At 39.1% G+C, this 68699-nt stretch overlaps 10 protein-coding genes across 15 annotated transcripts in view; 3 read left to right on the forward strand and 7 right to left on the reverse strand.

Annotated features, from left to right (window-relative positions):
- The first annotated feature begins 18333 nt into the window (after window positions 1-18333).
- LOC126612045 (protein FAR1-RELATED SEQUENCE 5-like) lies at window positions 18334-21410 on the forward strand. Of its 2 annotated transcripts, XM_050280342.1 has the most exons (3): window positions 18337-18457; window positions 18667-21053; window positions 21135-21410. In XM_050280342.1, the coding sequence occupies exon 2, from the start codon at window positions 18749-18751 to the stop codon at window positions 20885-20887; it is 2139 nt and encodes a 712-aa protein (XP_050136299.1). In that variant the 5' UTR covers window positions 18337-18457; window positions 18667-18748; the 3' UTR covers window positions 20888-21053; window positions 21135-21410. The 2 variants fall into 2 exon arrangements, with proteins under 2 accessions (XP_050136300.1, XP_050136299.1); XM_050280343.1 differs by having other exon boundaries at window positions 18334-20941.
- Window positions 21411-21585: 175 nt separating this feature from the next.
- LOC126612046 (BAG family molecular chaperone regulator 8, chloroplastic-like) lies at window positions 21586-23467 on the reverse strand. The gene is made up of 2 exons (XM_050280344.1): window positions 22764-23467; window positions 21586-22657 (listed from the first exon to the last, which is right to left on the reverse strand). The coding sequence occupies exons 1-2, from the start codon at window positions 23367-23369 to the stop codon at window positions 21869-21871; spliced, it is 1395 nt and encodes a 464-aa protein (XP_050136301.1). The 5' UTR covers window positions 23370-23467; the 3' UTR covers window positions 21586-21868.
- A 3756-nt stretch (window positions 23468-27223) lies between these two features.
- Window positions 27224-33263, forward strand: LOC126611273 (alpha-1,4 glucan phosphorylase L isozyme, chloroplastic/amyloplastic-like). Its single transcript, XM_050279482.1, has 15 exons — window positions 27224-27708; window positions 28205-28443; window positions 28548-28649; window positions 28799-28975; window positions 29077-29352; window positions 29564-29835; window positions 29926-30043; window positions 30132-30518; window positions 30607-30759; window positions 30870-30998; window positions 31164-31400; window positions 31612-31688; window positions 32164-32350; window positions 32444-32644; window positions 32797-33263. Exons 1-15 carry the CDS (start codon window positions 27498-27500, stop codon window positions 32911-32913), a joined length of 2883 nt encoding a protein of 960 aa, XP_050135439.1. The 5' UTR covers window positions 27224-27497; the 3' UTR covers window positions 32914-33263.
- A 1832-nt stretch (window positions 33264-35095) lies between these two features.
- On the reverse strand, window positions 35096-37496 carry LOC126610018 (uncharacterized). Its single transcript, XM_050277986.1, has one exon. The coding sequence runs from the start codon at window positions 36978-36980 to the stop codon at window positions 35361-35363; it is 1620 nt and encodes a 539-aa protein (XP_050133943.1). The 5' UTR covers window positions 36981-37496; the 3' UTR covers window positions 35096-35360.
- A 1995-nt stretch (window positions 37497-39491) lies between these two features.
- Window positions 39492-43181, reverse strand: LOC126611642 (uncharacterized). 3 transcript variants are annotated; one of them, XM_050280008.1, is made up of 3 exons: window positions 42515-43181; window positions 41776-41926; window positions 39492-41448 (listed from the first exon to the last, which is right to left on the reverse strand). In XM_050280008.1, exons 2-3 carry the CDS (start codon window positions 41918-41920, stop codon window positions 40214-40216), a joined length of 1380 nt encoding a protein of 459 aa, XP_050135965.1. In that variant the 5' UTR covers window positions 41921-41926; window positions 42515-43181; the 3' UTR covers window positions 39492-40213. The 3 variants fall into 3 exon arrangements, with proteins under 3 accessions (XP_050135965.1, XP_050135963.1, XP_050135962.1); XM_050280006.1 differs by lacking the exon at window positions 42515-43181 and having other exon boundaries at window positions 39492-41412; window positions 41776-42487; XM_050280005.1 differs by lacking the exon at window positions 42515-43181 and having other exon boundaries at window positions 41776-42486.
- Window positions 43182-45637: 2456 nt separating this feature from the next.
- Window positions 45638-51013, reverse strand: LOC126612620 (putative disease resistance RPP13-like protein 1). 2 transcript variants are annotated; one of them, XM_050281085.1, is made up of 2 exons: window positions 50678-51013; window positions 45638-49626 (listed from the first exon to the last, which is right to left on the reverse strand). In XM_050281085.1, exon 2 carries the CDS (start codon window positions 49565-49567, stop codon window positions 47714-47716), a length of 1854 nt encoding a protein of 617 aa, XP_050137042.1. In that variant the 5' UTR covers window positions 49568-49626; window positions 50678-51013; the 3' UTR covers window positions 45638-47713. The 2 variants fall into 2 exon arrangements, with proteins under 2 accessions (XP_050137042.1, XP_050137041.1); XM_050281084.1 differs by having other exon boundaries at window positions 45638-49620; window positions 50678-51012.
- LOC126610699 (putative disease resistance protein At3g14460) lies at window positions 45801-47576 on the reverse strand. Its single transcript, XM_050278811.1, has one exon. It carries the CDS (start codon window positions 47574-47576, stop codon window positions 45801-45803), a length of 1776 nt encoding a protein of 591 aa, XP_050134768.1.
- Window positions 51014-51366: 353 nt separating the features above from the next.
- Window positions 51367-58252, reverse strand: LOC126610701 (phytosulfokine receptor 1-like). The gene is made up of 8 exons (XM_050278812.1): window positions 57471-58252; window positions 57320-57374; window positions 54886-55002; window positions 54036-54152; window positions 53186-53302; window positions 52336-52452; window positions 51486-51602; window positions 51367-51399 (listed from the first exon to the last, which is right to left on the reverse strand). Exons 1-8 carry the CDS (start codon window positions 58250-58252, stop codon window positions 51367-51369), a joined length of 1455 nt encoding a protein of 484 aa, XP_050134769.1.
- A 2128-nt stretch (window positions 58253-60380) lies between these two features.
- LOC126609757 (microtubule-destabilizing protein 60-like) lies at window positions 60381-63195 on the forward strand. Its single transcript, XM_050277673.1, has 8 exons — window positions 60381-61423; window positions 61535-61580; window positions 61672-61767; window positions 61861-61980; window positions 62109-62207; window positions 62418-62477; window positions 62564-62658; window positions 62818-63195. The coding sequence occupies exons 1-8, from the start codon at window positions 60558-60560 to the stop codon at window positions 62930-62932; spliced, it is 1497 nt and encodes a 498-aa protein (XP_050133630.1). The 5' UTR covers window positions 60381-60557; the 3' UTR covers window positions 62933-63195.
- Window positions 63196-64571: 1376 nt separating this feature from the next.
- Window positions 64572-68699, reverse strand: part of LOC126609614 (rab escort protein 1-like) — a 4242-nt gene continuing 114 nt past the window's right edge. The window contains exons 1-10 of one of the 2 annotated variants that reach the window (XM_050277466.1): window positions 67917-68699; window positions 67554-67670; window positions 67052-67151; window positions 66651-66686; window positions 66313-66556; window positions 66147-66225; window positions 65658-65847; window positions 65345-65425; window positions 65030-65167; window positions 64572-64906 (exon numbers count right to left, since the gene is read on the reverse strand). The exon at window positions 67917-68699 is cut by the window's right edge and continues 114 nt beyond it. In XM_050277466.1, coding sequence (XP_050133423.1) covers window positions 65060-65167; window positions 65345-65425; window positions 65658-65847; window positions 66147-66225; window positions 66313-66556; window positions 66651-66686; window positions 67052-67151; window positions 67554-67670; window positions 67917-68653 — 1692 coding nt within the window. In that variant the 5' untranslated portion in view covers window positions 68654-68699 and the 3' untranslated portion in view covers window positions 64572-64906; window positions 65030-65059. Of the gene's footprint in view, window positions 64907-65018; window positions 65168-65344; window positions 65426-65657; window positions 65848-66146; window positions 66226-66312; window positions 66557-66650; window positions 66687-67051; window positions 67152-67553; window positions 67671-67916 lie in introns of both variants that reach the window. The other variant, XM_050277465.1, reaches the window with a different exon arrangement.

Below are 68699 nucleotides of genomic sequence, written 5' to 3' on the forward strand. Positions count from 1 at the left end.
CCGACCCGACCCGTACCACCAACCATAAACCTGCATCTCACCTGCCCACCAGTCGCATCACTAGCTTGATCTACTCCTACGGGCCGAATCTATCGTAACCCGTATAAAGTCCTCAGCATTTTTTTCTTTTATGAGCTTTTAGAGAGAGAAAAAAAAATATAGGTCATGGAGCTCTGAAGTGCAGCCATGGCTGCCATTTTCTCGTTGCTTGGCTCTGACTGTGACAGAAATGGATAATACAGAGAAGCAGTATCGTGTCAGAGGGAGATGTGATGCGAGGGTTTAGAGTGTATTTGAGTCTTCCTTTGTCATTCTCGTTGTGTGTTTAGAGAGAGAAAAAAAGGGAGAGAGAGAGTATTTGGTTTCCTAGGTTTTTTGCAGATTTTTCAGATTATGTGAAAAAAAATGAAAGAGAATCGACACAACTTTTCGTATCGGTTCCCACAGACGGCGCCAAATGTTGATGCACATAACCGGAGGGGTCTTGGAACAACGTAAATCCGACCGTGAATCTGCAAGAAAGTTGTTTGTACCATACTTGACCAATCCCGAAACTACTGAGCACCGGTCAACGTTATACCGTCAAGGACCCAGAAGAGCTTCCCTTCAACCAGGAGGCCAATCACAATGTGACACGTGTCAACATCAGAAGCCAATCACAGCGCGACACATGTCAACATCAGAAGCTAATCACAACACGACACGTATAAATAGGAATCATTCTCCCACAATAATATCTAATGTCATTTTGTACTAAACTATTCACTAGAACTCACAAAAGGAGAGTTTGAGCCTATGTATTTGTGTAAACCCTTCACTATCAATGAGAACTCCTCTACTCCGTGGACGTGGCCAATTTGGGTAAACCACGTACATCTTGTGTTTGCTTCCTTGTCCCTATTCATTTACGTACTTATCTTCACTAGTGATCGAAGCAACCAAGCAAAGGTCACAAACCTAACACTTTATGTTGTACCAAAGTCCTCGCTGATTTTGTGCATCAACATTTGGCGCCGTCTGTGGAAAACGACCCTTATTCCCACTCTCTTCAGCTTTGTCAAGCTGGTTTCCACCGCTCGTACACTCTCTTTTGGCCAGGGAGCGAAAGAAGCCATAGCATACAGAATGACACCCCCCTTGGACCTAGTATGAAGCAACGAAAGCAGGAAGGAAATAGGGTTACTCTTCAAGCTAAAGTTGATAAGCTAGAGGTTCAGAACAACAAGATAGCGATGAAGAATGAGGTCCTCCAGGAACAATATGAAAAACTTTTCGAGATGCTTCCACCTGAGACAGTAGACTCATTTGAAGAGTTGGGGAAGCTGTTTGTCTCTCAACACATCTTCTAGACCGATCGCTTGCATTCTGCATATGACTTGTACACTATTCGCCAGAAGCCGGACGAGTCATTACGAAAGTATGCTGGCCGCTTCAGCCATGAGTATTCTCGCTGCGTTGAGGCAGATGACAAGACCTCCCTCAAGGCCTTCACGGCAGGCTTACGTGACTGTTTCTTCAAGTACATGATCAATGCCAACACTTGGAAGACTTACTTTGAGGTAATGGCACAAGCTTACAACCATGCATCCGCCGAGGCAAGGACATATCAAGGGAAACCCCCTACAGTCACCCCTTATCAGCAAGTAGGGAGTGGAGGCCAGATCCAACCGAATGAGAAGACTTCAACCTTCCAAACTGTAGCAGCACATCCACCTGCCTCATTTAATGCTTCGCCAAGTCAGCAGACATATCAATCCCAGGGCAAAAGGAAAGATTTCCATCCTCACCAATCTCATTTTAATAAAAAGAATAAGGGGCACTATCGCGATAACTCAGGATATCGTCACAATAACGCCCGTCCCCAGGCAGTTAACGCAGTGGGCCAATCACGTGTCAAGACATGCCCTACCCCGAGGTATGAGACATACACACCTTTGAACGCTACATGCGTGGCCATCTACCCCAGTATAGTTCACCTGATACCAAAGCCAAAGCCAAGACAGCCAGATTACAAGTCCACGAAGAACACGGGCATGTTTTGCTGCTACCACAAGTATAATGGCCATGATGGCGAGAAGTGCATCATCCTCCGTGATCATATTGAAGCTTTGGCACGTGAAGGAAAAATTGATCAATTCCTCCTTCACCCTCCAAGGGATAACCGTAACCAACGCCAGGTGAATGTGATATATTCCATAAGCGGCGATACACCCATGTCTGAATCTTTCAATAGGGCCATGAAAAATAGTGAACGAACTTTAAGACCTGGCCATCAAGTGTTTCACGTGGAAGACATCAGGGGAGGCAAGTATCAAAAGCCTAACTGGGATCCAATATGTTTCTACCCTGAGGAAAAAAGAGGTATAATCTACCATCACAACGACTCGCTGATCGTGGAGGCTCACACAGCAAATTTTGATGTGAAACGAATCCTGATAGACACAGGTGCTTCAGTCAATATCATGTTTGCTGAAGCTTTCAAGGCACTTAATGTAGCTGAACACTTGCTCAATCGCTCGATTTCTCATCTGATAAGCTTTTACGGCGATATCGTACAACCTTTAGGGAGTATACACTTACCCCTCACCATTGGTACAGGCCCCTACATAGCTACTATTACCACTAACTTCCTAGTGGTCAATTGCCCGACGGCATACAATGTCATCTTTGGGCGCACAGGCATCAATGATCTCAAGGCCATGGTATCCACACATATGTTATTGATGAAGTTTCCAACCCCTTTCGGCAATGGATACATCAGGGGAGATCAACTTAGTGCTCGATCATGTTACAACACTTCAGTTAAGTAACAACACCTGCCTGTCCCCAAGGAGACCCTATCTATACATAACCAGGTAGTAAAGACCAGTCCAGATGAAGCCAACTCGGATCTTCATGATGGCAACAGGCAACCCGACGACCCTCGAGATGACTCATTCACCCAGCAAGCACAACCCCTTGAAGAGTTAGAGAATGTCTCTATTTCCAAAGACCATCCAAATCGTATAGTGAAGATTGGCACCACTTTGTCACCACCCTTTCGGTTGTCGCTGATCTCCTTTTTACAAGAGAACGCCAAGGTCTTCGCTTGGTCATATAAAGATATGCCGGGCATCTCTCCCGATATCATCTGTCACCACTTCAGTATTGATCCCAAAACCAAACCAGTAAAACAGAAGCGAAGATCATATGATGTTGAACGATACGAGGCGATGAAAGCAGAAGTTGAAAAACTCAAGGACATAGGCTTCGTCCGTGAAGTCAATTACCCAACATAGGTAGCAAATGTTGTTCTTGTTAAGAAAAATCCGACCAAGGAAAGTCTTATGCTTCAAAAGGTCTTGTGGAGAATGTGTGTCGACTACACCGACCTAAACAAAGGATGCCCGAAGGATAGTTTCCCTCTTCCTCTCATTGATAGACTTATAGACTCTACGGCAGGTTGTGAGCTCTTGAGCTTCATGGACGCTTATTCAGGATACAACCAAATCCTCATGAACCCCTCAGACCAAGAACACACGGCCTTCACTACTGACAGGGGACTATATTGCTATAAAGTCATGCCTTTCGGCCTAAAGAATGCAGAAGCAACTTATCAGAGACTGGTTAATTCAATGTTCGCCGAACAGATTGGGAAGAGCATGAAAGTTTACGTTGATGATATGCTAGTCAAGAGCAAACATGCTGACCAACACATCACCAACCTATCTGAAACTTTCACCATTCTAAAGAGGTATCGAATGAGGTTGAACCCCAACAAATGTGTCTTCGGCGTGGGCTCTGGCAAATTCTTAAGCTTCATGATTAGCCAACGAGGCATTGAAGCTAACCTCGAAAAGATCAAAGCAATCCTCGACATGAAAGAGCCAGTAACTTCAAAAGACATTCAAAGCCTTACTGGCAAGGTGGCAGCCTTAACCAGATTCATCTCTAAGGCCACAGACAGATGTGCTCTTTTTTTCAAAGCACTCAAGGGAAATAAGAAGTACATTACATGGATGGAGGAATGTGCCAAGGCATTCATGAACCTCAAAGAGTACATGAGTAAAGCCCATCTGCTCTCCAAACCAGAAGTTGGTGACACTCTCATTATCTATCTATCGATTTCGGCTTCAACAATCAGTTCTGTTCTTATTCGAAAGGACAGTGGTGTCGAACGGTCCGTCTACTACGCTAGCAAGGCCCTACAAGATGCGGAGACACGATACTCCAACATTGAGAAATTAGCTCTAGCATTGGTTATGTCTGCTTGAAAACTTCACCCTTATTTCCAAGCACAAGCCATCATCGTGCTTACCAATCACCCTCTTCGACAGATACTCCAGAGTCCTGACACGTCTGGGCGAATGATTAAATGGGCGATAGCATTGGGTGAGTTTGACATCTCCTACTAACCAAAACCAACCGAAAAGGGTCAAGCAGTAGCAGATTTCATCGCCGACTTCACATATCCTGTTGACATTGCTTTTACACCTGAAACAGTAGCTTCATTACCATTGGAAGCTCAGAAGATAGAATCAACAACCCCAGCATGGAGTCTGTATGTTGATGGCTCATCTAACCAACAGGGCTGCGGAGCAGGATTAGTTCTCACTACCCTCGACAAAGTGGCGATAGAATACGCTATTCGTTTCAAATTCAAGGCATCGAACAACGAGGCCGAATACGAAGCCCTTCTAGCAGGCTTACGTTTGCCCAAGCACCTTGGGGTTAAACATATCTTCAGTGACTCCTAATTAGTGGTCAACCAAGTCACGAACAACTTTGATGCTAAGGATAGCTCCATGGCAGCATATCTTGCGCAAACACGACTTTTGCTCAAGCACTTCCACTACCAGATCACCCAAGTTCCTCGAGCGGCAACCAGTCATGCAGACGCTTTGGCTCGCCTCGCCTCGGCAGTGGAAGACAAGATTGGGAGAAAAAATCATGTCGAATTGTTGGCAGCACCAAGCACCATGGTTGCGGAAGCGTGCAATTTACAACAAAGAGATAGTTGGATCACCCCAATTTATAAATTCCTTGCTCATGGCACCCTCCCAAATGACAAAGTCCAAGCTAAGCAGATTCGATACAAGTCTGCCCACTACCTGATCATTAATGACCAACTCTACAAGCGCGGTTTTACCCTGCCATACTTAAGATGCCTTACACCTGCGGAGGCGGAAATTATCCTTCAGGAAATACATGAAGGAGTCTGCGGAGATCATGCTGGGTCTCGATCCCTAGCACACAAGACTTTTCGCCAAGGATACTATTGGCCAACATTCCACCAAGATGCCATCAGAATATCTCGCTCATGTGATAAGTGTCAACGTTACGCAACTATCCTTCACTCCCCTCCTGAGCCGCTCACTCATATGATTAGCCCTTGGCCCTTCGCCCAATGGGGACTTGATTTGATCGCCCCAATGCCTGCAGGGAAGGGCAAGGTCTGCTATGCAATCGTTGCAGTTGACTACTTCACAAAGTGGGCTGAAGTAGAACCCTTGGCAACCATTACTGAGGTAAAAATAGAAGATTTCATATGGAAGAACATCCTCTGCAGATTCGGCATTCCCAATGCGATAGTCACGGACAATGGGCGGCAGTTCGACAACAAGAAGTTCAGGATGTTCTGCTCTAAGTTCAACATCAACTTATGTTTTGCCTCTCCAGCCCATCCCCAGTCTAATGGACAAGTCGAGGTCGTTAACAAAATAATCAAGTGCACTCTGAAAACTAGCTTGGACAAAGCTAAAGGTTGTTGGCCAGAATTCGTACCCCAAGTTCTTTGGTCATACCGCACTTCATATCGAACTTCCACAAGAGAAACTCCATTCTCACTTGCTTTTGGTACAGAAGCAGTTGTCCCGGTTGAGCTTGAGCAAGCAACATACCGAATCCAGAACTACATGCAGAGTGAGAACGATAAACAACTCACCCTCAACCTGGATCTAGTCGAGGAACACAGAAATCAGGCTCACCTGAGGAATGTCGCCTACAAGCAGCGCATCTCCAACTACTACGACTCAAGGGTCAAACCTCGCTCTTTCAAAGTGGGAGACTGGGTACTGAAGAAAAGATTACTCTGCGATAGAGTCCCGAGTGAAGAAACACTCAGTCCTAACTGGGACAGACCGTTCGAGATTGTCGGCATCAGCCGCCCTGGCTCCTACAAGCTCAGAAGCCCCGACGGCAAGACTCTTAGCTATCCATAGAATGCTGACCACTTGAAGTACTATTACAAATAGACTCACATTGTACAAGTGTTAAGCTACAGCCGTTCGACATCCTATGTAACAAAGACCATTTGGTATGAATTCAATAAAGAGGTGATTTAGCCAACTCGGCCCTAAACTCTTTTACATTCTGAGCAATGAAACACTCAAGTGTTGAAGCTTCAACGCAAATATTTCCAATACAAAATAAAATCTAAGTATGTGTCAACAAGACTATACAAATGATCTATGCAAACATAGCCAAACATTCATAAATGATAGGGCAAACACTTGAAGCTTGATAATGCAAACACTTGAAGCTTGATAATACACTCATAAACATGCAAAACAAAAAAAAACTCTCAGGCTTATAACATGGCACATGCCATACAAACAACAAACTAGTGTAGGTAGAGTACATTCAGAAAGTGAAAGCACTTCTAATCATCCTTATCTGAGGTTGAACCCTTGATCATATCACTATGAGTCCTACCGCCATTTTCTGTATCTCCAAACTCATCATCACCCTGATGACTCTGCTCATCGGCGCTAGCCTCATCGCCAGACTCATCTGCACTACTAGAATAAACTGCAAGGTCGAAGGTTTCACCTTTTCGATGATGCTCATCTATTTCTTCACGGTATTTTCGAAGAACGTTTCCATCATCATAACGATTAAGGACAGCCATCCACTTCCTTTTTTCAAAGTGAACTTCCCGGATACAGCGAGGTCTAAGGACATGGAGAAAGGCCTGGGAACCCAAGAACTCATTCACAGCAGCTTCCTTCTCAGTCGGGATACTACTCTTCAGCTTAGAAACCTCAACCAAGGCACTATCCAACTCCCTTTTACCCCTGGAAACCTCGAGCATAGTTGTCTCCAACTGTTTCTTAGTTGCATCCAACTGTACTTTGAGTCTCAAGTTCTCACCATTCCGCCTCTTCAAACTCTCAAAATATTGATCCTTGACTTGGATGGCCTCAGCCAAAGCTTTGCTTGTCTTCCTAGCATCATTCACAAGCTGCTTATTCTCTTTCAATTTCACCTTACACCGCTCAGCCTCTCGCAGTCTGTCGTGATACTCAGCCATGACCTGCATGACAAGACGATCATCACTACCAAAATAATGCTAATAAAGAGGAGAAAACAAGGAAATGACAAAGTAACACTCACATATGAAGACAGCTTCAACATCCGGTCGTAATCTGATTCATCTTTAGCTAAGGGCTCTCCGAGCTCATCGAAAGTGAATCGACGCCCTGCCAGACAATTGTTGATATACCCAAAGTCCTTTGGCCGCATGACAACCTTCAAATCCTTCCAAGGGACACTGTCAACCTCTTCCTTATCTTTACCCTCGCTGCTAGAACTAGGAGCACCCTTCTGCCCAATGTGCTCCCTAACTGGAGGAAAGATAGGATTGATAGTAGGAAGAGAAGGCAGCAATCGCCTATCTTCCTCGGCAACTATGGCAACAGCACATCCAATGGCCTCAGTTTCAGCTTTCTTCGAGGCAGCAACCTTGAGGACTTCTTCTCGAGACTTAGTTTTAATGATTGGTCTCACTCGGTGCTTGCGAGCTTCCTTGTGAAACAGGATGTCTTCTGAAGGAACTAACATGGGCACTCTCCTTTTCTTGGTGCTAGTCTCCACTTTCTTGCCCACCTTCTCCACTGAACAAGGAAAATCAAAGTAAGGAATACCACATTATATATCTATATATAAAAAAAAAAGGAGGGAAGAACAATGATCAAGTGAAGGATACAACTTACTCGCTCGTCTCTGGCACTCGAAAACTAAGGGCTGGAAACCGTACTTTCGAAACAAGGGTCGTAGCTTACCCAAGTGTCTATCTTCTTTGGGCACCCTCAGCACTTTCTCTACATCAGCTAGCTCCTGTCCGGAGAGTTTAATGGTGCCTCATGTCACTGCATGAAGAAAAATCTTAGACGTAAGAGAAAATCACAACAATAGCAAATAATGAGAAAATGGATACATTACAACCTACAGTCTGGAAGTGAGTAGGAACACGTCGCTCAGGCGTGACACCCTTAGCATGCTCCCAATCATTATAAAGAAAGCACCAACGTTTCTTCCATGTGCAATACACTTTTCTCTTATCAAAGACAACACGCTTTCTCTCGCTCCGACATGCACATTCGGCATAACCAGTACATGCTTTCACCGGGCGCATCTTATAACACTAGCGCCACTGATGGAAGGAAGGCTCACCTAATCCACACTCCATCCAAATAATATAAAACCCGATCAAGGTATCCCATAAACCAGGGTTGAGTTGCCCAGGTGCATAATCAATAAAAGACAGCATCCGTTGCAACCACGGATGCAAAGGTAAATTCACCCCCAAGGTCACTAATGTCTGGGTATAGAACATAACATGACCCTTGGGCGGCTCAGAAGGCAATTCTTCATAATGCACCAAATGTATTCCTACACTACGGGGGATACTACATGATCGCCTTAAGGCCTCAAGCTGCTGTTCGCTATCTAATAAGTTATTTTCTAAATGGTCCGCTGTGAACTCAGAGCGAAATATGGGTATGGCGTCACAAACAACCCCCTCACCCACTAGCATGGAGGAAGAACCAATATTGGCTAAGGTTTAACAATTGTAAGGATCATCCAACGTTTCTTTCATACAAGACTCTAACAAAGGCCATGAAGACCCTGACATTGCAAGCTCAAACCTAGAGCTAGAGCTAGGGGAGCCCTCATCACTAAGACTTCCAGACTCCGACATCTACAACAAACAGAAACAAACTCTATCACTACATGAAGGATCAAAACATAAGGAAGCTCATAGGGCATGAAGAAAAGCTCAACTAGTTCATTATGTTCTTAACAAAATACATAAACACTCAAACAATTCAACAAGAATGAAAACATCTGATCTAGTGGAGAAGACTACCAACCTGAAGATGGTACAACAAAACAATGCCAGAATCCCTCTCAAGTAAATAGCACTCTGTCTTAAAAAATCACTACAAGATGAGCAAATGAAGGCAAGGTAAAGAATGAAAACTTACTCTTCTCATATATAGTTCTACATGGCTATTAACATTCAAAATTCAAATTCAAACCATGAGAAAGCCTCACATGAAAAATCTTCAAACTTCTAACACTAGGGAGTTCCAAATTTCAAATGTTTCAGTTCCCCTCTTCAAAAAAAAAAAAAAAAAACCGAAAAAAAAAATCCGAACAAAAAAAAAAAAAAAAAAAAAAGGGAAGGGGGAACACAGCAGCTTCATCAATGAGATTCAACTACCAATCTCAAAAAGCTTCTCACTATCTTCATCAAGATAGTGTGAAGCAAGATCAATTTATGGTGCCAACAAAAGCTTCATCAATGGAGGACAAATATCAATCTCAAAAGCTTCGCACTATCTTCATCAAGATAGTGTGAAGCAAGATCAATTTATGGTGCCAACAAAAGCTTAATCAATGGAGGACAAATATCAATCTCAGAAGCTTCGCACTATCTTCATCAAGATAGTGTGAAGCAAAATTAATTTATGGTGCCAACCAAAGCTTCACCTATAAAGCTTCAAAACCAAAGCTTCACCTATAAAGCTTCAACACCAAAGCTTCACCTATAAAACTTAAACACTAAAGCTTCACCTATCAAGCTTCAACCCCAAAGTTTCACCTACAACACAAAATTTCAACACCAAAACATATAAAAGCTTCACACTCTTCATCAAGATAGTGTGAAGCAAAATCAATTCATGGTGCCCAACAAAGCTTCAACCTCAAAACTTCACCTACAAAGCTTCACCTACAAAGCTTCACCTACAAAGCTTTAAAATATATATATATTATTTTTATTTTTTTTTTCGGAAATTTGAAAATTCAAAAATTCGGAAATTTGAAAATTCGAAAATTCGAAAATTCGAAAATTCAAAAAAAAAATCGAAAAAAAAATTCAAAAAAAAAAATTCAAAAAAAAAAAAATTGCCTAGGCCTCATGTTCTTTGGGCCTAACAACTTTCATAACAAATATATATGAAGAAGAGTTTTGAGCTACCACTTAGAAAGGAAATGCCTCATTCGTCAACTCCCTCGACCAGAGACTTGGGGGACTCCTACCATATGCTACTGCACCTTGATACTCGGAAGTCTCACGACCACTCAGTGACTTGGATTTTTCAAGTCTCCAAACGAGAAGTTTTCCTCACTCGGGAAATTAAGGGAGCACTACCTCAACCTACATGCTTCACTCACAAAGTTTCAACATACAAGCTTCAACAAAAGAAAAAATTCAAAGAACTTAGTGAATAAGGCCTTGGTGTATTTAACACAATATATTGAAATGAAGCAAATCTTGTTTATTGATATCTCCGATAAGTTACAAATATGTACATATACATGAATCAAAATAAACAAACAAGAGGGAGCCTTCACAAAGGTTGCTCAGGGGAAGCCTCAGTAGTCGGCAGAGCCCCATAACGAAGAGGCACCAGAGGGTGATTATTCGGAGCTTCAGTGCTAGGCAGAACCCCAGAAGGATGAGGCACCGAAGGTTGATCATTTGGAGCTTCATTACGCGGTACAACCCCAGAAGACGAAGGCAGTAAATGCCTTTGGAACAAACTCACAAACCTCTGATGATCAAGTAAAATCTGACCATCAGATTCCTACAGCTGGTCAAGCTTCCTCTTCATGTTTGTAGCATAGTCATGTGCGAGCCTGTGCAACTGTTTATTCTCATGCTTGAGCCCTCTGATCTCCTGTTTGAGACTTATCACTTCAGCCGCCAATGATTCAACTTGGCGGGTTCGAGCAAATAGGCGTTGGGCCATATTAGATACAGAACCTGCACACTGAACACTCAAAGCCAGAGAATCCTTAACAGCCAACTCATCAGACCGTTTGGAAAGTAGTCTGTTATCTTTGGGAGTGAGAAGGTTCCTGGCCACCACCGCAGCGGTCATATCATTCTTCATCACGGAATCCCCAACGGTAAAAAGACCAGTAGGGGATAAGAAGGATGGGCGCCATATGTTGTCTGGAGAAGGCGTAGCTGCCTCTTCAACAAGGTTCAAATCAAAACGACGGTCGGAGGGGCCAGACATTTTCAAAGGTGTTGAAGAAGAAAGAGGTCAGACCAATCAAGATATTAGAAGTGCAAGAAGTGAGCTTCTACTGGTGGAGATTCAAGTGTGTTGTGGAACTTAATGCCAGCCTCTATAAAAATCTGCACTCGACGGAGCTTCAGAAATTGAAGAGGCGTTTGCTTTCTCAAAAACTGGGCTGCTCAGAGACCACGAGGGCCGATCTCAGAAATCGAAGAGGCGCTTTCTTTCTCAAAAGTTGGGCTGCTCAGAGACCACGAGGGCCGATCTTAGAAATCAAAGAGGCACCTGCTTTTTCAGCCTCGTCAGCACCTGTCACATGCACACTCAACTTTGCGAAAATTACGGGCAATCTGTCGAAGATTTCTGGTGAAGTAGAAAGCACGTGAATCTTACTGTTTAATCACCACTCTCTACACGCAACATCAATTCTTCAGGTACCACATACCATTTTTTCAAAGTGTTATGACAAAGTTAAAACACGTGAAGCTGGCAGCTCCCACTACATTGCTGTGACCAAAAAGGGTAAAGGAATAGCATTACTACTTGCTATTGGGAAATTCCTATATATGTCGACCTCCCTCCTCCACGGACAGGCGCACCTGCAAAAATGCTCAACTCTTTCTCGCATTCGAGAATGCACCCTCAACATAACCTCTCGAAATACTCAGCTTTATTTCCCCCCGATAATACCTCAGCAAATAAGCCACACCAAGAACAAGAGTATCTCATATCATCAGGGTCGAAAGCAAGAGTATCCCATATCATGCTTTCTCCTTGTCTTTGTCTTTGTCTTTGTCCTTGTCCACACCTGCATGACAATGAGAAATAGAGCAGTCAGTCGGAACCTGAAATCAAACCTCTAATCTGGAACTGACTGCCTGGGACCTTTGCCTGGTTGCTTACTTAGCATTGCTCTCGAGTACTCATCCTCAACTGCTGTCAAGGTCATGAATTCCTCCGGCAAATACCTCATGACAGTTGATCAGATATTGACTCTTTACACTGAAGCTGCCAAGTGTGGATGAGTCACTATGAAGGAATGTTCTGAATGACCATTTAAATGCAAAGGTTGCACACCACTTCTGCCATGCAAAAGATTGAAGCAGAAGGTTCAACGATGAGTTAAAACAGATCACTATAGCACGACACCTTTCCATACCACATTCATTATTCTGTCAACAGCAAGAGTATCCCATATCATCAGGTTGATCATACTTTAGATTTGATGGACTTGTTTTGACCCTCAAATTCTTGAGTCGACTCACTAAGGCATCGTGAACTGCACGTGCCGATTCACCACTCTTGAATCAAATCCTTAAAGATCAAGCCACCAATGGTCCTTGAAGATATCACAAGCCCGATTCAAGATCAAGTGTCCACCACCCTGAATCAAATCCAGCCTAGTTCAAGAATAAGCCTGTGGAAAGTTACTTCTTCAAAAGCAAAAGTATTTCATATAATCTATTCTCCATTTGCTTCTCCTTATCATTGGTGCTATTTACGACATAAGGAGAATGAGAACAATCAACAGGAAGCCGAAGTTGAACCTCCGATCCAGGTTACTTGCTTGGAAGTATGATTGCTTACCTTGTCTGTTACCTCATTCGACAAATCTCCTAGCTTGGCGACTTGGGGGACTCCTACTATAGGGTTTGTATCGCACTTAACCAAGCCCGAAACTACAAGTAAGCTTCAAGTGAAATTGATACATTACCTTGTGCATCTTCATCGGTTAAAGATACCACCCCTGGATGGAGGAAAAATATTTCCAGAGAAGATGTCACATCTACATATGAGACAGATAAGGCACGTGAAAATGATACCACACTTCGGTACTTAGAAGTTTCATGATTACTCAGTGGCTTAGATCTTGCAAGTCCCCAACCGAGGAGCTTCCCTCACTCGGGAACTTAGGGGAGCACTGTTTGTACCATACTTGACCAATCCCGAAACTACTGAGCACCGGTCAACGTTATACCATCAAGGACCCAGAAGAGCTTCCCTTCAACCAGAAGGCCAATCACAATGCGACACGTGTCAACATCAGAAGCCAATCATAGCGCGACATGTGTCAACATCAGAAGCCAATCACAACACGACACGTGTCAATGTCAAAACAAAACTAGAAACTCTCTTCTATAAATAGGGATCATTCTCCCACAATAATCTCTAATGTCATTTTGTACTAAATTATTCACTAGAACTCACAAAATGAAAGCTTGAGCCTATGTATTTGTGTAAACCCTTCACAATCAATAAGAACTCATCTACTCCGTGGACGTAGCCAATCTGGGTGAACCACGTACATCTTGTGTTTGCTTCCCTGTCCCTATTCATTTACGTACTTATCTTCACTAGTGATCGAAGCAACCAAGCGAAGGTCACAAACCTGACACTTTCTGTTGTACCAAAGTCCTCGCTGATTTTGTGCATCAACAAAAGTAAATAACACAAGATGTATCGTGGTTCACCCCAAGGTTTGGGCTACGTCCACACTGATATTGTATTTCTGAGAGGATTAAGAAGGAGAGGGAGAAAACCTCTGTATGTGAAGAAGGCTTTGAGAGGGGTGAGAAGGCTTAAGAAATGGCCTCCTCTAATTGTGAGGGTGATGAGTCCTTTTATAGAATAAGTGCTTCTCACTTATTACATATTTGCCCCTTCCTTTATTACATAATTACATTAAATCCCCCGAGTATTTGTATGAGATCTAAATACGAAGGCCTTAAGTATGGTATAAACAACCCCTTATGTGTCGTAGATCAACCTCTACAACACCAATATCGTGTTTCAGAAAAACACCTCCATGAAAAGGACTCGCATGAAATGAAGACTCAAAGTTTATAGGTTTCAAACTAATTATGTAACAAAGTTAAAAAGTGTGTCCATAAAAATTTGCATATGACAATGTGTGATTGCATTGATCTACCAGCGTTGCCAATATTGCATTTCAAATGGTGTATGGATAAGTCATTCTTCACCACCTCTCGCCACATCCACAATAAGGATAGATTTTTTAATGTGTTTGAAACTAAGTTCTTTTTCACGTGTCATTCCAATTGTATAAGAATATAGTCTTTATACTGTGTTCCAGACACACAAAATCTCTCTATAAGAAAGCATACTACATTCGCAGTTTGCTACCTTTATAATCCTATATCCATTAAACGCACCGTCTTGTTCCACCAATATAGGGATGTTGGAGGGAATATTTTGGTTCCTCCAATCCTCCAACAAGTAAACCTTGTAACTAAGTTGAGAAGCCCACAACACCATCTTCACTCACCATCAATGAGGGAGGAGAGGACCTGCAAGAAAATACTCTGACGCTCAAGTTAGTGTTTGTTCAGAATGCTTATAAAATATAGAACGATATTCTACTCTCTTTTCTCCCCCTTTTTCTAGTGGGATTATTAGCCTTTTATAGGCATTCAAGTCTTGGGCTCCAAGTCCTACTTTCCTTTTATTTCTCCATGTTCCACATTCCATGAAGTATCTGATTGTGCTCCTTTATTTTAGCCCCACTCCTCATGTTTAGCATGGCTTGTTTAGTGGAGGAGTAATTTTTGGCTCCCACAAGGGAGAAATTTTTCATTATGACCAGAACATAAGGATATATCACGTATTTTTATATAAATAGTAGGAGATTTTATTATTTAAATTATTAACATTTTAACACACATATACGTATCACCTCACCTCATGTACTGGTCACGCTGAAAATAAGCTAGTAAGCAACAAGCCGCAAACTTTCGTTTCTTCAGAGCGTGTTCGAAGTGTCTCTCACTCTCTCAATCTCTCAATCTCTCAATCTCTCAATCTCTCTCGCCCTTTCTTCTGCTCTCGAGAAAGCTCAGAGGAGGCGCCATAACAACCGCCATGAGTGCAGCGGCCGGAGTTCCTTCTCGGGCGGAGGTGCTCACGATGTTCCGCTCTTTTCTCCGAGTGGCTCGCAAATTCACCGACTACAACATCAGGGAGTACACGAAACGCAGAGCCGTCGACGCGTTTCGTCAGAATCGAAACCTTTCGGACCCGTCTGCCATTTCCGCCGCGTTCTCAGACGGGAAGGCTCAGCTGGAGGTCGCCAAGCGGCAGGCTGTTATTTACTCTCTCTACGCTCCCAAGCTTAAGAGCGTCATGGAGGTTCAGAACCCAATCAAGCACCGAAATTGATTCATTTCCGGGTAAAATCCCGTCTTATCTACACTAAATATGATTAATTTTCCTTAATTTTGTTGTGTTTTTGTAATCTAATTCGAACTTGCGTGCGCACAGATCTTCAATTTGTTGGGTTTTTGCTAGTCTGGGTTTTATTAGGGTTTTTGGTTGTCTGATTAATGGGTTTGTATGCATAATTTGGTTTTTAATTATTAATTAATGAGGATGAATGATGCTTTCTCTGTTTCTGAGTAATTTTGGGTAAAGAAATAAAAATTGAAACTTTTGGTCTCAATCACTATAGGAATTCCTGGGAATCCTAAAATTCGTTTATATCTTAATTCCAACTTAGCCTTCATGATGTGAGTGACTGACTGTTTTGTTTCTTTGATGAAAAGATTATATCTTGATAATCGAAATCGTTAGGTATTGTTTTCCCTCTTTGATGGTGAAAGTGCTTAAACTGGATTAACTTCTCTAGGTCCGTATGATAACCATTTCGTTTTCAGTGTTTACTTTTTGTTTATAAACCAAAAACCAAAAATTGTAAACCAAAAACTGTAAATGAAATGGTTATCAAACGGCCCTAAGCTTATTTTATTTCAGAATGTTTAGTTTTTTGTCATGGAAAGACTATATATCAAACTTGATGCACAAATAGATATCGAATCATAAATTATTTAGTGAAGTTAGAGGTTGTGAAATGTGAGGTGAGTTCTTCATTTGGCCGGAACTATGCAAAAATATTATATTCAAGGCTTATTTGCCTTTGTTCTTCTCCTTCTTGTGATTTGGCTTCTCAGTGTTTGAATTGTGTCAAATGCGCTTGAGCAGTACTCCCTGTTAGTCAGTTTTTCAAAAACAAGTTCCAATAGGTGCGGTACATTTACACTCCAAAGTTCATTACAATTCGGTTTTGTTAAGACAAGTTATATTGAAATAAGTTCGGGGATGTTCAGTACACTTACTCTCTAAAAAACCCTTGCCATCCGGAAAGACAAGTTCTAACTTTAATCCATTTTACAATCCGGTTTTATTTATGACAAAATCATCTAAATAAGTTCTAAGATGTTCAGTACATTACTCAATGAAAGATCCTTACAAGCTAATGTTTTGCGAAGACTAGTTCTATCTATAATCCATTTTACAATCCGGTTTCTTAAGACGCTCTTAACTTCTAACCATAAAACATGATACTTTGATATCAGAGTGAATGCCACTGTGTGATTTGTCTAAACTGTACAACGAGCATTGCTTTTGCAAAGACAAGTTCTATTCAGTGGTCATGAGTTATGAGTCATGACTCATGACTCATGACAAGACTCTGATAATCGAGATTATGTATAGCTTTAAACCTCAACTCTCAACTCATATTGCTGCGTTTACCTTTAGTCATGGTTGAGCCAACTGTTTCTCGATACTGATAACTGTTGTTCGTTGCATATGACCAACCCAATTTGTGACTTGTTCCCCTTGTGACCTCCTGATGGGTGGCTACTTATATCTTGCGGATCTCTCTATATGAGCGTAATTTTTATACTTTGAATGTTTGTAGCAGTCTTGACGTATTGTTGCTGCAATTCTTTGATTTGTGCAGGTTTGCGAAATTTTCACTTCTGTTGACGAGCGATTTCAGGGACCATTTGTAATGCTGTAGCTCATTGGACTTCTGGGGCGTAAGCTTTGTATTTTAAGCCTTTAAGTTTGAGTTTTTGGGTTTAAAGGTGTAATTAGTTTTGAATTTTGAGTACCCTAGAGGAATATCTGTTTGCATTTTTTTGCAATAAGGAACAAATTTATAACCTTTCTTCTGATGCGGATTTGAAGTTCAAATTTCATAAACTTCATGGTTATGCAATAGTATAAATCATTGGAGATGTGATTGAAATCTTCTGAAAATGGTGGCTTTTACTAGTTTACCTTTGTTGTGACCAATTTTACTGGAGGGGGAGAGAGTTCGACTGGAGAGAGAAAGAGAGATAGAGAATAACTTGAGGAATTTAGGAATATGAATTCTTTATTTATTTAAGGAGGAGAGAATAACTTGCTCTTCAAGTAATACAAAGTTTAATAGAAAAAATCATTTAGATCCCGAAGAAGTTTAAGATTTACACAATTACACTGTTAAATATTAATTACTAACAACCTTTTCTTTAAACTTGCTCTAAATATTCTTAAATTAAAAATTCGGTTTAGGTCAAAGAATAATCTTGAATTCGAAAAAAAGAGAAAAAAAAAAGAATAATCTTGAATTTTGAAGCAATGCAAACAAGAAGGACAAGAAAAACGATCCTTACAATTTTAGTGATATTTTAGAACAATCAAATCTGCCGGAGGAATTTGAACTCTAAAAAACAAAAGGGGAAGCCAACCAACTTAACCTAGAACTGCAACAAATCGTATAATTAAACATATACAAGTGATATTTAGAACAATCAAATATATGAGAGGAATTTAAACTCGTGAAAACAGAGGCGGACACAAATTTCAGCCAACTGACCTAATGCGGAACTGAACAATTCTCATGAGTTCATATCCTCGCCGGATTCTCTTTGTGAAGATCTCAGAGATTCGTGAATCATGTTCATGAATCGTACATCGTACGATCATATATCATTTTAAATATTTTTATTTAAAAATGAACATAAACAGTACTTAAAGAAAACTGACCGTACGATATAAGATGAACGAACATGGATCTTCGCCAAAAGAATCCGAAGAGTATCCTGTTAGAATTCTCATTATTAAAGAGTAATATAATGGGCTTTATTTCAGCCTACGGACGAAGCGTATCAGCCGTCCGATCTCCCAATACACCAGCCCCCAACTTAAACCATCGGACGGCTCACGTAGTGTTTGTATTCGGTAAGCGAAAGCAGAGCGTAATTGTAGTCCTCCCATTCCTCTGGTCCGCGGCGGCGCGCATTTTTGTCTCTTAAAAACTCCCATCACCTCACCTTCTTCTCGCTCTCACTCTCTGCAACTCCAAAATTTGTAAGGTAAATTTTGAAAACCCTTTAAATTTATCAACTTTAATTACTCTGACGACTTCGAGAGGGAGTTTCCGGTAATTTGATCTGAGTTCTTAGATAACTGTCTAATATTTTGTAGCAGAATTTTGATTTGGGTCAAAAAATTCGCATCATTTTTCATATTTTTATGCGAAGATTGAGAATTTGAGTGGTTTTTCACTGTAAATTTGCTACAGAGTTGAAGGGTACCCTTTAGTTTTGAGCTGTAATTTGTAAGGTTTTCGCTTTCGGAAATGGAGGGTACCCTCTAATTTTGTAATGCAAGAGGGGATTGAAATTGAACAGTATATCATCATGGAGGCAGAGCCTTCCGGTGAATGCGTAGGTAAGGTAGTGGACTCGAATGTGGCATTGGAAGGCGAAAGCTACGGACATTGTGTTGTAGAGGATGTCGAAGCTCCGGTGGTGTTGGATGATGGCAAAGAGGGTGATGTGGAGATTGACTTGTCACAGTTAGTAGGAGGTGGGATTATAGAGCCCACATTGGGTATGGAGTTTACTTCCGAAGACGATGCTAGGAATTTTTACAATGCGTATGCTAAACAAACGGGGTTTAGCATTCGAGTGAACTCATATTACCGCTCGAAGAAGGATAATTCGATTATATCTAGGGAGTTTTGTTGTTCTAAAGAAGGGTTCCGCCGGGAGAAAACTGCGAAGAGAGATTCGGGCGAGGATGTGAAGAGAAGGCGTGCTAGGGCAATCACTAGGGAAGGTTGCAAGGCGCTGATGACTGTGAGGAAGCGCGAAAATGGGAGATGGTATGTGGTGAAGCTAGAGAAGGACCATAATCATGAGCTGGTCACTCCTGCTATGCGGCATTTTCTTAGGTCGCATAAGCAGGATTTTGATGCTGACAAAAGTTGTAGCAACTCTTTCAGTTCTCCGGGATTGTCTTTGGATGCTTCCGCAGATGTCTTGGCTGATTCTGGCAGTTTCGGAAAGATGGCATTTGCTGTGCAGAGTGATGTCAATTATATCGGAAGAGGCCGGTTGAGCACTTTTGGCATCGATGCCCAAAGTTTGCTTGGGTTTTTTAAGGTTATGCAAGCGAGTGATCCAGCATTTTATTATGCAATACAGGTTGACGAAGAAGAGAGGCTGAGTAGCGTCTTTTGGGTTGACACAAGATCAAGAATCGCTTACAACTGTTTCTCCGATGTTGTAGCCTTTGATACTACTTATCAAGTGAACCAGTACAAAATGCCATTTGCGCTATTCACTGGAGTAAATCATCACAAACATTCAGTTCTGTTCGGTTGTGCATTGCTTGCAGATGAGTCTGAATCTACCTTCATTTGGCTCTTCACAACTTGGCTTGAGGCAATGTCTGGACGGCAGCCAGGTCTAATTATAACCGATTATGACCCAACTATAAGTCGAGCAGTGCAACAAGTTTTTCCTCAATCAATTCATCGATATTGCAAGTGGCATATCATAAGCAAAATGCCGAAGGAAATGGGAAATGTATATAGTGTAACCCCAAGGACTTTTCAAGTTGAATTTGATAGATGCATTAACAAGAGCGAGACACCTGATGAGTTTGAATCAGCTTGGCAGATGCTTCTTGATAAGTACAGTCTTAGAGAGAGTGATTGGCTTCAATCGCTTTATATTGATCGCAAATTGTGGGTTCCGGTATACATAAGAGATGCATTCTTTGCTGGGCTGTATGCTGCCCAGCAGAGTGGAACTGTGAACTCGCTTTTTGATGGCTATGTGAATGCTGGAACTACCTTACAAGATTTTGCAGAGCAATATGAGAAGGCTTTAGATGAAAGATATGAGAAAGAAGCAAAGGCAGAGTTTGAAACTTTTTATACTAAACCGGTTCTAAAAACACCACTTCCCGTGGAAAAGCAAGGAGCAGACATCTACACAAGAAACATGTTCACCATATTTCAGGATGAAGTTTTTGAATCCCTCGTGTTTGCTGTGAAATTAAGTGCGGAGGACGTAGGAACAAGAACTTATGAGGTAGCAAGATTCAACGAAGAACATAAAATTTATTTCGTAGCTTTTAACATAGCTGAACAACTAGCTAGTTGCAGTTGCAAGATGTTTGAATTTGAAGGGATCCTCTGCAGACATGTGCTTGCAGTGTTTAAAGCCACAAATGTCTTTACACTCCCACCCTGTTATATCTTAAAGAGATGGACCCGAAATGCGAAGGAAGAGGCTATGTTGGATGTCCTTCCGTGTGTCGAATTACAGGGAAATTCTCAGAAGGGCAGGAACTTGCAATACAATGTTCTGTACCACGAAGCCATTAAATGTGCAGAGGAAGGGATGGCATCTGACCAAATTTTCAAGGTGGCACTCAACGCATTAAGAGAGGCTAGGGTGAAAATTGCTGGTGCAAAGCGAAACGCCATGAAATCCTTTCCCCAAAACTAGAAACTAGGGCTAGGACAAGCTATCAAGGGAGAAGACGCCGCAATTGCTAGACAGGTAGGCTGATAGTTCCCGTCGACCACCAGAAAGGAGACTCTTTTGAAGAAAATAACTTCAGCAAATACATGTCAGGCCAGTGATTAAGGATTCAGATAAAAAAAATGCAGTTGTAAGTTACTTTTGTTGAGATAGTCATTCCTCTGCGTCGAACATCTGCACCTTCTCTTACATGGTTTTCTCTCTTTTGCAGGACAACAAAAACTAAACGTTTGCCAACGCAGCAAGTAGAGGGAGGATACGAGACTGACATTCATTCAAGTTCGAGGTTTTTCTTTCTTTTTCTGTTCGTTGAATATAATTCATGTTAAAAAAATTCCAAGCATTACGTTTGGAGATGCAGCTTAAGATTTGAAGAACTTGGCTTTCTGGTTTCCTTTTTCCTCTCGAAATAAGTTTCGTTAATCTGCACTGATTTTCCGTAACATGAACATTGCGGTTTCAGATTTGAAGAACTTGGCTTTCTGTATTCCTTTTTCCTCTCGAAATAAGTTTCGTTACATCTGCAGATTCTGCACTGATTTTCCGCAACGTGAACAGTGCGTTAAGGTGTCTTTGCATATTTGATGAGATTTCTATAAATTAGAAAACCCTAATTCCTTTTAATTGGTAAACATTTCAAAGAAAGAACAAACAGGGAGCAATAAAGAGTCGAAAGAAATCTGGTTAAATTCATCATCCAAAATGCATAGAATCTTTAGGTGGAAGGTTACATCTTACAGAACAGTGTTCGGACTCCCTCTATCAGCAGCCGAGGGAAAGGATCAAACACCCATCCAACATCTATTTCTTGGTGTTCTACTAATCGACCAAAACCTAATGATTAGAATGACATTTGTGGATGATACAATGGCGAAGACCTAATGTCCACCCCGACAGCCACACACAAACTGCAGGACCCAAAACATAAACTCAGGTTACATTCCTTTATTTCACAAGTTTCACAGGCTTGTTTCTCTTTACCATATCAGCTTTCGACTCCATCTTCACTGGCAAAGGAGCAGAGAATAACAAATACTCATTCCGACCCTGACCATGGCCTTTGGTTTCATATATATCTTCTCTTCTCGGAATCATTCTGGCTCTAGGGTTTCTTTCTCCATCACTACTAGCCTCTGGTGATCCATCATTCTCCGTGAGTGCCTCCTCGTCATCCTCCTCAGTCTCCTGAACAAAGGCTTTAACTTCTTCAACCTCACTGCAAAGGTTCCCAATAAGCTCTCCATGATCATCGCTAGAATCACTCCCATCCCCACTCGAAACCGGTTCATCGGAGTTGCTAATGACCCGATACACATTACCATTTTCCGAAAAGCTCACATTTTTCTTGACCTTAGGTTGAAGCCCTTGCCTTTTCACCAACACCCCATTTTTAAATCGAAGTCTAAGGTTTTCTTCATCTTCATCACTGACATGCTGAAACCCTTCAAGCTCCACATCTTCCTCATCATTCTCCGAAACTCTAGCAAACCCACGAATCTTCTCGATCCTATCCCTCAAATTCTCAATCTTCTCCCTCTGATCCCTTCCCAAATCGCCACCGCACTTGGCGGGCAAAACCCGTGATTTGTTAACATTTTGACCAAACCTCACATTCTTCACTGCTTTCAGTGAAAGCCCATGCCTTTTCATAACAACCCCATCAATGAACTCCAAAAACCTTACCAAATCTCTGCTAATCAACCTCTTCCCATTCTTAACAATCGGATCGCCGCTCTGGAAACAAAATGCACAACCAAAAACCTCTAAGAAAATAACAAAAAGGCAGTAACTTTATAAAAAAAAAATTAGTAAAATTGCAATTACCCATGAAATTATTTACCCGAATCGAGTCGAGCTTGAGAAGTAAATCGATGGATTTCTGAGAAATGGCGTGAAAATCCAAGTTGGTTTCACTGGAAATCGAGGATTTGAGAGAGGTGAAGGCAGACTTGATGAATGCGAGGTCTTTGAGCTGCCTGAGGGTTTGTGATCTGCGAACGAGGAAAGCACGGAAGTGGGTTTGAATCACTCGGGCGGCTGAGTCTCTGAGAGACCGCGAGTACGGAGAGTGGGAACGGTGGGAGGAGGAGGAGGAGGAGTGGTGGTGGAGGGAGGCTTCGAGGGCTTCGATGCGGGAGAGGAGGGAGAAGATAAGTTGGTCTTGCTGTTCTTGGTGGTGGAAACGATGTTTTGGGTGGTGGGATTTGTGGGTGTGGTGATTGGGGTGGGGAGAGTAGGGATCTGGTGGGTTAGACTGGAGAAGTTGAGAAGCGAGGGCTTGGAGAAGTGGGTCCGTGGCTGGTGGTGGTGGTGGACAGGGGTGGTGGGATTGGGTGCAGCAGCAGGTGTTGTAGGAGCTGGTGCAGCAAATGGCGGTGGTGGGGGGTTGGGGTTGGTGGTGGTGAGGGTGAGGGTGAGGGTGGTGGAGGTGGTGGTGGGAGGCCATTTGTGGAAGCCAAGAAGGTGAAGTTTAGGAAGGAAATGATGGGTTTATGGTAGAGGAAATGGGGGTTTGGGTCTTTGAGTAGAATGTGATTCCATGACATAGATGCTTGTCCAAGTAGCAATAAACCATAAAATTTGATAAAGTTAAGGATGCTGTGATCATGATCGTTCATCGTATATCGTGTGATCAGTTTTCGTTAAGTATTATTTATATTTAATTTTAAATTTTAAAATTTTAAATAATTTATAACAGTACAATATATGATGAGTGATCATAATCACAAAATCTTTAAATTCTCAGAAAAACAAAAATCCGACAATAATCCTTTTCGTATTTGGATGATCCGATAATTCAAGCATGTGACTATTACACTTTACATCCGAAAGTGATGTGCGTATCACGTGGCATGGCCCCCCAGGCTGATGGTTTTTCTTTTGTTGGTCTTTGTATGGTCAACGGTTTTGGAGTCCATTTGGTTAAGTGGCCCTACATGTCCTTATATTTGGGCCCTATTGGTATGGTTGGGACCCAAGTAAGTGAATTGGGTCAATCAAAGGTCCAAAATTCCAAATTGAAATTGGTTTGAGAAGTTCTTTGGGTCACTTCTGAAGTTCAAATCTAAGACATCTCAATTAAAATTGAAGAGAAATACTATTGAATAGCACTAAGTAGCTGGTTTAAGAAAATTTAAGCTTATGACATGTATGCTTACATAAAATGACCTTGGTATCATATTGATTTTTGACCTATCATTTTTTTTTTGTCAAAGACCTATCATGTGTCTACTAACATAAAAAACTTAAAGCATACGAAATTCTTTTCACAAAATTTTAATTTAATATATAAATGATATGTTTAGGCTTATTATATTAGCATCTCACAAATTATTGAATAAACTCCACATACTTAATACGCCTCACATTTATTTTTTCAATTAAAAATTATCTTAATACACCCCACTTCCTTCCCCATAATGCCCTCACAACCCACATTCTTAATATATACCTTACATTTTCTATACACACCCACATTTTTTATACACCCCACATTTCTCAAATCTTATAACAGTCATTTTTAATTTTGCCGAATGATTTCAAGCCATCTAAACTTTAGTTTGCCGAATGATTTCAAATTGAATGATTTGAAAAAATGTTTAGGTTCATTTGAATGTTTTTCAATAACAATAATAATGATTTCAAACTTTTGGAAACACCAATTTCGTGTTCCATTCGTCAAAAATCATTTTTCTTAATCAACATGTTTGTAGTTTCATTGCTTAGAGTTTTATTCAACAATGGAGGGTGTGAGGGGTTTTGATAATTGAAGGAGGTAAATAATACATTAAAAGTTAATTTTATTATTATTTTTTAAACCTAATAAGGTTAAAATTGTCATTGCATAGTAGAGTAAATAAGTCATTAATATTAAATTTTAATGTGGGGTGCTAATATAAAAAGCCTATGTTTACTTACTAGAATTGAGTATGAGAAAAGACTCAAAAAGAAAATCATTACAACCTTGGGGTTTTCACATTTTTACAAATTTTATTAGGATTCGAGAAAAAATTATGTGAGTCTCGCCTTAAAATCAATACTCATATACTCTCAAAGTTGGAAATGTGGGACCAACTAAAAGGACTAGTTGATTTGATTCTTATTTTTCATTTTCTATATTTCCAAGTTCATCGATCTCATACTCTCTCATTTTTGATAAGGTGATGTAAGACAGATCATTTTCTAACTATATCTTTTATACCACATAATACGACGGTTGTTGTTTGATTCTTTCTTTAAATCATTAAAGAAAGACCTTCAATCATCAAAAAATTAAGGAGACTGCTAAGAAGAAGAATAAAAATTAGTGCCACCCATTACGCATGAGGTTTCACTTTATAGATTTTTTTTTTCCAGTATGCTTATAACACAATTGATATATCAAATGTCATAATATAAATAATTAATACCGAAAAATCTCTCCACTTCCTGCCAACAAATGGAGGACAGAAAAACAAAAATTAAATAGCTTTGTGTAATGCATCCGAGTGTTATTATCATTTTTGTCTCTTTTCGGACATTCTACCGGATCAGGATTCTTTGAGTAAGCTCATCGGTCTGTTCAAATTTTATCCAAATGCTACAAATAGGGAGCCCCTCTAAAAGTTATAATAATTGTAACTGTTGGATAAAATTTAAACGGTCTGATGAGTTTACTCATAAGGATTCTAAGGATTCTTACCCTTAGCTTAGTAGAGGATCTTGATCCTATTTCACCTATTCCATCATTTCCCTGTCACCTGGGGGTCAAGTAAATGATATGATTTACGAAATATAATTTAAAAACAGAATAAACATGAGGAATTGATGAAATCAGCAGTTTTGGTTGCTAGCTTCACCAAAATCTGAACCAATGATGGTCGTCGTTTGTGACTCATCAAAGGACATGTTTACAAGTGACGGTGCAAATACAACGAACCAGAGATATAAACCCGTGCAATCAAGAAATTTTTTATTGTGACGGTAATATAGGTGGTACATCATGTATTTTTATGTAAGTGATAAAAAATTTTATTGTTCAAGTTATTAACTTTTTGACATACATGTTTTATCATTTGTGTAATAACACGTTATGTACCATCTTGTATGCCGATTACATTGGAAAATCTCTATGTGCAATCATAGATAGAATATAATATTAAAACTGTCAATTTATTTAAAGTAATAATTTAGGCTGAAAAATAGCTCCAATCGATGCCGGTTTGATCCGAAATTTGTTGCCATATTTCTTCATATTTACTATTTTATTTTATTTTATTTAAGAAAAATTAATACAGATTGAAGAGAGATCCAGATCCAGTGCAATTGCAGAAACCATGCAAATGTTGCGCTCAACTGGCTCTAAATTAGTCAAAAGAGTTGACTCATCGAAATCAACAAATAAAGGCATGCCATGTGGATCATGTGGTAACCAAATCAAAATTTGTGTTTAAACCTTAAGATTTGACTATAATAGTTAGTATAATTGTATTTTTCTTTTAAAAAAAACGATATTATCTCTACTAAAGAGGAGGATGTGGATAGTCTTACAATATGCTAGTAATAATGTGGTACAAATTCACCTTTTAAGAGAATCGAGTCTAATACGTCTCACTTACAAGTAAAGAGGAATATTACTGGACCGTAGTGGCAATTAAGATAATTGTATTAAATAATATATTCACCTGAAAAAAAATACTAAAGGGACTATCTATGGACTATCTGTCACCCCACAGTTTAACGTGAATTCCAGTGCCAAATGTGGGATGGCACATAATCCATGTAGAGTCTCACTTTTATCATTTTTCTTCACATGAATATATTTGACCCTCAAAGAGTTATTACATTAAATACTTGTAAGTATTGTAGCTAATCTCTAAACTTTAAAGTCGATTATTACTGAAATACCAATTTTTTGTTCATTTTCACAATCAACATTCTAAATTACTTTTAATTGTTTTTTTAATAAGAAGATTCAAATTTGAATAAAGAAAAGAAACTTAACTAAATGACAATACTTAGTTGGACAAAATGATACAACCTTTTCACATGGTCCTGCGTTATTCAATCTAGATACCTTTATAATAAAATCACATGTGTAATACTTCATTTTTGGAACGAAAGAGTGGACATAGTAACTTAGCTAAAGAGAACGATTTATGTGAAATGCGTTCATCGTCACGGATGTATTAATGCACTAGTATACTGTCATACGTAAGTTTTTTTCTCACATATTAAAGGGTAATTCGGTGGAACATTAAACATTTCATGTAAGATGAAACCGCAGGTACGGATGTACCACATCTCAACTGTCATATGAATCAGAAGTGCAAAGTGCATTTAGTAAAAGAAACAGAGTGGGTTCCGTGATCAATGGAAACTGAGAGAGAGAGAGAGAGAGAGAGAGAGAGAGAGAGAGAGAGGGTGTGTGTGTGTGAAGTCTCGTGAAAAGCGATAAAGAAGGCAGATCCTCATAATCTCAGTAGTATCCGCATCACATTCACAAACAAACGAACGAGTCTCAGTGGCCCAGTGACTTAGAAACTCAGACACTTGAGAGAGTCGTCTTCTTCTACTGAGAGAACATTTTGCAGCAATGGCGGCTTCCCAATTCTCTGCAACTCGTAGCGGACCAGAGGCAGTGTGGCATTGCAAGTCGCAGTCCAAATTGATCGATTTCTGTTCCAGGAAGAACAAATCCAAGCTTTTGTTCACAAGGACCTCGAATCGGAGGCGGTCGTTTTCCTTCTCCGTGAAGAACGTTCTGGACAAGCCTCACGAGCTCAAGGATCCGATCATCGAACAAGGTCCTCCTCCTCATCTTCCTCTCTCTTCTTTGATGCTTTGATTGTTCGTCACTCGATTAGTTTACATAAAAAAATGTATTAAAGATCCATGCTTTGTTCATCTGGTGATGATAATTTACTATCCGTGTTTCCAATCAAACATAAATTTTGAGGAGTTTTTGGACATGGGGTTTGTTAATTAGATGGCTGAGAGCTTGAAAATCATCTGGTTAAGCTGGATTTTAGCTATCTTGAATCGATAGATGGCGCGTGTTAGCTGTTGGGTTTCGGATCCTTTTTTGATTCTGACATGGTTAATATGTGATTGGTTTGCTGGGAGGGTTTAGGATCATCCCCATAAAATTCTCAATTTTGATATATATATATATATATATATATATATATATATATATATATATATATATATTGGAGAGATTGTCTTTCTTTCTTATGTTTTAATGTAATGATTCGAGATATTGTGTTGCACTCAGTTTAGCACTTTGTATTTTTTACTTAGATGCTGCAAGCGCATTCAGCTCATTCACACCAGATACTGCATCCATCGCTTCAAGCATCAAATACCACGCAGAGTTCACCCCGTTGTTTTCTCCGGAGCAATTTGAGCTTCCAAAGGCCTTCTATGCAACTGCACAAAGTGTTCGTGATGCGCTCATTGTTAACTGGAATGCAACAAATAATTATTATGAAAAATTGAATGCAAAGCAGGCATATTATTTGTCAATGGAATTTTTGCAGGTTTGTCACCAATTCCCTCTATTTGTTTCCCACAAGTGTGGATGTGCATTTCTGTCACCTATAGCCTGCAATCTGCGTCGTTTCATAAAGTTCTGTTTTTGTAGGGTAGAGCGCTGTTAAATGCCGTTGGTAATTTAGAGCTAGATGGTGCATATGCTGAGGCTTTAAGCAAACTTGGACACAAATTAGAAAATGTTGCTAACCAGGTGAGGTTCCGACTAGTCTTTACTTTTTCGTTAAAATTTTGTTGCGCACATTCATATTAATTTTGCGTTAGTTATGGTTCTCTTTCTTCTCTGCATGCTTTGCGTTCGTGTGTTGGGGCAACCAACTTATATAGATTATTTGATCATAGGAGCCGGATGCTGCACTTGGAAACGGGGGTCTTGGTCGGCTTGCCTCTTGCTTCTTGGACTCTTTGGCGACTTTAAATTATCCGGCTTGGGGTTATGGACTCAGGTACAAGTATGGCTTATTTAAACAGCGAATTACAGAAGATGGTCAAGAAGAAGTTGCTGAGGATTGGCTTGAGGTATGCATGCTTTCTGTTTTTATATTTCACTTCAACGACTTCACTTTCTGTAAAGGTTTTTGGTGAAATCGTTATGTCTTATTAGTTGCTGAATCTTGCAGATGGGCAATCCATGGGAGATTGTGAGAAATGATGTCTCCTATCCTATAAAATTCTATGGAAAGGTTGTTACTGGATCGGATGGAAAACGACATTGGATTGGGGGAGAAGACATAGATGCTGTTGCCTATGATGTTCCAATACCAGGATACAAAACTAAAACCACGATCAACTTGCGGCTTTGGTCGACGAAAGCTTCATCACAGGATTTTGATTTATATGCTTTTAATTCTGGAGAGCACACGAAAGCATCTGAAGCTTTAGCAAATGCTGAAAAGGTTGTATATTGTGCTCCTTTCCCTTCGGTTTCCTTTCAGTTTTCTTTATTTTCCAATTTCCCCTTTAACTGCTCCAAAGAAAACAGGTTTGTGTCCGCTTATGATTTCATAAATCTTTCTTGTAATGAATGTGGTTTTCATCAGCCCTCAGTCGATTTGATCCGAAAATATAGATTTCCGGTTTTATATCTGTTTTTCCAATGATTAACAGATTTGCTACGTACTTTATCCTGGGGATGAATCAATGGAGGGCAAGACACTTCGTTTGAAGCAACAATATACCTTATGCTCTGCTTCTCTTCAAGATATCGTTGCACGTTTTGAGAGAAGATCTGGAGCAAATGTCAAATGGCAAGAGTTCCCCGAGAAGGTCGCAGTGCAGATGAACGATACTCATCCAACCCTCTGCATTCCTGAACTGATGAGAATTTTGATTGATTTGAAGGGCTTGGACTGGAAGGAGGCGTGGAATATTACTCAAAGGTAACACCTTTTGTGATTATGTAGGAAGACTTGTTAGTGGTACATGCTTAACAACTTCTTTCACCTTACATCCTGTCACATGTGTTCTAGAACGGTTGCATATACAAACCATACTGTTCTACCTGAGGCCTTGGAGAAATGGAGTTTGGAACTTATGGAGAAACTGCTTCCTCGACACGTTCAGATCATAGAGATGATTGATGAGGAGGTAAAGCAGGACTGTGTACTAAATTTAAACAGTTCTTACCTTTGGAGATTTTAAATTTATGGATTTCTTGTGTTTGCAAATTCTGCAGCTCATTCAGACCATAATTTCGGAGTATGGCACAGCGGACTATGATTTAATAGATAAGAAACTTAAGGAGATGAGAATATTAGAAAATGTTGACTTGCCTGCCAAATTTGCGGATTTGATTGTTAAACCCAAAAAGAGTTCCATTGCTGTTCCCAGTGAAGAAATTGAAGATTCAAAAGAGGAAGATGAGTCTGCTGATGAATCTGCTGATGAAGAAAACGTACCTGTGAAGAAACACGAAGAGGAAAAAAAGAAAAAGGTTGTGGTGGAACCACCGAAGTTAGTACGTATGGCGAATCTGTGTGTTGTGGGTGGTCATGCGGTAAATGGTGTTGCTGAAATACACAGTGAGATAGTGAAAGATGAAGTATTTAATTCATTTTATAAGGTAAGCCTTGACAGTTTTAGTAAAGACGAGGCTCTTTCAAGGTTCAAAAATTGCTCTTTTATCGATCTCTAACCTGCAAATTTGGCAGTTGTGGCCTAATAAATTTCAAAACAAAACAAATGGTGTGACACCGAGAAGATGGATCCGCTTCTGTAATCCAGATTTAAGTAACATTATAACGAAGTGGATTGGCACGGAAGACTGGGTCTTAGATACTGAAAAACTGGCTGAATTACGAAAGGTAAAACTCATAAGAATGAACAATTTGGAGGTTATGTTGACTTTTATACAATTTTTGCAGTATCGTTGTTATGGCCATATACTTATCTCAGTTATTTGATTTTGTAATAGTTTGCAGATGATCAGGACCTCCAAACCCAATGGAGGGAAGCAAAAAGGAACAACAAGTTGAAAGTTGTGTCGTTGATCAAAGAAAGAACGGGATATTCTGTCAACCCTGATGCAATGTTCGATATACAGGTATTTTCTATGCATTCAAATCTCCTCCAAATGTGTATTTAAATAGATGGAAGCCTGCACAACCAACTTCACGCATAGTTGGTTTATTCACTGCACAAATTTCCTTGTGTTTCTCATCATGCCTCAATCAAAGTTTTCTTTTCTTATTCGCATGTTTCTGTTCAGGTGAAGCGCATTCATGAATACAAGCGACAATTGATGAACATTATGGGAATTGTTTACCGCTACAAGAAAATGAAAGAAATGAGTGCTTCGGAAAGGAAATCAAAGTTTGTTCCACGAGTTTGTATGTTTGGAGGAAAAGCATTTGCTACGTATGTGCAAGCCAAGAGAATTGTGAAATTTATCACAGATGTAGGGGCAACAGTGAATTGTGATCCTAGTATTGGTGATCTACTGAAGGTATCGATATCCTTGGTGTTAATAGTCTCCTGGCATTAACAACTTGATAAAAACAAGTGATCTGCAATGCTTTATTGACTTACAGTAAATATAAGTTGGCTCTGTAAAAGAACAAACACACACAATATCTTTACATGCGTGTATTTTCGATTTGCTGTGAGTTCATCTGAATTACCGACCCACTAATTTATATTATTGATTGTCATATTAGGTTGTCTTCGTCCCTGATTACAATGTCAGTGTTGCTGAACAGTTGATTCCTGCAAGTGAGCTCTCACAGCACATCAGGTAATGTGGTCTTATTCGTTATATGATTCGTACTTTCGCTGGCCACATGATTTTTCTGTCTGCGAGGGGTATATAAGTGGAGAAGCATCAGGAATTGGTTTAAAAAAAATTTCCACTGGTTAAGTTTTAAGCAATAATTGTTGTTTTAGTAAGAAAAAAAAGGGTTTGGCTGGGTTTGCGAGAATAGCCAAGAGTCAAATTCAAGCAGATTAGCTGGGGAAGTTATAGTTTTCGCCGTAGCCAACGTGAAGTACATCAATTACACTTGTAACTTGTACACTAGAAAGTTCAGGGCATTGTGTATTAAACTAACAATCTAGGTGAGCCTTCCTTGTGCTGGATAATATATCATGGGATCTTACTCGTACAAGGCGTGGAACTCGAGCGGGAATGACTTCAATGGAACTGATTGAAGCTAAACATACACGCAAACCAACTGTTAATCGACCTTTTTTCAATTGTTATTTATTTGTAGTACCGCGGGGATGGAGGCCAGTGGAACCAGCAACATGAAGTTTGCAATGAATGGCTGCATCCTAATCGGGACTCTGGATGGTGCCAATGTTGAAATAAGAGAAGAGGTTGGAGAAGACAACTTTTTCTTATTTGGTGCTGAGGCTCATGAGATTGCTGGGCTGAGAAAAGAACGAGCCGAGGGGAAGGTTTGTCTCAATAACCAAATTGTTACTTTCATTCCCATGTTATTGTTTAAGAACTGCCCTTGTGATGCAATTTTGATGTCTCTCCTTATGCAGTTTGTTCCAGACCCACGTTTTGAAGAAGTCAAGGAATTCGTCAAAAGCGGTGTTTTTGGGTCAGACAATTATGACGAACTGATTGGATCCCTGGAAGGAAATGAAGGATTTGGCCGTGCAGATTATTTCCTCGTCGGCAAGGACTTCCCCAGTTACATAGAATGCCAAGAGAAGGTTGATGAGGCATATCGAGACCAAAAGGTGAGATAATTCGCGGCATACATTCCTCCTTGGTACTGATACATCGCCGGCATACATTTACTCTGCTGAATCTCAACATGTTTTTATAGCCCTGAGCAATGTTTTGAGTTCATTCGCGGCTAATGTTTTTACCTGTTGTTTTCGGGTGACAGAGATGGACGAGAATGTCGATCCTGAACACAGCAGGCTCGTACAAGTTTAGCAGTGACAGAACCATTCACGAATATGCTAATGACATATGGAACATCAACCCCGTCGAGTTGCCATAGAAGTTTCTGCTCGTAACCAAACACGGTCTTACCACGCCGTTGTGATGATCCTCGGCTTTTATGTTCCCTCCCTCTCTCTCTCTCTCATGTAAAGGTAAACTGCTCGGAATAAAAGGGCAGCGTTTGGTTGCTACACTATTACCTTAAATGCTCGGGAAAAAAGCGGTTTTTTGAAATAAGCACCACCATCTCGTTTGGTTCGGTAAGAAATTAGTTTTTTATTGTAACACGAATACAAGTTGTAAGAGGGAAAATGTACTGGAGCAAAAACAAATGAGGTAGCTCTCGTTTGGCACACCGTGTAACACCTTGGATGGTACTAAATAATACGAACCTAGTGTTTGTTGTCATCATGTATAAATTAGTTGCCGAATAAAGTTAGCTGCTTGATGGCTTTTAGTACTTTCTACATCTACTAGTTGGTACACTAAAAAAGCTCGGTATAATATAGTAATAAATTTGGAAATGTAATTTAATTTATAATGCAATTAAGCAATTAAGCCTAGTGTTTGTTGTCCTTGTGTATAAATTAATCGCCGGATAAAGTTAGCCGTTTGATGGCTTTTAGTACTCTCTACACTTGCTAGTTAGTACGCTAAAAAAGCTTGGTATAATATAGTAATAAATTTGGAAATGTAACTTAATTTATAATGCGATTACGCAATTAAGCCTAGTGTTTGTTGTCCTCATGTATAAATTAATCACTGGATAAAGTTAGCCGCTTGATGGCTTTTAGTACTCTCTACACCTGCTAGTTAGTACGCTGAAAAAGCTCGGTATAATATAGTAAATAATTTTAAAATGTAACTTAATTTATAATGCAAGACCTAGAGTATTCCGATTTGAAATTAAGCCTAGCCCTACGATTAGGCTGGGTCGGTCCATGACCTACAAAATAGGATTGATCCCCACTAAATGTTAATTAAAATACTACAAACGATTCTAATACACAAGAAGAGAGATTCAAAGTAAAGTACAAGAAGCGAACATATTACCCGTATAGTGACCAACTCACCTAATCCGCATTTACATTTTCATGCCCATTTAGGATGTTTGTCTAGTCTTTTAGAAGAAAATGAAGACTGTCCCTGAGCTGTAAGTGAAATGCAAGACTTGGATCTTGCTTTCTTGCACATTGATTCTTGTAACTTGTAATGAATTGTGGGCAAGTAGAGAGAGAAAGAGAGAGAGAGAGAGAGAGAGCGCCAAAGTCTCACATCTTAAATTGTTTTTTTAGAGAGCATTGCAAGCACATGGCCTAGAAGAGTACAGAGATTGAATCAAGTAGTGATCCCATCCACACTCACATGATCTACCATTTTTTGTGTGCATATATATGGCACAAAAGTTTTGCATATTCAATTCTTTTGTGTGCATCTCTGCAAGTGGGCGGGCAACTTCACTCCTCTCATGAACCTAAGGAAAAACATAAAAAAAGCCCATCCAAGCCAACAAGGTTCTTTGCTTTGCGAGATTCACGGATAGGGGGGAGGAGGGGGGGTCTATCGTACGTAGTCTTTCCCCATTTTACTCTTAATTATAGCGTATACTAAATTTTCATTATCATATAAATACGTACTGAGTTATTTGTGTATCTGTACTTTATACGTGTTTGTGCCCTAAAAAGTCGCTTATGAAGCTTACTGAAAGCCAAGCTTATAAGTCAAAGATTGGAGTTCTTAAAGCCTTGGATCTAGGATGTAACTAGATGTTTGAGTTTGAAATGCACTTTAAGCTGTGCAGTTGGACTGCTCTCTTCTGGGTCAAGGCAAAGGCATCTCTAGTTACTTGCAAAAGACGATTGATACATAGAGGGAAAGAAGTAAAAAATACGTTTGTCATGGTTTATCATGTATTATGTATCTGTCTTATTAGGGTAGTTCTCACACCAAGTGAGACCACAGAATTGAGTAGAATCAAAATATAAGAGGGTCCCATACTTTGTGAGAGGTGCCCTACGAATGACATGGTCGGGAGTTGGGACACTCTACACAAGTTTTATTTAAAAATTATTTAACTGTCTTAATCCTCACTACCAGCGTGTCTCACGCTGTGAACTTCATTTTCAATCACTATCCCCACAAAGTGGCCAAAACAATGTGGCAGAAAAAGGTCACCAAGATGAGGGGTTCTGTTCAAACTTTGTGGACTTCAAAGCAAAAGAATGGAAAAAAGAAGGAAAAAGGTAACATTTCTGCTCATCTGTTGCTGTATATTGATAGTTTTTCAAATGTAATACAGTTCCAAAAGACAGAAAATTCATATTTCAGGCAATAAGTTCCAAAAATGTATCAGTCAGCTGCAGTTTTGGAACCATATATGAATATATTTCCACATGGATAGTAAAATCCAGAAATTGGACAAAAAATTCCGGGGTTGCTACCTAAGCTGTAAAGAGAAGCTTTACCACTTGAAACTTCAAAAGCTGCTTTTGATGGAATCACTTCTCAGTTGGGCATCAGATCCATCAACAACTCCTGCTTATGTTCATTTCCAGGCCACCAGGACTTAAAATCAACATCACCATTTTCGATTGGACGGCTAAGATCAAATGCATCGCAGATGTCGGAAATCTGCTGCTTCAGCACTCTGGACTCTTCTGCACCTGTCTCGGGGTCTTTGCCGAAATGAACTCTCTTGTGGCCACCCAACGCTTGGCCTGTTGCGAACACCTTCAAGCAGATGGAGCACTTGTGACCCTTATTCTCAATAACTCTTTCCGTCTTCTCTTCTGCTGCTGAATTATCACTGCATTCAGGCTTGGCAAGCTTGCAACTGTACTCCATCTTCGAAAACTTGTTAATCGGAATTCTATCTTCATAATCCTCAATATTTACCAAAGAAGTGGTGCTGGTTGATTTGTGAACTCTTTGGTGGCCTCCAAGTGCCTGATATGTGCTGAAAACCTTGTTGCAAAGCCTGCACTTGTGCTCTCTTTTCTTCTGGGAATCAGCAAAGACTTCAGATTCAGTAGCGTAAAACTTGGGTTTATTGTTCAAACCCGACTTCATTGATCCGAATGCAGCTACATCCAATTCTACTTCCTTGATGATATCCAAATTCATTTCCATTTCAGCATCACACAACCCAAATACAGATTCCTCATCCAGTCTCGGCCTCTTATATCCTACACCCCTGAAGAACCTATCTTCCGTTTCGACATTCTTTTCCTCATCATTCGCAAACCCAGAATTATTTTCGCTAAATTCAAGTACTTTCTTCTCAACAGAGACATTCTTACCATCAGAAATGCAATCAACGAATTTCACAGTATCATCACAAACAGAAACACCACCCTTATTTCCCATGATCCAATTCTTTAAGCCTGGTGATTGAACCTCTAAAGACAAGGAATTATTATCCGAAGACTCAGTGACTGAACTAATTCGATCCCAATTGCTTCCACAACCAGATATGATCATCAAACAAATTGCCCCCTCTACTACTTCTTCCCCAAATTCAGTGACATACTTAGATTCATTAACACTGAAACTAGAAAAAGAACAACTTGAATTAGTAATCTTGTACCTCAATCTTTTCGATCTTTTCTTCCGAATCAGCCCCATTGTCTCACTGCTGTACTGACAGCAATCCACAGCAAGCTTCTTGCTTGAAGAAACAGTCTCCAATCCATCAGTTCCCCTAATACTTTTCGAGTGGCATCTGCTGTGAGTAGCTAAAGCTCTCAACGTTTCGAACTCTTTACCACAAACTTCGCAGGACTGCGCCTCCTTCCTCTCCCTCCCTGAGTGATGCCTCATGTGCCCGAACATCGCCCTCATCGAATGAAACCCTTTGCCACAAACCCTGCACCTGCAGACGAACTCTTTTTCTTCCCCCGCAGAAGCTTCAAACTTCGAGTGCCCTGAAAATTTCCAGGACTTTTTCGGGTTCACTCGTAATCCATAACCAGCGTGATCATCGTCTTCAACCTCAGAATGTGCTCTGCACATTTCGATATTTTTCTCAGTTTTAGCCGATTTCTTTGCTCCATGGCACCTCATGTGACCTCCCAAGACTCTGCCGCTCAAGAAGCTCTTTTTGCAGAGCTTGCACACATGCTCCATCGTCCTAACTAGAAAAGCAAACGAACCCAGATCCCAAAACCAAGAAGCACTCCAATTTTCCGAGAAAGTTTGAATCTTCCCACCGCATTCCAGAAAAACAAAAATCAGAAAAAAGCTCAAGAAACAGAGGATGCTGAAAACCCAGATCAGAGACGAAGCTTTCTTGCTTCTTTCAAAAGTGATTGGAGAAGAAGCACTTCTTCTGGGTTTTGTAGAATTTGTGGGCAAGAACAAGATCTGGGTCCCGAATCAAAACCTCTCTCTCTTGGGGAAGAAACGATTCAGATTTCAGGGTTTTGGTTTGAGCAGTAAGGTCTCTCTCTCTTGAGTGGTGCTTGAAGAAATGTAAATGTGGAAGCCAAAAGGCAAAGCAATATCTCCGTAACTGCAGCACTGACTGAGCGTATTGCCTTGCCAGTAGCTGGCAAGACTAGACACTACGAAAAAGAATGCAATGTTTAATGTTGGCAGCTTTCTGGCACTAATCCCCCTCTCTCTCTCTCCCTCTCTCTCTCTCTCTCTCTCTCTCTCTAAATGTTTAATGTTAGGAGCTTATGCCTCATTTGGAAAGGGAGAAAAAGAAACGATATCCTTGCATGAAAGCAAAGCTACAGTACGAGACTCCGACTTTTGTCCCACTTGCTCGTATATTTCAAGCTACCAATTTTGCTATTGCTACCACTATGCTCCAATTTGGCATGGACCTATCACCGGAAGTTGGAGAAATTCTTATGCCAACTTGCCGGATCACAGCACCCGTCCGCCGTAGACACAATCTTGCATCGAGGTCAGATGGATAACATCGTTCTAACTCAAATTCAAGAAGTTGAATGGATATGAATTTTCTTATTCATTACGAAAAAATCAAATTTTCTCTTAATAGAATATTATAATTATTGATAATCGCTTTCCTAACAAAATATGTTTATAAATAGAAATGATTTCCATACTTTTCTTTTCTTCATCTGTCTCATATTCTATATCGAGTTTTAAGATTCAACAAATCTTATGATAGTCAATATACAAAAATAAACAGAAAAAAAAATGTTTAGAGATAAAACGACTGTATGAAAGTTTCACCGCAATTTAAAATTTTACGGTAACACTTTGCAAAAAGTGGGTGACCAACTGAAGAGGGTAAAATGCCCAAAAGAACCCTTCATTTGTGGTGTTGCTTGGGGCGCAAGGCTCAAGAAGTGGGTGATCCTTCTTTCAGTGAGTTGTACACATTTTCTTTAGTATGGTAAAAAGCACTCGAGTCACAGTAAATTGAACACGTGTAGGTAGCTGGATGGTTAATTTTTTATTAACTTTTAAGGAAGTACATTAGCATGCATAAAGTTAATCATTTGGTCACGTCAACAAGATTTTGACATTTAACCAAACTCTTGACCCTCAATTCTTTGTGCATGCCATCAATTTGGACACTACATTTCAAATCCTTGATCTGTTTTTTCTTTCATTGGGAAAACATTCTCGCATGCTTCTTTTCTTTTCGTTGGTATATAGATTGAATAAATAAAAAGAAAATTAAGCGGACAAAAATAAAGGGATGAAAACAAAAACAAAAAGTGTGAGAAAATTTTATCTTTTACATCTGTCATAATTATAAACTTTTTTATATTATAAAAGGTGCTAAGAGCATATTCAAAGAAGTTAGCAATTTTTATTTTATTTTTTAAAGTGTTCTTAACTAAGCCATTAAGCACTTTAAAATATTAATATCTTAACTTTACCTTATTTTATGGAACCCACCAATTCCCTCTAACATTTAACTCACTATCGCTTATTGTTTGTTAAAAAAAATCTACAAATGATTTGGATGCTAATTTAATATAGAAAAATGCTAATGGAACCATACTTTATAAACTACATAATATGACGGTTGATGATTAAAATTTATTTTCAATAATTCAATAAAAAAAATACAACCATCAACCATCATATCAAATATGATTTAAAAAGATAGTCTCCGTAACATAACCCTTTAATATAAAACATGTGTATTCAATTGAGAATTTTGATAGATTTTGATGGATTTTTATAGAGTTTAATTGATTTGTAGAGATTCCATATAAAATTTTGATTCAATTCCCTCGAAATCTCATGGGGAGATGTGAGATTTCTGGATACTTAAAATATACAACAAAATCTCTCCAATTCCTTCTAATTTTTCAACACTCTCTAATTCTTTAAAATCAATTTCTAATTAAATATACCTGAAATGTTATAAACTTCTTTAAAATCCTAACTGAATACACCCGGATTTCTAAGGATTTTAATAAATTATTTTAAAATTCTAATTGAATGCACCTTGAATTTCAGAAAATCACTTAAAATCCTGATTGATTATCCTAGATTCATTAAAATAATTAAAATCCCTCAAAATCTCAATTGAATACATCCCTTTATAAATGCGGGGATTTTGGGATTGCTGTAGATTCTGAGAAAGCTTACTAGAGAAGTTTGGACAAGTATTTAATTCATGTAAAGTATATTAAATACAAATAATTGATCCAAAAAAATATTTAAAAAATAATAATAATATTTAAAAGGATTGAGAGAGATGGTAGTATCAAATAAGAGAGAACACTGGGAAAACGAACACAAAACATAAAGCGAATTAACCTCATCACAGATGAATACAACACTTCCAAAATGATAACAGAGTAGAATTCTTCGTAACGAACTTTTGATTCGATTGCTTCGACTGAAAACCGTTTCTTTTATGTTACCGTTCTCACGGGACTCATCCTGACAAGGGAAAGCAGTATTTTCGTCTCACGGAAGAACACAGGTAACGTAATTCTACCCTGTTCACTAAAGGAAGGAGTTTCCCGGCCACGGTTATCCCTTTGACTGGCTCGCGGAGGACATCCATCATGTACTAGAAGCCTACATCTGTAGCTGCCTTCTTCCAAGAAGTGAAAAGAATACTACTTTCACTTTTGAAGGGCTAACCATTTATCGCCAACTCGAAAATCCTTCTTCAGGGTTCTCGAAATCATGAACAAAAGGCTCCAAGGAGTTCATACAGCCCAAAGCTGGCTTGAATGAAGCAACAGTACAAGGAGTTAGTAACCGTACTGTAGTTCATCGCCGACCTTTGCCATCTTATTATCTAACTGTGTTGATGCAGGTCAATCAAGATACTTCGTGTAATTAAATAGGCAAGGAGTTGTTCTACGCTGCAGTCTCTTGCATCCTTCTCCCCAGTAAGTTGACAACATAATTCAACTTCCTTGCTGATGCTCATATGATGTGCAAGAATCATCTTCAATATCATAATCCTCTCTGTTACTGCTAGGAGTTTTATCCAGAACGCAAGTTTCAGCAGCACCACAATCACCAAGGGGATTCTCAGCATGAGATTCTGGGCCATCATCTATATCGCCTGCATCCTCGTCCGTAATTCCAGCACAACCAACGACATCGGCATTATCATTACAACCATCTACGTCATCAGCATCCTCAATTTGTTCATTGAAACTGTCAAAATGTTCTACCTGATTATAGGCAGGAGCATCTAGATTTACAGGAGATTCCACCATTGCGTCCTCGTCATCATCGACCACTCCAAGTTCAAATTTTTGCCACTCATCATCATCGCTATCAATGTTTAGAGGGTCAAACCTATTCTGCTCAGCACGTTGACGGAGCATGAAAACATTGAAATAATAGCTGACAAGGTCTTTATGCGGTCGCAAAGGAAAAGCCACTGAAAGATGGTGCCAGAAGTTCTTACCCAGTGATGCAGGGTTAGAACGGATGGCATCATGGAAGGCATGTTCTTCATCTTTAGTCCATTTATCTGCAACCTCCTCTCCCATTTCATAAAATCCCAACTCTTCAAATAGGCACTCTCCAAGGTCTTTCCTTAATTTCTCTCTTGCTTCCAGGACATGCTGTCTCACACATCTAACAGAACCTGCATCAGCACACATACAGTGGTTTCTAGCTGCCGTATCTTCACATAAATAGTTTTCAGATGCTTCAAGATCAGGCATAGAAATGATACAGGTACCCATCAGCTTCACCTCATCGACACCAAGGCCCTGGCTGGAAGCATATGAAAGTTCATGCTGAGGATCCAATTTCTCCAGATGATCTGAAGTGTGTGAACCCTCATGGCCCCATTCTGGAACATGAGCTTGATGCTGAGGTCCGATAGAAACTAGCTTTTGAGGAGGATAATCAACAGGAGATAAGCAGATATCATTAGAATGAAGTAAAGCCCTCCGATGGTTTGCAGGTGCAAAAAATTCTGGGAATAATGACAGATGCCCTGCTGCCTCAGGTCTTACATGAGCTTCAAACAAACTGTTGTTGGCCAACCAAAATCGAGAGAAGCTTCCAGAAGCACCATTTTCAAGTTCTCTATAGGTCTCATTTGAGATTTCAGTTCCCAAGTCACTTGCAAACCCTCCTTCATCTGGACATGTACTAAAACTCCCGTCACCTTCACCATCTTCATATAGTAATTACATCAGCTATAGGATCAAACTAAATATCTACAGAAAATACCCAGCTAACAAAAACATGCATTAGCCCTTGTAAACATTATATCAACTCACAATAGATAGCACTAACTTGCATCAGAGTATAAAAAACTGATGCCATTATTTCATTTTGAAGGTCAGGTTGTGTTAATGGTCCAGATTAAACTCTAAATTGCAATTCCAGATCCATGGAGCATGTTATACATCTACATCTTCTAAAGTTTCCGCCAACCATTATATGCACAACTTGGAAATCGAATAATTAGTGACTAATTGACCATCCAACTATTTGGTACCTGAAATTTGAAATTTCTGGGGGCCGCTACTAAAAGGAAAAGTATCCACAATTGGAGCAGACTCATTTGCGTATTCCAATTGTCTTGGGTGCTTCCAAGCAACCTCATAAGAATCCTCACCATGAAAAGGCCGTTTGTTTGTCATTTTCTCCTGCAAAGTGAAATCACATTTGAAGTGGAGCATTGAATATGCAACACAGCATTTTTCCTAATCTAAAACTCCCACCCAAAGCAGAAAGCAGCAAATAAAGATTTCAGAAACGAGAACAAAATAACAATCTTCATGAAACTAAGCCCTCCAAATGACTTGACTTAATCAACACTGTTCGTGCTTTCTCAATAAATATGGACGCCGAATTTGAAACAAAAACCGCATCAAGTACGAAAAACTATGGGCATAACACATTGAATACCACCTACTTCCCAACAAGCATCCATCTAGCTTCAGAAAAAAATTGTCTGTGAAGTTGAAGCTACTTATATCGACTAATTAGATCGTCGCTTAGTATTCAATTCTTTCATTTTTCCTTTCGATAAGTGACAGTGACACATATTCCTTAAAAAAGAACATACGATGTTAACTTCAAAACATCTACTTTTGCATCATTTTTTGCACTAAGAGCATACAAATATAGTCTACCAGTCAAACAATTATCTAAAATACACAGTAATTTATTTAAAAAAAATAAAATTTAAATGATTAATACTACTGAGCTTAGCTAAAGGAACTGATCCTTACCTGAAAATATGGAGTTCCAGCAACTGACAAAAGCACCAAATAATCAGCTTCTCAAACGTCAAAACCCAAAAATTACTACAATTTTAATTTTAAATACTAACTTACGAGCAATTACAGACAAAAACAATATAAACTTGGAAACTTCAAAAACCTAAAACTTTCTCAAATTTTCAGATAAATCTGGAAACTTTTGAACCACCCATAACAACTGGGACAGCGAAGAACTATCAGCGAACAATTTTTTCACAGATCAGGGAAAAACCCTTTTTCGGATAGAAAACTTTTCTGGAAAATTCAAAACCCTAACCCTAGAATCGGATTGGAGGCACGGCGAGGAATGAAATTGGGATCAACAGGTAGGAAAAAGATCGAATCGAACGATTGGAATCTCGAATTGAAGATCGGAGATAGAAATTTGATCGAATCGGAATGAAAGAGATTGGGGATCGGATGAAATTTTGGCGCTGGCGGGTTTTATAGCCATTTGTGGGTTTTTTCGGTGGCGGCCCGAGGATGGAAACTTTGTTGATGCGAAATTACTGAAAGAGGTAAGGATCTTAGTTAAAATTACGGCGGATGCCCCTCTGTGCCTCTGGATACGCAGGGATGAGCACCAAAAAGATTCTGTCAGGTAATCGTCAGAGAATATTCGCAGCGACTGGCTTCTAGACACGTCCCTGTCCAGAGAACGGTTTCCTAACAACACGTCGTTCTGTTTATAAAATATTAAAAACGGTGGCGTGTTCTCACATTTTTAATTGAAATCAATCGTTTAATTAGGGGTGGCGTGCCCAATCAGTATTATAGTATGGTGGTATTGCTTTTCATTTGGAAGTGATAAATCTTAGGTTTGAATATCGGAGATGGCGAATTTGACACCAGATTAGGTTGTCCATTATATGGCTTAACCGAACTCTACCTCCTTTTACTGTAAAAATATTGATGTACTAAAAAAAAAAGGGTAGGCATGGAGAGATTTTATGTGTGCCAAAAATACGACAATATGTATTTTCTACAAAGTTGAAGCAAAATTCTAAGATTATTGACTTTATTTTTGAGATACATCAATTTCAACTAATTCGTCCTTATGAATTATTAGTTGAAAATACTACAAACATCAACTTGGTATTTGGATTACATTGTTATATTTATGTTATTTTTACGTGTTGATCAACATGTGAATTTACACGAACACGACAAAAATATAAATAAGTTAATCCGAATATCATCTCTCTACATAGAGCACTGCATGCATGTCCAATCAAAATCGCGCGAGAGAGAGATAGATGTATAGGAATGTGCATATAAAACACAAAACTACATAAATAACATAACCAAAAGGTATTGAACCATCAATTCACTAGGAAAACTGTTAGGGATCAAATACAAATTATTTGCACAATATGAGAGATGTGAGACATACTTGTATTGTTAGACCTTATTTATGTCGAACTAAAAAAACTACACCAATTTACCAAGTTTTGTGAGGCAAATTATTAGGTGTTGGGCAAACCCTTTGTAATCATCATATGCTTAATATTGTTCTGTTAGGTATCTGGTAGCACGTCTTATCAAACATCGACGATGGCTGAGCTCTGCAGAGCCACTAAAGATTTCTCCCAGGAAATGTTCACTGGAGGCGGGAGATCCGATCTGGCCTACATGGGACTACTTTCCAATGGCATGAGTGTAGCTAGCTGTCAACAAGTGTTGCACTTTAGGGTTCCCTGACGTGCGAGCAAGAGCAATTCGCGCCGAAGAAACACTTGGTAAGGTACAGTACAACACAATGTTGCACGCCTAGGCGGTTTTGGAGGCGGGGTAGGAGTGATAACGCCTCTGCCCAATGGGAGTGGGCGAAAACTCACCGAGGCGTGGTCGAGGCGAGTCTAGGCCGCTGAGGCGCGCCTAAGGGCGGTTGGCGGGTGTTCCCAGATCCATCTGCGACCCAAAATCGAAGTCAAATGCTCTGTTGTCTGGGTAAATCGAAGTCGAAGGCTCTGTCATCTGGGTTTAGGGTTGCAGGGTGTGCGGCATCTTCACGAGGAAGACAATCGCGAAGAAGGAGAGGGATTTTTTTAATTTTTTTTAAAGAGTTGGTCCAAAACGACGTCGTTTTGGCCAAGTCTTTAATTTTTTTTTTTAAATAACTTGGCCCCAAATAACTTCGTTTTGGTCAAATCTATTTTTCTTTTATTTTAAAAACCCCAAGAGTCCCTTGTTTCTCCTGTTTTTCTCAACAGTCCCTTATTATTTAAGGTCCCATAAGGCTTCGCCTCACGGCTAGGCGGGACTATCCATGGAACGCCTTGCCCACGCCTCCGCCTTTTAATATGTTGGTACAACACCCAAATGCCATCAAGCTTTTGGGGCACTGCCAGTGGAACTCAACTCACCATCTGTTTTACAAGTACTACGATGGCGATCTTTATAGTTGGCTGCACGATAAATCGAGGCTTTGGGCTATCTCCTTGTGGGAATTGGTTGCAACCAAATTACATTACTTTCTTTCGATCGCCTTGATTTGCGTCCATGAAGTATATCACTGACAGAGGCCTCCCATGAAAGAAGTTGTTCAAATGTTAAAAGAAAATTCGATAATGCACATCAAAGTCCTATTTCTGCTTTGATTTGCTTCCTTTTCCTTGTAATCTTGTGGTTGAAACGTATTGTGAAATTAATGATGTTTCCAGCCGGGCAATTTCTTGTTTCAGAATCTCACCAAATATAACTGCATTGGTCTTGTTCACGTAGTGTGAAATGAATATTAGGCAGCTCCATGCACAGAAATGTTTCCGAGTTATTTCCCTTGTCTACCTTTTACAAGTTTTACAAGTAAAAATCTTCATACGCAGACCTACTTGCAACAGACCAATTGAATTTTATCGTTGTTTCCATGAATGAACATAGAATTCATGTCTCTGCGTGAATGGACATATATAGACTTGTTCATTCGTGCGTGTGCGCGTGCATGTGTGCGTGAGAAAGAGAGAGAGCAAATTGGAAATCTTTCTCGCCATCTCTCCCGCTGTGTTTGCATCGGTGAAAACCAGAGTTTACAGCCAAATGGCGGAAGGAAACATAAGTTTTGAGTAGCAGGATGCAAACATAGTTTATGCCTACTTTTGACATGGAAACCTCAGTTCAAGAAAAAAAATCTGTAATCTTCAATTCAAAGTGGTAGCAACACTCAATGAAAACAAAAAGGCATATTATTCGCGTATAACAAGTACCTGAGACAAATTGTTTATTCAGAAAAGAATAGAGGCCCTTCCGCAGCTTCAGCTTATGAAATCCTCTGATTGTCAATCTCTACGAGGGGAATGTGGTCTTCCGTAGGCCAATCTTCTCTTTCCTTTCGGAAACATTGTTTCAGCATAGGACATTTTCTGATGCATAGGTAAGATAGATGTTTCAACCCGTCTTTTGGCAAACATTGGAGCTTGCGGCAGTGGCTGATTTCTAGTTTTTCAAGGGCAGTCAGTTGCTGCAGCCCCTTATCAAGTGATGTGAGATTTGGAAATCCACATATGGAGAGAGAGGTAAGAGAGGTGGGCAGCATCCCCTCCTCTGGAAAACACTGCACATCAGACCGTTTTCCACCCATGATGCTAAGACATTTAAGGGACACCAGAGCTTTCAGCTTCCAATGCAATCGCTGCGCAATGAGTTTGTTGCAATCCCAAATATAGAGACAATTCAAGTTCAAGGGCAAACCCCCATCAGGAAATGACATGAGTTCTGGGCATCCGGATATTTCCAAGGTCTGAAGAGATAGGAGTTTGTTCATCCCCTTAGGCAGCGACTTCAACTTCATACAATCTGTTGCTTTAAATTGTGTCAGGTTCGGTGCTGGCAATCCTATATCGGGGAATGAAACCAAACTCGGACAATCCCATATTTCCAAGAGACTCAAACACTGAAGCTCATGGTTAGGTTCACCTGAAATGGAAAGTGATTTCAAACTCTTACAGCTTCGGATTTTGAGATTGTTTAATTTTGGGAAGATGTCGAATGGAAAGAACTCGAGGGAATCGCAGCTTCTCCATATGGACAAACTTTCAAGGGATGCATAGTAGCAGTCAGAAAGAATATCTAACTGTCCACATCCCTCAATTTCCAGGGCTTTCAGTGTACGGGGTAAGCTATCCCGAGGGAAGGATGCAAGAGAAGAACAGTTGGAGATAAATAACTCTTGAAGACAAGATGTCGCTTGCTTCAAGTTGCCAGGTATAGACTCCAGCACATGGCATCCTTCAATTCTGAGCCAACGCAGCTCAGCCGGCAGTTCTTTTAGTTGCCACATATCACAGTGTCCGAACTTCAAGCCGTGGATAGATGGTGCCCTTGGAAGTGAAGCCACCAGCTGCTGGCATTCAAAAATCCAAACTGATGTCAAAGATGGAAGATAGTTGGGTAAATCTCCTCTGAGCTTAGGACACCGTTGCAGATGGAGCTCCCGTAGACAAGGGAAAGCACCACCTTCGTCGCCACCTCCAAAACCAGACCATCCAAGCCACTCTGACATACCATCGAACTTCAAAATTTCTAGGGATCTAAATGGCTGATTTACTGAAGAACAAGTACCATAAAACTCAGAACCTACCATCCTTACCCCGTCAAACCCAGAGATGTAAAGCTCTTTGAGAGATGGTAACGTCCCAAGTGTTGGCAAAATGAAACACCCTTTACAATCTTCAAGATGTACAGTGACCATATTAGTGAAGGAATGATCCCCTAACCAACCTGGAAATCTTGTACCCCCATAATTTTCAATTGTGAGTTCTTTCAAGCTCAAATGAGGTTGGAGCCTTTCAAGTACATTTCTTTCATGATGTGAATCATCAGCATGACCAGCCCAACTGAAGACTAGCACATCAAGGTACTTCTTCTCCTGCATTTTGGCCTCCGAAGCATAATCTTTGTGGACAACATTTTGAAGCTTAGAAATAGAAAGTTTTCCTCGAAGATTACGGAGCTCACCCAACTCTCCAATGTTGCATTCGCTAGTTTCTCCAACAACAAAATCAGTTAATGTTTGTAGGCTCTTCAGCTTACTCATTTTTCTTGGCATCTCCTTTAGTTTGGTGTGACTAATGTCCAAATGGCGCAAGTTTATAAGTCTTCGCATGCTGGTTGGCAGCCCGGTAAGAGAGGAGCAACATGACAGAATTAATGTCTGCAATTGGTACAAGGTACTTACATTTTCAGGTAACCTCTGAATTGAAGTGTGAGAGAGGTCAAAGTACCGCAAAAGCTCAAATTTCCAATTGATTCAGGCAACTCCATGATGTTGTAATGTGATAGGCAGAGGGCTCGCAAGTATGGTAGCCTCGGTAACAGGTCATTTGTTACCTTGTCAGACAAATGGAATTGTCCATGCAGTGATTGACATGTTAGGGGGAGGAAAGTGCGCAATCGCTTCGCATCATAGAACATCTTAAACTTCTCATCATGCATTGTTCTAGAAAATGTCAAATGACGAGTCTTGCTGATCAGAGTATCTGATTCAACATCATCCATCCTAAGACAAAACTTTCCGGACACACACTTCGCCAGATCATTAACAAGGTCATGCATAACAAAAAGTGATTTGTCGACACCAGATTGTTGAAAAAGTGACCTTGAAACGAGATCATGAAAACACTCTTCTCCCACATGTTCCATCCTCTTCTTTCCTTTGGGGGGTGGTAAAAGATCTGCTGCCATCCACAATAAGACCACTTCATCTCTTCTGAATTTATAACCTTTGGGGAATATTGAACAATAAGAAAAGCATTGCTTCAGATGTAATGGGAGATAATCGTAGCTCAATCCTAGAGCCGGAAGAATGTTACGTGTGTCATCTGACAAATCCCAGATCTCACTAGTAAGTATATTATTCCAATCCTCAGGATCTTGTTTTGATCGTAGAAGCCCCCCAAGCACTTTTGCAGCCAAAGCAAGCCCTTTGCACTTTTTCACAATTTCTCTACCCATCACTTGAAAGTTTGGTTGCTCTCTTGACTCTGGATTGCTGAAGGCATGCTTTGCAAACAACAACCAGCAATCTTGATCACTTAATTGCTTTAGAGAATAAGACGGAATAGTACCCATGATCGATGCAACATTTTCGCTACGTGTTGTGACAATCACCTTACTTCCATTCACCCCATTCATGAAAGGTTTCCTTAACTCAGCCCAATCAAGGTAGTCCTCATTCCAAACATCATCTAGAACAATCAGAAATTTCTTGGCCATCAATTGATCTTTCAGTTTAACTTGAAGCAAATTCAGATCATTAATGCCGCAATCCACTGAAGTGAATGTCTCAGAAATTGTTTTTGTTATACTCACAACATCAAACTCTTTTGACACGCAAACCCACGCCCTGAGATCGAAGTATTCCTGCACTCTGACATCATTATATACGAGCTGAGCAAGAGTGGTCTTCCCAATGCCTCCCATGCCCACCACCGGAATCACACAGATCTCATTTCTACAAACATCACCATTCGATAGCAGCAATCTAATAATGGCCTCTTTGTCCTCATCCCGGCCATAAACAGACTCTTCCACCAAAGATGTTGTAGGTGATCTTCTCGACGCACCATCCTTCATACCTTCTTTCAAGCCGAGAACAGACTTGCTACTCACTATAAATTCTAATCTTTCAAGAATCACCCGTATCTTGTGTTCTAATTCATTGTCAAATGCATTCAATGAAATACAGCTGAAGTTTCGTACCAAACTTTCACTGCTGCTTTCAGCTTCGGCTTCCATCTTTTTCTGCAAAGCGTCAGTGTTAGTCTCATCCAACATGTCCTCGGCATCATGGACAGCATCTCTAAGCTCATCAAGCCACTCTTCCACCGCTGAGTCAATAATCTGCTTGTCTTCGGCATAGCTGAGCACAGAATTGACAGAAAGCAAAGTGACCTTCAGCTTGCTCAGAAGTCTGCTGTCAAGTTTCTTTCCACGCACGAACTCCACAACTTCACGAGAGGCCAACAGACCAAATAACGTTTGAAGAGAAGCAGAGAGAAAAGCTCCACCTACCAATGTAGCAGCCATGCCAATATGATATCTTACTTGGAAGGAATTGACAAATGACGCGGGGAAAGCACCTGCAGCTACCAAATTAAACACTTTTTTAGATGAAAAGAGGGGAGAAAAAGGGCTTAAGACGACTACTCCCAATGAACTACTCAAGCATTACAAAGCTACTACTAAAACACAATGAATGCTTTTTGAAATGACACATTTCAATAAGTTATCTCAAAGTTGTCTTGAATGTATAGCATCTAATCATTTTCAAGTCCCTCCATCGAACCCTTCATTTAAGTCTTCATTGACCGCTAGTTTTCTGGCATCCTTCTCTGCGTATCCACGTATTTTATTTGAGCGTTCGTCGTCAAGAGACCAAATTTCAAATTAGGGACCGGAAGAGAAATGGAAAATTCTTATGCGGGTAAACTCCCATTTCACCTCCTAAACTATTATCCCAGTTAAAATTGATTTCTTAAACTAATTTTTTTAGTAAATTAACCCCTGAACTATTTAAAATCGAACAATTAACCCCTTGCCGTTAGATTCCGCCTACTATTAAGTCAAATTTAAGAGCAAATTAGTCTTTTCATCATCAATTGTTTCTTGTTAGTTATAACCATCAATGAAATAATGACATGTGGACACGAAATAATTTAAAAACTTATAGCATAATAAGAAACATAAAGAAACGAAACATTTACCTAATGGACCATTTCACATTGTCATTACACATTATTATATGTTTATATGTCATAATTTTATTAGTGGTTATAAATGACATGTAAGAAATGATGATAAAAAATCTAATTTGCCCTCAAATTTGACATAATAATAGTGAACGTAATCTTACGGCAATGAGTTAAGTAACTTATTTCAAATAGTTCGAGTTAATTTATCAAAAAAATAGTTAGGAAGTCAAATTTGAACTGAAGTAATAATTCTAAGAGATCAAACGGTACTTATCCTTTTATATGGGAAATGAAGAAAAAAAATATTCTTCACAATTTCCTAAAAAAGGGAAGCTTGCTAACTTTTTGTGGAAGCAAACATAATTCCATATAGATATTCAAATTACCCAGGGCCTTCATTTTTTCAGTTTCCTACACTACTGAAGTCTGGAAGCAAGGATTGTACCTTTAGATAACGAAATTCACCACGGCCTTGAGAAATTCCCGAGTCGACGATCCGGGTCGCCAAGGCTTTTCTGTACGGAGAAGGGGAGAGAGGACAGGGAAAAGGTGGAAGAAAGTAGAGAGGAAGAGAAAGATGAAAGATAAAAATAAGGTTTGTAATTTGTTCAGAAAATAAAGAGAGAGAGGGAGGCGGACTGGAGAGGAAGTTGTTGGATTCGAAGAAAGACCCTGACAAACGCGTCACGTACAGGTACACTGGAGTCAACAAGGTGCAGTACCTAGATTTTCTTTTTGGTAATTACTAGGAAACCATCATGCGGTTGTTGATCCGAATGATGTAAGACTCCATGATTATCTCCCACATTTCGTAAGAGGGTGGTGATCAAACGCTGATTTTTACTTCTCACGTATTTCTTTTTATTTCTGGTTATAGGGCCGACCTTGAGAAATTGGGGCTAGGCAAGCCTTCGAGTGGGGCCTTAAAGTTCTTTGACACTCAATTCATATCCAAATAAGAAAGATATGTAAACATTACTTAGATATTACACACCTCGCGTTTTTAGACGCAAATGTATTAATTAAGTTTACATAATCTAACTTTTCAACCAATTCTTTTTTCAATTGACAAAATAGCTAACTCATTCAATCTTTCTTGTGACATAGTTGATCAAAGATACGATTTGATCAACTTTAATTTTGAGATACTTCTTTTTGCAGAGACAACTGTAATTGGTATAATTAACAAAATTCAACATCGAAACTTTGAATTATCTTGAACCAAAACTAGTTAGGAAGCAAAAGTAACCAACCTTGTTAAGTGCACCCATAATCCATTTATCTTCTTGAAGGGATTTAACCACTTTATTAAGTGCATCCACAAGTTCGAATTTTATAATTGCAATATAGACACTTGACAAGAGAATACTCTGATTTCGCATAAACAATACGCATTAAAATAAACAAATCATAAACCCTAGAATTGAAAATCCTAATTATATTTACAAGCACATCACTCACAAGTCACAAATTAAATTATAGAAAAAGAAGCAGAAGAGAAGAGAAGCATTAATCGGGTACCTGACCTCTATAAGTTAGTGGGAAAGAACATATTCGCAGGTGCAGACTTGCTACTAGTATGTTATGCGTTAAATTCCCAAAAAATAAGTTGAATTGTTGATCCGAATGATGTAAGACTCCATGATTATCTCCCACATTTCGTAAGAGGGTGGTGATCAAACGCTGATTTTTACTTCTCACGTATTTCTTTTTATTTCTGGTTATAGGGCCGACCTTGAGAAATTGGGGCTAGGCAAGCCTTCGAGTGGGGCCTTAAAGTTCTTTGACACTCAATTCATATCCAAATAAGAAAGATATGTAAACATTACTTAGATATTACACACCTCGCGTTTTTAGACGCAAATGTATTAATTAAGTTTACATAATCTAACTTTTCAACCAATTCTTTTTTCAATTGACAAAATAGCTAACTCATTCAATCTTTCTTGTGACATAGTTGATCAAAGATACGATTTGATCAACTTTAATTTTGAGATACTTCTTTTTGCAGAGACAACTGTAATTGGTATAATTAACAAAATTCAACATCGAAACTTTGAATTATCTTGAACCAAAACTAGTTAGGAAGCAAAAGTAACCAACCTTGTTAAGTGCACCCATAATCCATTTATCTTCTTGAAGGGATTTAACCACTTTATTAAGTGCATCCACAAGTTCGAATTTTATAATTGCAATATAGACACTTGACAAGAGAATACTCTGATTTCGCATAAACAATACGCATTAAAATAAACAAATCATAAACCCTAGAATTGAAAATCCTAATTATATTTACAAGCACATCACTCACAAGTCACAAATTAAATTATAGAAAAAGAAGCAGAAGAGAAGAGAAGCATTAATCGGGTACCTGACCTCTATAAGTTAGTGGGAAAGAACATATTCGCAGGTGCAGACTTGCTACTAGTATGTTATGCGTTAAATTCCCAAAAAATAAGTTGAATTGTTGATCCGAATGATGTAAGACTCCATGATTATCTCCCACATTTCGTAAGAGGGTGGTGATCAAACGCTGATTTTTACTTCTCACGTATTTCTTTTTATTTCTGGTTATAGGGCCGACCTTGAGAAATTGGGGCTAGGCAAGCCTTCGAGTGGGGCCTTAAAGTTCTTTGACACTCAATTCATATCCAAATAAGAAAGATATGTAAACATTACTTAGATATTACACACCTCGCGTTTTTAGACGCAAATGTATTAATTAAGTTTACATAATCTAACTTTTCAACCAATTCTTTTTTCAATTGACAAAATAGCTAACTCATTCAATCTTTCTTGTGACATAGTTGATCAAAGATACGATTTGATCAACTTTAATTTTGAGATACTTCTTTTTGCAGAGACAACTGTAATTGGTATAATTAACAAAATTCAACATCGAAACTTTGAATTATCTTGAACCAAAACTAGTTAGGAAGCAAAAGTAACCAACCTTGTTAAGTGCACCCATAATCCATTTATCTTCTTGAAGGGATTTAACCACTTTATTAAGTGCATCCACAAGTTCGAATTTTATAATTGCAATATAGACACTTGACAAGAGAATACTCTGATTTCGCATAAACAATACGCATTAAAATAAACAAATCATAAACCCTAGAATTGAAAATCCTAATTATATTTACAAGCACATCACTCACAAGTCACAAATTAAATTATAGAAAAAGAAGCAGAAGAGAAGAGAAGCATTAATCGGGTACCTGACCTCTATAAGTTAGTGGGAAAGAACATATTCGCAGGTGCAGACTTGCTACTAGTATGTTATGCGTTAAATTCCCAAAAAATAAGTTGAATTGTTGATCCGAATGATGTAAGACTCCATGATTATCTCCCACATTTCGTAAGAGGGTGGTGATCAAACGCTGATTTTTACTTCTCACGTATTTCTTTTTATTTCTGGTTATAGGGCCGACCTTGAGAAATTGGGGCTAGGCAAGCCTTCGAGTGGGGCCTTAAAGTTCTTTGACACTCAATTCATATCCAAATAAGAAAGATATGTAAACATTACTTAGATATTACACACCTCGCGTTTTTAGACGCAAATGTATTAATTAAGTTTACATAATCTAACTTTTCAACCAATTCTTTTTTCAATTGACAAAATAGCTAACTCATTCAATCTTTCTTGTGACATAGTTGATCAAAGATACGATTTGATCAACTTTAATTTTGAGATACTTCTTTTTGCAGAGACAACTGTAATTGGTATAATTAACAAAATTCAACATCGAAACTTTGAATTATCTTGAACCAAAACTAGTTAGGAAGCAAAAGTAACCAACCTTGTTAAGTGCACCCATAATCCATTTATCTTCTTGAAGGGATTTAACCACTTTATTAAGTGCATCCACAAGTTCGAATTTTATAATTGCAATATAGACACTTGACAAGAGAATACTCTGATTTCGCATAAACAATACGCATTAAAATAAACAAATCATAAACCCTAGAATTGAAAATCCTAATTATATTTACAAGCACATCACTCACAAGTCACAAATTAAATTATAGAAAAAGAAGCAGAAGAGAAGAGAAGCATTAATCGGGTACCTGACCTCTATAAGTTAGTGGGAAAGAACATATTCGCAGGTGCAGACTTGCTACTAGTATGTTATGCGTTAAATTCCCAAAAAATAAGTTGAATTGTTGATCCGAATGATGTAAGACTCCATGATTATCTCCCACATTTCGTAAGAGGGTGGTGATCAAACGCTGATTTTTACTTCTCACGTATTTCTTTTTATTTCTGGTTATAGGGCCGACCTTGAGAAATTGGGGCTAGGCAAGCCTTCGAGTGGGGCCTTAAAGTTCTTTGACACTCAATTCATATCCAAATAAGAAAGATATGTAAACATTACTTAGATATTACACACCTCGCGTTTTTAGACGCAAATGTATTAATTAAGTTTACATAATCTAACTTTTCAACCAATTCTTTTTTCAATTGACAAAATAGCTAACTCATTCAATCTTTCTTGTGACATAGTTGATCAAAGATACGATTTGATCAACTTTAATTTTGAGATACTTCTTTTTGCAGAGACAACTGTAATTGGTATAATTAACAAAATTCAACATCGAAACTTTGAATTATCTTGAACCAAAACTAGTTAGGAAGCAAAAGTAACCAACCTTGTTAAGTGCACCCATAATCCATTTATCTTCTTGAAGGGATTTAACCACTTTATTAAGTGCATCCACAAGTTCGAATTTTATAATTGCAATATAGACACTTGACAAGAGAATACTCTGATTTCGCATAAACAATACGCATTAAAATAAACAAATCATAAACCCTAGAATTGAAAATCCTAATTATATTTACAAGCACATCACTCACAAGTCACAAATTAAATTATAGAAAAAGAAGCAGAAGAGAAGAGAAGCATTAATCGGGTACCTGACCTCTATAAGTTAGTGGGAAAGAACATATTCGCAGGTGCAGACTTGCTACTAGTATGTTATGCGTTAAATTCCCAAAAAATAAGTTGAATTGTTGCTGAAGTTTCACCCCACCCAAGACACTTTGTAAGCCAAGTTTCAAGACAATTATATGATTTTATATTTAAATATTTTATTTAAAATCAAACTCTAAAAATATATTTATATATATTATATAGATACACAAATATTTAAAAAGAATTTTTTTTGGGGCCACCCCACCCAAAACGCTGCACGACAAGTTCCAAAAAAATATTTATAATTTCATATTTAGATATTTTACTCAAACTGCAAAATTAAATATATAAATATAAATAGAAAATTATGATTGGCACTCCAAAATTCTCATTCTACATTCCAAATTTTCCATATTTGGAAAGAAAAATACAATTGTAAAGAGTGTAGGATGAGATTTTTGGAGTGTCAATAACATTTTCCTATATATAAAAATATATATATATTTGGGGGCTCTCTTGAAGTGGGGGCCCTAGGCGGGCGCCTACTCAAGCTACCTCAGGGCCGGCCCTGTCTGGTTGTTGAATTGAATAAATTAAAGAAGATTATGCAAAGAAAAAAAAATTAATAAGGGCTCTTTGTAAGACTGCACCATCAACAATGCCATATTTTTTTTCAAGTGTCGGTATTCAAGTGGTAGTGCACATGTCATAACATAAGCAGAGGAAATTATATATTTTTTAGTATCGCTCCACTTATTTTATCACACGTAGAATCAGTGACGGATCCAGAATTTTAACATCAATGATCCCAAATCAACAAAACAAAACAACGGGACTAAATCTAACATCAATTAAGAGTTTTCGGATTTTAATAATAAAAGCCTCTATAAATTAACAATAATAATATTTGTACACACGAAATTAATTCAAGAGAGAAGATTGCCAATTTGCTAATCCAAACTAATCCAAGAGAGAAGTTGATAAGTTAATCACTTAGTACTAAGATCTAATAGTATTCTTCTTCACTTGTAAGTGAGAGGTCTTAGGTTCGATTCTCGCTAAAAACGAATTTAAACCACATTATTGTTAGTTCATTATGAGGTTAAGTCCATCCCTCATTTTAATGTAAATAATATTGTTTGTTCATAAAAAAAAAAATTGATAGTGAGAGGTCTTAGGTTCGATTCTCGCTAAAAACGAATTTAAACCACATTATTGTTAGTTCATTATGAGGTTAAGTCCATCCCTCCTTTTAATGTAAATAATATCGTTTGTTCATAAAAAAAAAATTGATAAGTTGAAATGCATAGCAAATCAGTAATTATTCATATTAATTTGAGAACAATATGAAATTACTCATATCCTCTCACGGCTCTGCAGGCAAAAATCAACATCTTGGGAGGTTGGTGATGAAGACGATTGTGAGGATGACATTGCTAACAACTGTCGCTTGCTTTATTTTCTACAATATTTCTGTGCATCCTTTCAGATTTCTACCGGATTAGGATTATCTCTCCTCCTATTACCATCCCCTTCCATCATCTTCTCTCACACTCTTCTTTTTGTCCTTTTGTCTTATTCTCATATCTGCTATACTCATTTTGTGTACGTGTTGGTGCTTCACTGCCCAACGTTCTATGCCATAAAGCATTGATGACCTTATTGCCGTCCTATAAAATTTCCCTTTAGCTTTAGTGACATACGACAGTCACACAACACACTTGAAGCACTCTTCCACTTTATCCATCCAACTTGGATTCTATGATTGAGGTTTCCATCCAGTTCTCCCTTTTTTTGCAAGATAGATTAAAGATAGCGAAAGAGTTCGCTCATTGATACTTCTTGATTTTTAATCCTCAACCCTAACTCATTTGAACCTTCGTTCCTACTAAACTTGCACTCCATATACTCTGTATTTGACCTACTTAGGCGAAGACCTTTAGATTCCAACACTTCCCGCCAAAGGTTAAGCTTCGCATTTACTCCATCAAGAGTTTCATCTATCAACACTATCCCCTAATTTTTTTGGTTTTTGCAATTTTCAATTTTGTACCATTCCATATACATATTCTACCATTCTTCATGTCTCCATCTCTATCCAAAAATCTCAAAACCGAAAACGAATGATTACTGAACGGTCATAAGTCAATAGCTACAAACATACATACATAATACACAAGCATGTTTGATATTAGTTGGTGCAGGTGCATGGAAACAAGGAGGCTACAGTTGTGAAAAATACACTAATGAATTTCATTTAATCTTTCAACAACCCACTTCATGTCAGGCCTATATTGTGGTAAATTTATGACGCAATACCAAGCGATCTTAAAGTACTGCGATAAATGGTCTGCTGCAACCAATAGGATGGGGTTACTTGGATCAACAATGTAATTAGCCACCATCATTTTAACCCATTCCACCACGTCCATCTCTTGGGCGTCAAATGTTGTCAACTTACTCGGCCGCCTCCTGGTCGCAATCTCCAACATCAAAATGCCAAAGCTGTAGACATCACCCTTTGTTGTGGCCCTGTTAGATCCTGCCATGTACTCAGGAGGCATGTATCCTACAGAGCCATCTGGCTCCGTCGTCACATGCGTATGTGACGCCTCCATCCATCTAGCGAGCCCAAAATGAGCGATGTGGGGCTCAAAGTTGGAGTCTAGTATCACATTTTTCGACTTGATATCCCTGTGAATAATTGGGTTGTCCAAGCCATGCAGATAGGCAAGGCCGTCGGCGACACCTTTAACAATCCGAAACCTAGTCTCCCACGATGAGACAGCCCAACGCCGTGATTCTTCGTGCAGCCAACTGTAAAGATCGCTATTGGCGTAGTACTCGTAAAACAGAAGGTGAGTTGAGTTCCACTGGCAGTGCCCCAAAAGCTTGATAACATGTGGGTGCTGTACCTTACCAAGTGTTTCTTCTTCGGCGCGAATTGCTCGCACGTCAGGGAACCCTACGGCGTTACACTTCTTTACAGCTACACTCATGCCATTGGAAAGTAGGCCCCTGTAGACGAGATCGAAGCTCCCGCCTCCGATGATCATTTCCGGGGAGAAATCTTTCGTGGCTCGCCGGAGCTCAGCCACCATCGATGTTTGATAAGACATGCTAGTACCTAAAGAACAATAAGTCAACATATAATGCAAGGGATACAAATAGAAATATATGTATACACGTACATATATTACTACACCAAATCTGGATTGAGGAAGAAGCTCTGTCGACGTTAAAAGCTTGTTAAACCGCGTAATTTCATAGCCAGTGAAAAGCAAAGCGAAATTAGAGCTAAATTGCTGGGAATTTGCACTGAAATTGCATTTGTTTGTTTTATATTCCAAAAAGTTAAAATGGAATAAGATTTTAAAGGCCTAAGAAATAACAAAGAACCAACCACCGAAAATACATATAGAAAATGTTAGGAAGATCAAAATTTTTAAACTAAATTTGCAAATCAAATGATGTAGTTGTAGATGATTGGATTATTGATCAAGTATCGATTCATGTGCTTGTTTCTTATTGGTGACACATCATTTGATTTGCATGATTTAAAATTTTGGTCTTCCTAGCATTATTCATAAAAAAAAAAATGTTATTCTTAAAAACTAGGCTTATTTTTAGCTACGCCCACAAGAACTTCATTTTGATCTGATTTTGCCCATTGTAACTCAAAAGTCACCACGTTATTCCTTCAAACTCAAAATTTGTTCCATTTTGATTTGTGAACTCTTTCTTCTCCTAGAAACTTATAAATCGTCTCTTAAAGTATATGTGAGACCCAACACCCAATATGACTATTCATATGTGCAACAAATTTAATTATAAATCTCCATTATGCGTTAACATTCAACAAGAAGAGAATATTAAATTAAAAAAAATTGAAGAAATGGAAAAATAAAAAAAAGAAATTAATTAGCTTGATGCACCCAAATCACACTCACATAAGAAATTAACAAATCTAATGTAATGTGGAGCGAATTTTGATTTTTTTTACAGACAACTTTCAAGTTTCAGGAACAAAATGGAATCAAAATCGAGTTATAGGGGGCAAAGTAAAACTAACTTTGAGTTTCAGATAGTCAAATGGTAACTTTTGAATTATAAAAAATAAAATGAAATTAAAATTGAGTCACTTACGTACCTAAAAATAAGCCCAAAAACTATTGTACCATACTTTTAAAACCACCTTTTGTGGCAGCTGAGGTGGACATCTATATCAATGAAATATTCTAATTTATTTAATTAAAACACTAGAGAAACAAAAAATGAAAAACCTATCAAATCCCAACCCGAATTGGCGTCGAGGCCATGAATTGGTACCCCAATCGATACCATAATTGAAAACCAACAGAACAATCCGGTTAGATTCGAGTGACGGGGAGTCTTAAACGGGGAAGATTTTGGTGTATTGGAGAAGTAGAGGAAGGCTAAGGCGGCGGTGGAGGAGCGAAGCAGGTGGTGAGGAGCGGAGGAAGATGGGATTGGAGAGGCGGAGTAATCGGTGGGCCCTACCTTTAATTTTAAAATGGTACAAATGTGGTATACAAAATGTGATAAGTGTATTACTCATATTATATTACTCTTGCGTTCTTCTTTCACTATATTATTATAGGATAATTCTTGAGTACTTACAATTTAGTTTTGTCCAATGATAAATTAACACATGTTTATTATTTTATAAAGTAATGAACATGTCATTAATTTTTCTTGAACTTTAAAAAAATAAGGAACACATGACAATTTATTATTTGGCCAAAAACAATTAACAACCAACATGACCCGTTTACAAGGTCTAAACAATAACATGACAAGTTCTTGCATGATCATAACTTGACATAAAATGACACGACTTGTTAACGAGTCGAATCGCTATTGAATCACCTGTTAAAAACTCGCTAAGATAACGGGTTAACGCAACACGATCTATTAAAATAACGGGTATAACATAAAAACGACATGAATACGACAAACACGATCCTTTTTCTAGGTCTAATGAAGTGCAAAATTCAATAACTGGGGTATTTTGGTCATACGACCTACCTTATTCGGCTGCAACGGTTAGTAAATCAAATCCAACAGGGATATCGCCGTCTTCTCTCCCAATCACTTAATCCAAACGACCCAAAAAATTAGAAAAACTTAATCCAACGGTTCAAACACACAGAAATTTTAAAAGCTTTATCAGATGGTCCACATATAATCCCCAAAAAAACTAGCCGTTACACAGAGAGCGTCGACTGCTCTAACGTTCCCTTTTTCTCTCCCTTCTCTCCAAATCCATCAATCCATCACCATTCTTCCTTCGCTTCCATAAACACCAAACCTTGATTTTCTTCTCTAAACCCACCAAACCCAGTTGTTTCCGGCGAATCTTCTTTCTTTTCCGGTCATATTTTGATGGATTTTATCGGCAGGAACGCCGGAGTGGTGACTCCTGTGAAAGACCAACACGGGTCTCGATACAAGAAGCACGAGAAATCAAGATGCACCGAGAATATGAACCCCAATGTTTCGCCGGGCCCGAAACACACTGCTTCCCCTGCGACGAAATCGGCGGGGAAGTCCCAGAAATCTGCGACCAAGAACCCGAACCCGGTTGTTCGTTCGCCCCGGAACAAGATCCGGGAGAGGAAGTTCATCATTGCGAAGAAGAAATCAAAGAAGGAGAACCCGAACGTCTCCTGCAAGTGCAAAGATAAGGGCAATTCGAAGATGTGCCTCTGCGTTGCGTATGAGAATCTGAGGGCGTCGCAGGAAGAGTTCTTCAAGAAGCGAAACGACGACGTCGAATCGGAGAGTTTGAAGGAGAGCGAAAGAGCTGGGCGTGAACTGGAGGAAGAAATCGAGGAGGGTTTGAGGATTCAGGACCTTCAGATTGAAAATGGGTCGGGTGATATTGACCCGGATAGTGAAATGGGTTGTTCGACAATCAAGAGAAGAAGGGACAAGTTGCTGGAAGAGGCGAGGCAGAGCGTGCCGAAGAGTGGGAAGGTGATGCATTTGGTTCAGGCGTTTGAGAAGCTGCTTTCGATTCCGAGCTCGAAGGATTCGGATGAGCAGAATGGGGAGGAGGAAGCGGCGGAAGAGATTGGGAAGAAGGCGGCGAAGTGGGCATTGCCCGGATTGCAGCCTCCTCCTAAGGCGCTGGAAACACAGGTCTCGTCTTCTTCGTTTTTCCCGTCGGACTTGTTCTTGACGTCGGAGAATCTCGGTCTGGATCGGCGAACTTCAGTCTCTTCTTCTTGGGATGGAAGTCTGGGAAGGTTAGCAATTGTACTTGATTATAGTTAGCAACTTAGTATGAGAATTTGATGCACATCAGTTGTTTGTTGTATGTTCTGACTGAGTTTGGTTGTGCTCTTTTGACTAAACAGTGTCTCAAGCAGGACTTCGAATGGGGGGCGAAGGAGCCGAAGAAATGTAATTTTTGTCCTTACTGTTTTTACATTCTTTGGAGATTGAAAATGATTGACTAACTCAGGTTACCTTTGCATTCGGGTTCGAATTTCAGAGCTCTGAATCTTCCAGCACAATCGGAGGAGGGAGATGGAAGAAGAAGAAGCAACAGAGAGCCACTAGCGCTAAACCATTCAAGCTAAGAACAGAGGTAAACTGTGCTGGAAATGAACGGTATCGACAAGCACTCGAAAGTTTACGTGGTTTGCGTTGCTTCTAATTTTGTTTTGTGATATCACTGCAGGAAAGGGGAAGACAAAAGGAGGAAGAGTTCACGAAGAAGCTACAAGAGATGATGATGGAGGAGGAGAGACAGCGGATACCAATTGCTCAGGGCCTCCCATGGACAACTGACGAACCAGAGGTATAGATACCAATTCAATGTCCCAAATCACATGAAAAGGACTATATTTAAGTGATTTTATTGCTATTGCAAGACGGACAAGACCGAACCACTAACTTGTATGCATATCTTTGTATTTGTCATCTCAGTGCTTACTGAAACCTCCGGTAAAAGAAATAACAATACCAACAGACCTGAAGCTCCACAGTGACATGCGGGCAGTAGAGCGAGCTGAGTTTGACCATCAGGTGATTTTGAATACTTCAGCCTTAAGAATATGCGCTTTGTCTCCATATTTTCAATCATTCTCAGCTTAGTAGTGCATATAAACGCTGTTTGAAAAAAATTGTTTCCAGGTAGCATTTGGGAAATAAGTTTTGCCTCGATTTTGTAGAATTAACTTTGTGACAACGAATTGCCTTTCCGAATTTGGTTTTAATGTGTGTGCACCCCATCAGGTGGCAGAGAAGATGAGCCTGTTTGAGCAATACAAGATGGAAAGAGAAAGACTGCTGAAGGTAAAGAGTTATTGCACTTGATGAGCTTTCTACAGTCGTAGTTATTCTCGACCTGAATTATGAGTTTTGGTATTGTTCTCTTGCAGTTGGCAGAAGAGGAGGAAATAAGAAGATTGAAGAAGGAGCTTGTTCCGAAAGCGCAGCCAATGCCCTACTTTGACAGGCCTTTCATTCCCAGAAGGTACTTGATTGATCCGATTGTAAACCGATATTCTCAATACGTGCTGCATCCCATTGAACCTTCTTTGTTGAGCGAGATATATTCTGATATTCATAGTATTTATAAGTAGGAGATGTGATACATTTTTCTTACGTCGAGTACATGTTTCTTCGTTGTTAGGTCAATGAAGCATCCAACCATACCGAAAGAACCGAAGTTTCATGTGCCTCAAAACAAGAAGATCAAATGCTACTTGTCGTGGGACGAGATGAGCACCTACACTTACGAACATTGAAGACGAGAAAGAACCCTTGATCGGTTTCTCCTTAGTGACCAATAATCATGTCTTTTATATTTCTTTTCCTCCAACTTATTTCTGACATTACTTTTGATCTTTGTATATGTTTTGAAGCAACTAGTTTAGTTGCAATTTTTCTACCATTAATTTGATTCTTTGAAACATCCTTCTTAAGAGGTGCAAATGTAATCTTATGATGTGACAATCGTCGTTCTTTCTCCGTGAGCACGTAAACTTGGAGCACATATTATTGGGGCTAACTTCCTATTTGATTTGATAATTAGGAGTAAATTGTAGATATGATTCTTTAACTTTAACTCAATTGGAACAATGGTCCCTCAACTAAAAATTCATTACCATTGGTCCCTCAACTCATCAAAACGTGCAGCTATAGTCCATCAACTAAAAATTCATTATCATTGGTCCCTCAACTTTAATTCAATTGGAGAAATTGTCCCTTAACTTTAACTCAATTGTAGTAATGGTTCTTCCAACATAACTCGTTTTGACAAAAATTTTGACGTAGTTGACGAAAATAACCATAATTACACACTTTGATGAGTTGAGGGACCCTAATTATGTGAATGGTTATTCCAGCATAACTTATTTTGACAAAATTTTGACGAAATTGATGAAAATGACTATAGCTACACATTTTGATAAGTTGAGGGACCAATGGTAATGAATTTTTAGTTGAGGGACTATTGCTCTAATTTGATTAAAGTTGAGGGACCTTCCAACATAACTCATTTTGACAAAAAATTTGACGTAGTTGACGAAAATGACCATAATTACACATTTTGATGAGTTGAGGGACCCTAATTATGTAAATGATTATTCCAACATAACTTATTTTGACGAAATTTTGACGAAATTGATGAAAATGACTATAGCTACACATTTTGATAAGTTGAGGGACTAATGATAATGAATTTTTAGTTGAGGGATCATTGCTCCAATTTGATTAAAGTTGAGGAACCACTCCTACAATTTACTCGATAATTAATATCCAAAATAATGCGACGGCCTGGCCTTCTTTTGGAAGTTCGGAACTCAAGAATTGAAATGGCCTTCGTTTGGATGTTTAATTGGAACTTAAGATTGAAATGGTATCAGTTTGATATCATATGATCAAATTAATAAGCCATTGCACTTCTTCAATTATATTGGACCACATCTCTAGAGAAATTTTTTTATTGTGTCCGGAACACAGATTCTATACGTGTCATTATATAAGCAAATTTTTATATTTTAAATTGATAATTTTTTACACAATTATTATCTTATGTTCCAAATACACTGAAAAATCTCTCGCATGCTTGAATTTGTACTTAGTAGAGTACACTACACCTAATGTAGTATTAAGGAAATGTACCGCGACTAACGAACCCCTTAATCAAGTCTCATTTAATAACATCCTTGATCATATTCGCTTTGTCAAAATTTGATCGATTTCTTCTAAGCGCCTCCATAGAAAGTTGACAAAATTTGAGGTTTGGGAGGTTTAGTGAGAGACTATAACCGAGTTTCAAGTGGTTTTGTCTTAAATAGGGAGTTTTATTATATATTGTGCTAGAAGAACGAGGGAAGAGCAGCTTACATGAAACAATACACAATTACTATGACATCAACACCGTGGAGACAAATTTACTCATATGGATATATTGGTGCCATAGACGTCTTTTAACTTTTACGTGAATTTCATACAAAATTTATTGGTTCTTGTTCAAATTTGTAACTTAAAAATGCAATAGAGAAAATTCAGCCCAACTCTAGTCTAAAGGAACAGTGGCCCAATGGTAAATAGTGGATTATGAGACTTCTTTAAAACTAAAAACTTGAGGTCTTGGGTTTGAAACCCTCTGCTGGTGTGGAAGGCAGACTTGTGGCCAGGGGAAGGCTGAAGTGTTTCTGTGAGTCTTCCCGGCCCTCGGAAGAGATGGATAACTAAGTCTTGCCACCAGTCGTCTCCTTTTAATAAAAAAAAATTAAAAAAAAAAAAAAGGAATACCCTAGTCAGTAGACTTAATTGTCAGTGCAACTAAAAATATAATAAACCACCCAACTTAGCTTTTCTGGTAACCTCTTATTGACCTTGGTGGAAAACTCTTGAGGAGAAGGGGCTCACTCAGTCCCTTTCGGGGCATCAACGTCACTGCCATCATCCTCCAAATTATCAACCGCGTGTGTCCCTGGAAAGAATTCTTCATGTGGATACAACGTCTGGAAAAGCTGCCAAGTACAAGCATAAATTTCTTTCAAACCCCATGTTTATTACTTAAAAGTGTACAATCGTCACATATAAATGTGGCGATTTGTATGTTAATAAGTATATCCCATGTTACTTGTATACTGCAAGACTATTATAAAGTTTTATATAATTGATTAAAGAAACTAAGGATGACATACCACCGCAGTTGAATCTATGAGATCATTGTAGTCCAGATTCGCATCTGGCATCGGAGTTGAGAGGAAATAACCCTGTTCATCCTGAAATCAAAGTAAAAATCGTAAAATTCATCGTACATCATACAATCAAAGATTCAAATCCCATATACCAAATCGACAACCACATTGTTTCAACAAGAAATGGCTACATATGTATGAATGAAGACTACTCGGAGAGTTATGGGTGTAATAATATTTTGCCCTTTTATTAGCATTACATGTGCTTGTGAATGTTATGGTTGAGAGAGAGAGAGAGAGAGAGAGACTGGCACACCGTAGTCAGCTCCTGAACATACAACATGCTCCATAACAAAGTAGGTTTTACTTCTGCATCTTCACTATCAAGAGTGCGATCATAAGGGTTTCCAGAAAGCGCAAGTTTGAGAAGCGCATTCATGGCATCACGTAGCAACATTTTCCCTTGTTTGGCGTCATCGCATAAAACAGAAAGGTACACAACAAACCTGAAGAATGTCAATTTAACAGATTTATCAAAAGGGTGAAGGCATATTACTCTTTGCACCATGTTTATCCATCTAATCCAAATGTAAGCAGAGGAATACCCAAAAAACTGTGATTCACCCAACGAAAACCTAAACAATTTACCCTAAGCAAAATATTAATACTTGATTTTGTACATTTGGTGCATAAATCCAATCATAAACACATACAAAGGTAAAATCATGAAATATATTTGTGTATCCCTGTGTAGGCTGTGTGCATGTATGCATGTGAAGACTTTATTGATTTAGCAAAAACATACATGCCCTTTGGACAAACTTCAGCCGAACTTCCACCTATTTGGATTGCCCGGATCGAAGCTTCTTGCTCAGGGTACAAAGCTAGAGAGGAAAAAAATGGAATCAATTGATTATGTTCTTGTTACTCATTTTGAACAAAGCACAAAATCAAAACATATTACGTCTTACATCCTGGAGGATATACAAGCAAACAGTTTGATATATCTGGCTTCAGTGAACTGGTTGTAATACATATTCCCCTAGCCACCTTTCGTTTATCATCTTTCAGACTTAAAACTTGAGGACTTGCTCTCACGTCTGGTGGGGATGAAATTGGCAGCGATGGGACCTTGAAAGTTGGATCCATAACTAGCTGATCACTATACAAATTCTGACCAGAAGCTAATCTCACACCTTTATATTGGCCACTGTCCTGCAAAAATTCAACATTCAGAAAACCAAATTTCAATTTCTTTCAATCAACCATGTTATATAAGAAACAAGTATAACTATCCTCACTCACATACCTTGTCCGTAAGCACGGCAACTGGAACTCGTTGAGCCTGCATGGCAGATTTCTCAGATATAGATAAACATTGCAGCTATTTATTACCCAGTCAAGTTTTTAATAAGTTACATGACTCATGAATTTGGGAGATACACAGGCACAAATACAACAACAAAAAAGTTTTATCCCACAAGGTGGGGTCGGCTGTATGAATCCTAGAAGGGCACTGCACTCATACACAGGCACAAATTAAAAAAAAAGGAAGATAGCAAAGAGTATATGTTAAATAAGATCAGAGTATTGACGCAAAAATAAATAAATAAGTAAGAGCCTACATATATGAACAAGCGTGTACAGGGCAACAATGTTGGAAAAACACTTCCCATGACAAACAGGTAAGAAATATTTGCATGAACTTACACAAACGCAGCCTTTAACAGCAGCGCGGCGGCTTATAACTCCTGATAAGTTCCCATGACCATACATAGGATAAATCATAGCCTCAGGTGCATTTGTCAACCTAATAAGAACAAGAACCATTAGTAACTTATTATACTTATTAACTATCATCTTTGAAATAAATATGAGACATATGACTGAGATAAGTTTCATACTGGAATCATCAGCGCACATATGAAACAGTCAACATACAAAAAGAAAACGGTGTCCATTTTGAGATTTTGATTTCAACGAGTCTGACAGGATTCCACCTATTCAACCTTCATTCTTGTTTCTCCTCTAGACAGATAAACTCAGCTCTACATTATCTTCGTCATATTGACAGTGGATAAAACAAAACAGACCAGATTTGATAGTATTAACACTATATGAATACCAAGTTAAGCATCAGTACAATAAAACTAAATAGAATCTAAACATCACAGGATACCATGATGGGCGGAGTAGAAAGGACAAAACAAACCTCGATTTGTAGAAGATTGCTAACCGCTCGATCCCATCTCTTGTCTTAAGTATACTTTTACAAGCTTCCAGGTCGTCTTGATCATAGTCTACCATGGCAATGGCATACAAAATAATTCTACAGACAAGGAAATGACATAAGGTGTCAGCATACTAAAGACAGAATTTTTGAGACATAATAGAAACTAGACCGAATAATTAATCTCAGAAACAGCGTGCAGTGAATGCTAATGTTGGCTACCCATAAATCATAGCAAGGCAATTAGGAACACACATATATTAAGCATTGTGATGCAAAGCAACAAGATGAGAACCGAAAACAAAGCAAACAAACTAACAGAAAAAAGGGTAATGTGATGTATACGATTTGATCCTGTGTGGCAATTCCATTCTGTTTAAGAAATCAACGAAGGGACTCTCCAAATCTTCATCTGAAATTTTCCTACTCTCACTATTTCCTTCACTCCCTTGTTCGTCAGAGGCTGCTTCCAGGTGCTGCCAAACAAGCTTGAAGAACCTCATCAGCTTATTCTTCTCCATGAGGCTTAGCCTCTTGTCTTTGAATATTGCTACTCGAGAGTCTGGAACGTTCCACAACTCCCCAATATCATCGTAAATGGACTTCATTTCAATGCCCTTGAAACACAAAAATGGTGACACGCCCGATCTCCACAGAAGGTCCGTGGCTTTGTCTGCAAGAAACAAAACCTTGGGCCCGCTAAGGTCAATGTAGAATCTTTTGGGGTTATGCTGGGCAAGGGCTTGAGGGGCATAGGTAACCGTCTCAATGTCGGAGTAGAGCAAGCGCCGGGTGAGGGGTAAGGCAGTGTAATCATCATGTCCCGTAATTGTGGTGGTGGTAGTGGTTGTGGAGGAGGAGGAGGGTGGGGAAGCATGAGAATTTAGGAAGGGAAAGAGATCATCCAGGGGAAGAGAGGCGAAGTGGCCGCCGTAAAATTGGTTAGTGTCAAGGTGAAGAACAGCTTTTCCGGCAGTAGAAGCTGCGGCAGCAATCACGGATCCAGGGAGGCCCGTTCCAATAACAATAAGGTCAAAGGTGCTGGGCGTGATAGGAATGCGGTCATCAAAGAGTTGACTCATTGCTCCGCAACAAAAATATTCATCATAGAATTTTGGCGCCGAATCG

The sequence above is a fragment of the Malus sylvestris genome, chromosome 17 (genome assembly GCF_916048215.2).
Source record: "Malus sylvestris chromosome 17, drMalSylv7.2, whole genome shotgun sequence".
NCBI classification, from domain to species: Eukaryota; Viridiplantae; Streptophyta; class Magnoliopsida; order Rosales; family Rosaceae; genus Malus; species Malus sylvestris.

What these genes read in the sequence shown, in the direction of transcription:
- LOC126609757 (XM_050277673.1), top strand. Translation starts at nt 60,558, where the DNA reads ATGGATTTTATCGGCAGGAACGCCGGAGTGGTGACTCCTGTGAAAGAC. An exon ending in TGGGATGGAAGTCTGGGAAG is followed by an intron (nt 61,424 to 61,534) that starts GTTAGCAATTGT and finishes TTGACTAAACAG; the next exon opens with TGTCTCAAGCAGGACTTCGA. An exon ending in GGACAACTGACGAACCAGAG is followed by an intron (nt 61,981 to 62,108) that starts GTATAGATACCA and finishes TTGTCATCTCAG; the next exon opens with TGCTTACTGAAACCTCCGGT.
- LOC126610699 (XM_050278811.1), bottom strand. Translation starts at nt 47,576, where the DNA reads ATGAGTAAGCTGAAGAGCCTACAAACATTAACTGATTTTGTTGTTGGA.
- LOC126611642 (XM_050280005.1), bottom strand. Translation starts at nt 41,959, where the DNA reads ATGCTCCACTTCAAATGTGATTTCACTTTGCAGGAGAAAATGACAAAC. An exon ending in CCAGAAATTTCAAATTTCAG is followed by an intron (nt 41,449 to 41,775) that starts GTACCAAATAGT and finishes TACTATATGAAG; the next exon opens with ATGGTGAAGGTGACGGGAGT.
- LOC126612046 (XM_050280344.1), bottom strand. Translation starts at nt 23,369, where the DNA reads ATGGCCTCCCACCACCACCTCCACCACCCTCACCCTCACCCTCACCAC. An exon ending in TCAAGCTCGACTCGATTCGG is followed by an intron (nt 22,658 to 22,763) that starts GTAAATAATTTC and finishes TTTTGTTTCCAG; the next exon opens with AGCGGCGATCCGATTGTTAA.
- LOC126610018 (XM_050277986.1), bottom strand. Translation starts at nt 36,980, where the DNA reads ATGGAGCATGTGTGCAAGCTCTGCAAAAAGAGCTTCTTGAGCGGCAGA.
- LOC126611273 (XM_050279482.1), top strand. Translation starts at nt 27,498, where the DNA reads ATGGCGGCTTCCCAATTCTCTGCAACTCGTAGCGGACCAGAGGCAGTG. An exon ending in TAGAGATGATTGATGAGGAG is followed by an intron (nt 30,044 to 30,131) that starts GTAAAGCAGGAC and finishes CAAATTCTGCAG; the next exon opens with CTCATTCAGACCATAATTTC. An exon ending in GTATTGGTGATCTACTGAAG is followed by an intron (nt 31,401 to 31,611) that starts GTATCGATATCC and finishes TTGTCATATTAG; the next exon opens with GTTGTCTTCGTCCCTGATTA.
- LOC126610701 (XM_050278812.1), bottom strand. Translation starts at nt 58,252, where the DNA reads ATGGTGGCTGAGCTCCGGCGAGCCACGAAAGATTTCTCCCCGGAAATG. An exon ending in CAGTACTTTAAGATCGCTTG is followed by an intron (nt 57,375 to 57,470) that starts GTATTGCGTCAT and finishes TCACAACTGTAG; the next exon opens with CCTCCTTGTTTCCATGCACC. An exon ending in CAAACATGCTTGTGTATTAT is followed by an intron (nt 55,003 to 57,319) that starts GTATGTATGTTT and finishes ATGCGAAATCAG; the next exon opens with AGTATTCTCTTGTCAAGTGT.
- LOC126612045 (XM_050280343.1), top strand. Translation starts at nt 18,749, where the DNA reads ATGCAAGAGGGGATTGAAATTGAACAGTATATCATCATGGAGGCAGAG.
- LOC126612620 (XM_050281085.1), bottom strand. Translation starts at nt 49,567, where the DNA reads ATGGCTGCTACATTGGTAGGTGGAGCTTTTCTCTCTGCTTCTCTTCAA.